This window comes from Chiloscyllium punctatum, chromosome 6 (genome assembly GCF_047496795.1).
Source record: "Chiloscyllium punctatum isolate Juve2018m chromosome 6, sChiPun1.3, whole genome shotgun sequence".
NCBI lineage: Eukaryota > Metazoa > Chordata > Chondrichthyes > Orectolobiformes > Hemiscylliidae > Chiloscyllium > Chiloscyllium punctatum.
In genome coordinates, this window is record NC_092744.1 from 115,459,311 (window position 1) to 115,529,074 (window position 69,764).

Below are 69,764 nucleotides of genomic sequence, written 5' to 3' on the forward strand. Positions count from 1 at the left end.
CAAGAGAAAGTGGACGAGAGAGAATGGGCGAGAGAGAGTGTGGGCGAGAGTGAGACTGGGCGAAAGAGAGAGTGGACGAGACAGAGAGTGTGTGAGCGAAAGAGTGAGAGAGTGAGAGAGTGAGAGAGTGGGTGAAAGATAGTGTGGCCAAGAGAGAGAGAGTGGGCAAGAGGGAGTGGGTGAGAGAGAGTATGGGCGAGAGAGAGACTGGGCGAAAGATTGGGTGAGAGAGAGTGGGCGAAAGAGAGAAAGAGTGGGCGAGAGAGAGAGAGGGCGAGAGAGAGTGGGCGAGAGAGAGAGAGGGCGAGAGAATGTGTGCGAGAGAGAGAGAGTGGGCGAGAGAGAGAGAGCGGGCGAGAGAGCACGGGCGAGAGAGAGTGGGCGAGAGAGAGTGTGTGCGAGAGAGACAGAGTGGGTGAGAGAGAGAGAGTGGGCGAGAGAGAGTGGGTGAGTGAGAGAGAGTGGGTGAGAGAGAGGGAGAGTGGGCGAGAGAGAGAGTGGGTGAGAGTGAAACTGGGCCAAAGAAAGTGTGTGTGAGAGAGAGTTGACGAGAGTGTGAGTGGGTGAGAGAGTGGGCGAAAGTGTGAGTTGGCGAGAGAGAGTGGACGAGAGAGAGAATGGGCCAGAGAGAGTGTGGGCGAAAGTGAGACTGGGCGAAATGTAGAGAGTGGGCGAGAGTGAGAGTGGGAGAGCGAAAGAGTGGGCGAGAGAGAGTGAGAGAGTGAGAGAGTAGGTGTGAGAGAGTGTGGGCGAGAGAGAGAGAGACTGGGCGAAAGATTGGGTGAGAGAGAGTGGGCGAGAGAGAGAAAGAGTGGGCGACAGAGAGAGAGGGTGAGAGAGAGTGGGCGAGAGAGAGAGAGTGGGCGTGAGAGAGCGGGCGAGAGAGAGAGTGGGCGAGAGAGGGTGTGGGCGAGAGAGAGAGGGTGGGCGAGAGAGAGATGGTGGGTAAGAGAGAGTGTGTGAGAGAGAGAGTGGGCGAGAGAGAGAGAGTGGGTGTGAGAGTGTGGGCGAGAGAGAGAGTGGGAGAGATTGAGAGAGTGGGTGAGAGAGAGTGGGCTAGAGAGAGAATGGGCGAGAGAGAGAGTGGGCGAGAGAGAGAGTGGGCGAGAGAGAGAGTGAGAGAGCGGGAGAGAGAGTGTGGGTGAGAGTGAGAGGGGCAAGAGGGACATAGTGGGCGAGAGAGATAGTGGGCGAGAGAGAGAGTGGGCGAAAGAGAGAGAGTGGGCGAGAGAGAGAATGGGCAAGAGAGAGAGTGGGCGAGAGAGAGCGTTGGCGAGAGAGAGTGGGCGAGAGTGAGAGAGTGGGCGAGAGAGAGAATGGGCAAGAGAGAGAGTGGGCGAGAGAGAGCGTTGGCGAGAGAGAGTGGGCGAGAGTGAGAGAGTGGGAGAGAGAGGGGTCATGAGAGAGTGTTGGAGAGACAGAGAGTGGTTGAGAGAGAGAGTGGGCAAGAGAGAGAGTGGGTGAGAGAGAGAGTGGGCAAGAGAGAGAGAGGGCGAGAGAGATAGTGGGCGAGGGAGAGTGTGTGCGAGAGAGAGAGGGCGGGAGAGAGTGGGCAAGAGAGAGAGTGGGTGAGAGAGAGAGTGAGCAAGAAAGAGAGTGGTTGAGAGAGAGAGTGGGTGAGACAGAGAGAGTGTTCGAGAGAGATAGTGGGCGAGGGAGAGTGGACGGGAGAGAGAGTGAGCAAGAAAGAGTGTGGGTGAGAGAGAGTGTGGGCGAGAGAGAGAGTTGGTGAGAGAGAGAGCCGGCGAGAGAGAGAGTGGGCGAGAGAGAGAGTGGGCGAGAGTGAGATTGGACCAAAGAGAGAGTGGGTGAGAGAGAGTGTGCGAGAGTGTGACTGGGCGAGAGTGAGAGTGTGGGTGTGAGAGAGTGGGAGAGAGTGAGATTGTGGGCGAGAGAGAGAGAATGGCCGAGAGAGTGTGTATACGAGAGAGAGTTTGGGTGAGAGAGAGTGGGCTAGAGTGAGAGAATGTGTGAGAGAGAGTGGGCGAGAGAGAGTGTGGGTGAGAGAGTGTGTGGGTGAGAGAGAGTGGGTGAGACTGAGACTGGGCCAGAGTGAGAGTGAGAGAATGGGTGAGAGAGAGAGTGGGCGAGAGAGAGAGTGGGTGAGCGTAAAACTGGGCCAAAGAAAGACTGGGTGAGAGAGAGTGGGCGAGAGTGAGACTGGGCGAGAGTCAGTGAGTGGGTGAGACAGAGAGTGGGCGAGACAGAGAGTGGAAGAGAATGAGAGAGTGGGCGTGGGAGAGAGTGGACGAGAGAGAGAGAGAGTAGGAGAGAGTAAGAGAGTGGGCGAGAGAGAGTGTGGGTGAGAGAGAGTATTGGCCAGAGAGTGAGTGGGCGAGAGTGAGAGAGTGGGCGAGAGAGAGAGGGCGAGAGAGAGAGTGGGCGAGATAGAGTGTGGGTGAGACACAGTGTGGGTGAGAGTGAGACTGGACCAAAGAGAGAGTGAGTGAGAGAGAGTGTGCGAGAGTGTGACTGGGCGAGAGTGATAGAGTGGGCGAGAGAGAGAGTGGGTGAGAGTGAGAGAGTGGGCGACAGAGAGTGGACGAGAGAGAATGGGCGAGAGAGAGTGTGTGCGAAGTGAGACTGGGCGAAAGAGAGAGAGTGGGCGAGATATAGAGTGGGTGAGCGAAAGGTTTGGGGAGAGAGAGAGTGAGAGAGTGGGTGAAAGATAGTGTGGCTGAGAGAGAGTGGGCAAGAGGGAGTGGGTGAGAGAGAATATGGGCGAGAGAGAGACTGGACGAATGATTAGGTGAGAGAGAGTGGGCGAGAGAGAGAACGAGTGGGCAAGAGAGATTGGGCGAGAGAGAGAGAGTGAGTGGGCGACAGAGAGAGTGTGGGTGAGAGTGAGAGGGGGGAAGAGAGACATAGTGGGCGAGAGAGAGAGTGGGCGAGAGAGAGTGGGCGAGAGTGAGAGAGTGGGTGAGAGAGAGTGGGCGAGAGAGAGTGGGAGAGAGTGAGAGAGTGGGTGAGAGAGAGTGGGCTAGAGAGAGAGTGGGTGAGAGAGAGAGAGTGGGCGTGAGAGAGCTGGCGAGAGAGAGAGTGGGCGAGAGAGGGTGTGGGCGAGAGAGAGAGGGTGGGCGAGAGAGAGATGGTGGGCAAGAGAGAGTGTGTGAGAGAGAGAGTGGGCGAGAGAGAGAGAGTGGGTGTGAGAGTGTGGGCGAGAGAGAGAGTGGGAGAGATTGAGAGAGTGGGTGAGAGAGAGTGGGCTAGAGAGAGAGTGGGAGAGAGTGGGAGAGTGGGCGAGAGAGAGAGTGGGCGAGAGAGAGAGTGAGTGAGCGGGAGAGAGAGTGTGGGTGAGAGTGAGAGGGGCAAGAGGGACATAGTGGGCGAGAGAGAGAGTGGGCGAGAGAGAGAGTGGGCGAGAGAGAGAGAGTGGGCGAGAGAGAGAATGGGCAAGAGAGAGTTTGGGCGAGAGAGAGCGTTGGCGAGAGAGAGTGGGCGAGAGTGAGAGAGTGGGCGAGAGAGAGAATGGGCAAGAGAGAGAGTGGGCGAGAGAGAGCGTTGGCGAGAGAGAGTGGGCGAGAGAGATCGTGGGCGAGGGAGAGTAGGCGGGAGAGAGAGTGGGCAAGAGAGAGAGTGGGTGAGAGAGAGAGAGTGGGCAAGAGAGAGAGAGGGCGAGAGAGATAGTGGGCGAGGGAGAGTGTGTGCGAGAGAGAGAGGACGGGAGAGAGTGGGGAAGAGAGAGAGTGGGTGAGAGAGAGAGTGAGCAAGAAAGAGAGTGGTTGAGAGAGAGAGTGGGCGAGACAGAGAGAGTGGGCGAGAGAGATAGTGGGCGAGGGAGAGTGGACGGGAGAGAGAGTGAGCAAGAAAGAGAGTGGGTGAGAGAGAGTGTGGGCGAGAGAGAGAGCCGGCGAGAGAGAGAGTGGGCGAGAGAGAGTGGGCGAGAGAGAGAGTGGGCGAGAGAGAGAGTGGGCGAGATAGATTATGGGCGATACAGAGAGTGGGTGAGAGTGAGACTAGACCAAAGAGAGAGTGGGTGAGAGAGAGTGTGCGAGAGTGTGACTGGGCGAGAGTGAGAGTGTGGGCGTGAGAGAGTGGGAGAGAGTGAGATTGTGGGCGAGAGAGAGAGAATGGTCGAGAGAGTGTGTATACGAGAGAGAATTTGGGTGAGAGAGAGTGGTCTAGAGTGAGAGAATGGGTGAGAGAGAGTGGGCGAGAGAGAGTGTGGGTGAGAGAGAGTGTGGGTGAGAGAGAGTGGGTGAGACTGAGACTGGGCCAGAGTGAGAGAGTGAGAGAATGGGTGAGAGAGAGAGTTGGTGAGAGAGAGAGTGGGTGAGCGTAAAACTGGGCCAAAGAAAGACTGGGTGAGAGAGAGTGGGCGAGAGTGAGACTGGGCGAGAGTAAGTGAGTGGGTGAGACAGAGAGTGGGCGAGAGAGAGAGTGTTAGAGAATGAAAGAGTGGGCGTGGGAGCGAGTGGACGAGAGAGAGAGCAGGAGAGAGTAAGAGAGTGGGCGAGAGAGAGTGTGGGTGAGAGAGAGTATTGGCCAGAGAGTGAGTGGGCGAGAGTGAGAGAGTGGGCGAGAGAGAGAGGGCGAGAGAGAGAGTGGGCGAGCTAGAGTGTGGGTGAGACACAGTGTGGGTGAGAGTGAGACTGGACCAAAGAGAGAGTGAGTGAGAGAGAGTGTGCGAGAGTGTGACTGGGCGAGAGTGATAGAGTGGGCGAGAGAGACAGTGGGTGAGAGTGAGAGAGTGGGCGAGAGAGAGTGGACGAGAGAGAATGGGCGAGAGAGAGTGTGTGCGAAGTGAGACTGGGCGAAAGAGAGAGAGTGGGCGAGATATAGAGTGGGTGAGCGAAAGGTTTGGGGAGAGAGAGAGTGAGAGAGTGGGTGAAAGATAGTGTGGCTGAGAGAGAGTGGGCAAGAGGGAGTGGGTGAGAGAGAATATGGGCGAGAGAGAGACTGGACGAAAGATTAGGTGAGAGAGGGTGGGCGAGAGAGAGAAAGAGTGGGCAAGAGAGATTGGGCGAGAGAGAGAGTGGGCGAGAGAGAGAGTCAGTGGGCGACAGAGAGAGTGTGGGTGAGAGTGAGAGGGGGGAAGAGGGACATTGTGGGCGAGAGAGAGAGTGGGCGAGAGAGAGTGGGCGAGAGTGAGAGAGTGGGTGAGAGAGAGTGGGCGAGAGAGAGAGAGTGGGAGAGATTGAGAGAGTGGGTGAGAGAGTGGGCTAGAGAGAGAGTGGGCGAGAGAGAGAGCGGGCGAGAGAGAGAGAGGGCGAGAGAGAGAGTGGGCAAGAGAGAGAGTGGGCGAGAGAGAGAGTGGGCGAGATAGAGTATGGGCGAGACAGAGAGTTGGTGAGAGTGAGACTGGACCAAAGAGAAAGTTGTTGAGAGAGAGTGGGCGAGAGTGTGACTGGGCGAGAGTGAGAGAGTGGGCGAGAGAGAGATTGGGAGAGAGTGAGAGAGTGGGCGAGTGAAAGTGGACGAGAGAGAATGGGCGAGAGAGACTGTGGGCGAGAGTGAGACTGGGCGAAAGAGAGAGAGGACGAGACAGAGAGTGTGTGAGCGAAAGAGTGAGAGAGTGAGAGAGTGAGAGAGTAGGTGAAAGATAGTGTGGCCAAGAGAGAGAGAGTGGGCAAGAGGGAGTGGGTGAGAGAGAGTATGGGCGAGAGAGAGACTGGGCGAAAGATTGGGTGAGAGAGAGTGGTCGAGAGAGAGAAAGAGTGGGCGAGAGAGAGAGCGGGCGAGAGAGAGTGGGCGAGAGAGAGAGCGGGCGAGAGAGAGAGTGGGCGAGAGAGAGTGTGTGCGAGAGAGACAGAGTGGGCGAGAGAGAGAGAGTGAGCGAGAGAGAGTGGGTGAGTGAGAGAGAGTGGGTGAGAGAGAGAGAGTGGGCGAGAGAGAGAGTGGGTGAGAGTGAAACTGGGCCAAAGAAAGAGTGTGTGAGAGCGAGTGGACGAGAGTGTGTGTGGGTGAGAGAGAGTGGGCGAAAGTGTGAGTGGGCGAGAGAGAGTGGACGAGAGAGAGAATGGGCCAGAGAGAGTGTGGGCGAAAGTGAGACTGGGCGAAATGTAGAGAGTGGGCGAGAGTGAGAGTGGGAGAGCGAAAGAGTGGGCGAGAGAGAGTGAGAGAGTAGGTGTGAGAGAGTGTGGGCGAGAGAGAGAGAGTGGGCAAGAGGGAGTGGCTGAGAGCGAGTGTGGGCGAGAGAGAGAGAGACTGTGCGAAAGATTGGGTGAGAGAGAGTGGGCGAGAGAGTGGGCGAGAGTGAGAGAGTGGGTGAGAATGTGTGGGCGAGAGAGAGAGTGGGAGAGATTGAGAGAGTGGGTGAGAGATAGTGGGCTACAGAGAGAGTGGGTGAGAGAGAGAGTGGGCGTGAGAGAGCGGGCGAGAGAGAGAGTGGGCGAGAGAGGGTGTGGGCGAGAGAGAGAGAGTGGGCGAGAGAGAGTGGGCTAGGGAGAGAGTGGGAGAGAGTGAGAGAGTGGGCGAGAGAGAGAGTGGGCGAGAGAGAGAGTGAGTGGGCGAGACAGAGAGTGTGGGTGAGAGTGAGAGGGGCAAGAGGGACATAGTGGGCGAGAGAGAGAGTGGGCGAGAGAGAGAGTGGGCGAGAGAGAGAGAGTGGGCGAGAGAGGGAGTGGGCGAGAGAGAGAATGGGCAAGAGAGAGAGTGGGCGAGAGAGAGCGTTGGCGAGAGAGAGTGGGCGAGAGTGAGAGAGTGGGAGAGAGAGTGGTCATGAGAGAGTGTTGGAGAGACAGAGAGTGGGTGAGAGAGAGAGTGGGCGAGAGAGATCGTGGGCGAGGGAGAGTGTGTCCGAGAGAGAGTGGTCGGGAGAGAAAGTGGGCAAGAGAGAGAGAGGGTGAAAGAGTGAGCAAGAAAGGGAGTGGGTGAGAGAGAGAGCGGGCGAGACAGAGAGAGTGGGCGAGAGAGATAGTGGGCGAGGGAGAGTGGACGAGAGAGAGAGAAAGCAAGAAAGAAAGTGGGTGAGAGAGAGAGTGGGCGAGAGAGAGAGAGTGGGCGAGAGAGAGAGCGGGCGAGAGAGAGAGAGGGCGAGAGAGAGAGTGGGCAAGAGAGAGAGTGGGTGAGAGAGAGCGTTGGCGAGAGAGAGTGGGCGAGAGTGAGAGAGTGGGAGAGAGAGTGGTCATTAGAGAGTGTTGGAGAGACAGAGAGTGGGTGAGAGAGAGAGTGGGCGAGAGAGATCGTGGGCGATAGAGAGAGTGAGTGGGCGAGAGAGAGAGTGTGGGTGAGAGTGAGAGGGGCAAGAGGGACATAGTGGGCGAGAAAGAGAGTGGGCGAGAGAGAGAGTGGGCGAGAGAGAGAGAGTGGGCGAGAGAGAGAATGGTCAAGATAGAGAGTAGTCATGAGAGAGTGTTGGAGAGACAGAGAGTGGGTGAGAGAGAGAGTGGGCGAGAGAGATCGTGGGCGAGGGAGAGAGTGGGCGAGAGAGATCGTGGGCGAGGGAGAGTAGGCGGGAGAGAGAGTGGGCAAGAGAGAGTGGGTGAGAGAGAGAGAGTGGGCAAGAGAGAGAGAGAGGGCAAGAGAGATATTGGGCGAGGGAGAGTGTGTGCGAGAGAGAGAGGGTGGGAGAGAGAGTGGGCAAGAAAGAGAGTGGGTGAGAGAGAGTGGGCGAGAGAGAGTGGGAGAGATTGAGAGAGTGGGCGAGAGAGAGAGTGGGCGAGAGAGAGAGTGAGTGGGCGAGAGAGAGAGTGTGGGTGAGAGTGAGAGGGGCAAGAGGGACATAGTGGGTGAGAGAGAGAGTGGGCGAGAGAGAGAGAGAGTGGGCGAGAGAGAGAATGCGCAAGAGAGAGAGTGGTCGAGAGAGAGCGTTGGCGAGAGAGAGTGGGCGAGAGTGAGAGAGTGGAAGAGAGAGTGGTCATGAGAGAGTGTTGGAGAGACAGAGAGTGGGTGAGAGAGAGAGTGGGCGAGAGAGAGAGAGGGCGAGAGAGATAGTGGGCGAGGGAGAGTGTGCGCGAATGAGAGAGGGCGGGAGAGAGAGTGGTCAAGAGAGAGAGAGGGTGAGAGAGAGAGTGAGCAAGAAAGAGAATGGGTAGAGACAGAGAGTGGGCGAGGGAGAGAGTGTGGGTGAGAGTGAGAGGGGCAAGAGGGACATAGTGGGCGAGAGAGAGAGTGGGCGAGAGAGAGAGTGGGCGCGAGAGAGAGTGGGCGAGAGAGAGAATGGGCAAGAGAGAGAGTGGGCGAGAGAGAGAGTTGGCGAGAGAGAGTGGGCGAGAGTGAGAGAGTGGGAGAGAGAGTGGTCATGAGAGAGTGTTGGAGAGACTGAGAGTGGGTGAGAGAGAGAGTGGGCGAGAGAGATCGTGGGCGAGGGAGTGAGTGGGCGAGAGAGATCGTGGGCGAGGGAGAGTAGGCGGGAGAGAGTGTGGGCAAGAGAGAGAGTGGGTGAGAGAGAGAGAGTGGGCAAGAGAGAGAGAGGGCGAGAGAGATAGTGGGCGAGGGAGAGAGAGTGGGCAAGAGAGAGAGAGGGCGAGAGAGATAGTGGGCGAGGGAGAGTATGTGCGAGAGAGAGAGGGCGGGAGAGAGAGTGGGCAAGAGAGAGAGTGGGTGAGAGAGAGAGTGAGCAAGAAAGAGAGTGGGTAGAGAGAGAGAGTGGGCGAGAGAGAGAGTGGGCGAGAGAGATAGTGGACGGGAGAGAGAGTGTGCGAGAGAGAGAGTGGGTGAGAGAGAGTATGGGCGAGATAGAGAGAGTGGGCGAGAGAGAGAGGGCGAGAGAGAGAGTGGGCGAGAGAGAGAGTGGGCGAGAGAGAGAGTGGGCAAGATAGAGTATGGGCGAGACAGAGAGTGGGTGAGAGTGAGACTGGACCAAAGAGAGAGTGGGTGAGAGAGAGTGGGCGAGAGTGTGTCTGGGCGAGAGTGAGAGAGTGGGCGAGAGAGAGATTGGGAGAGAGTGAGAGAGTGGGAGAGAGAGAGTGGACGAGAGAGAATGGGCGAGAGAAAATGTGGGCGAGAGTGAGACTGGGAGAAAGAGAGAGAGTGGACGCGACAGAGAGTGGGTGAGCGAAAGAGTGAGAGAGAGAGAGTGAGAGAGTGGGTGAAAGATAGTGTGGCCAAGAGAGAGAGAGTGGGCAAGAGGGAGTGGGTGAGAGAGAGTATGGGCGCGAGAGAGACTGGGCGAAAGTGTGGTTGAGACAGAATGGGCGAGAGAGAGAAAGAGTGGGCGAGAGAGATGGGCGAGAGAGAGTGGGCGAGAGAGAGAGTGCGTGGGCGAGAGAGATTGTGCGGGTGAGAGTGAGAGGGGGAAAGAGGGACATAGTGGGCGAGAGAGAGAGTGGGCGAGAGAGAGAGTGGGCAAGAGTGAGAGAGTGGGCGAGAGAGAGAATGGGCAAGAGAGAGAGAGGGCGAGAGAGAGAGTGGGCGAGAGAGAGAATGGGCAAGAGAGAGAGTGGGCGAGAGAGAGCATTGGCGAGAGATAGTGGGCGAGAGTGAGAGAGTGGGCGAGAGAGAGTGTGGGCAAGAGAGAGTGTTGGCGAGACAGAGAGTGGGCGAGAGAGAGAGTGGGTGAGAGAGATAATGGGCGAGGGAGAGTTGGCGGGAGAGAGAGTGGGCAAGAGAGAGAGTGGGTGAGAGAGAGAGAGTGGGCGAGAGAGAGAGTGGCCGAGAGAGATAGTGGGTGAGGGAGAGTAGGCGGGAGAGAGAGTAAGCAAGAAAAAGTGTGGGTGAGAGAGAGAGTGGGCGAGAGAGAGAGAGTGGGCAAGAGAGAGAGTGGGTGAGAGAGAGAGTGAGCGAGCGAGAGAGTGGGTTAGAGAGAGAGTGAGCGAGCGAGAGAAAGCGGGCGAGAGAGAATGGGCGAGAGAGATAGTGGGTGAGGGAGAGTAGGTGGGAGAGAGAGTGAGCAAGAAAGAGAGTGGGTGAGATAGAGAGTGAGCAAAAAAGAGAGTGGGTGAGAGAGAAAGCGGGCGAGAGAGAGAATGGGTGAGAGAGAGAGAGTGGGCGAGAGAGAGAGAGGGCGAGAGAGAGTGTGTGCGAGAGAGAGAGAGTGGGTGAGAGAGAGAGTGGGCGAGAGAGAGCGGGCGAGAGAGAGAGTGGGCGTGAGAGAGAGGGCGAGAGAGAGAGTGGGCGAGAGAGAGTGTGTGAGAGAGAGAGAGTGGGTGAGAGAGAGAGAGAGTGGGCGAGAGAGAGAGTGGGTGAGAGTCAAACTGGGCCAAAGAAAGAGTGGGTGAGAGAGAGTGGGCGAGAGTGTGAGTGGGCGAGAGAGAGTAGACGAGAGAGAGAATGGGCGAGAGAGAGTGGGTGAGAGAGAGAGTGAGTGAGAGAGAGAAAGCGGGCGAGAGAGAGAGTGGGCGACAGAGATAGTTGGCGAGGGAGAGTGGGCGAGAGAGAGAGTGGTCAAGAGAGAGAGTGGGTGAGAGAAAGAGAGTGGGCGTGAGAGGGAGTGGGCGAGATAGAGTGTGGGCGAGAGAGGATGTGGGCGAGAGAGAGAGGGTGGGCGAGAGAGAGAGATGGTGGGCAAGAGAGAGTGTGTGAGAGAGAGAGAATGGGCGAGAGAGAGAGAGTGGGTGTGAGAGAGTGGGAGAGATTGAGAGAGTGGGTGAGAGAGAGTGGGCTAGAGAGAGAGTGGGAGAGCGTGAGAGAGTGGGCGAGAGAGAGAGTGGGCGAGAGAGAGAGTGAGTGGGCGAGAGAGAGAGTGTGGGTGACAGTAAGAGGGGCAAGAGGGACATAGTGGGCGAGAGAGAGAGTGGGCGAGAGAGTGGGCGAGAGAGAGAGAGTGGGCGAGAGAGAGAATGGGCAAGAGAGAGAGTGGGCGAGAGTGAGAGAGTGGGATAGAGAGTGGTCATGAGAGAGTGTTGGAGAGACAGAGAGTGGGTGAGAGAGAGAGTGGGTGAGAGAGATCGTGGGCGAGGGAGAGAGTGGGCGAGAGAGATCATGGGCGAGGGAGAGTAGGCGGGATAGAGAGTGGGCAAGAGAGAGAGTGGGTGAGAGAGAGAGAGTGGGCAAGAGAGAGAGAGGGCGAGAGAGATCGTGGGCGAGGGAGAGTGTGTGCGAGAGAGAGAGGGCGGGAGAGAGAGTGGGCAAGAGAGAGAGTGGGTGAGAGAGAGAGTGAGCAAGATAGAGAGTGGGTGAGAGAGAGAGTGGGCGAGAGAGAGAGTGGGAGAGAGTGAGAGAGTGGGTGAGAGAGAGAGAGTGGGCGAGAGAGAGAGTGAGTGGGCGAGAGAGAGAGTGTGGGTGAGAGTGAGAGGGTCAAGAGGGACATAGTGGGCGAGAGAGAGAGTGGGCGAGAGAGAGAGTGGGAGAGAGAGAGAGAGAGTGGGCGAGAGAGAGAATGGGCAAGAGAGAGAGTGGGCGAGAGAGAGCGTTGGCGAGAGAGAGTGGGCGAGAGTGAGAGAGTGGGAGAGAGTGGTCATGAGAGAGTGTTGGAGAGACGGACAGTGGGTGAGAGAGAGAGTGGGCGAGAGAGATCGTGGGCGAGGGAGAGAGTGGGCGAGAGAGATCGTGGGCGAGGGAGAGCAGGCGGGAGAGAGAGTGGGCAAGAGAGAGAGTGGGTGAGAGACAGAGAGTGGGCAAGAGGGAGAGAGGGCGGGAGAGAGAGTGGGTGAGAGAGAGAGTGAGCAAGAAAGAGAGTGGGTGAGAGAGAGATGGGCGAGAGAGTGAGAGTGGGCGAGAGAGATAGTGGACGGGAGAGAGAGTGGGCGAGAGAGAGAGTGGGTGAGAGAGAGTGGGCGAGAGAGAGAGAGTGGGAGAGAGAGAGAGCGGGCGAGAGAGAGAGTGGGCGAGAGAGAGAGTGGGCGAGAGAGAGAGTGGGCAAGATAGAGTATGGGCGAGACAGAGAGTGGGTGAGAGTGAGACTGCACCAAAGAGAGAGTGGGTGAGAGAGAGTGGGCGAGAGTGTGTCTGGGCGAGAGTGAGAGAGTGGGTGAGAGAGAGCGTGGGAGAGAGTGAGAGAGTGGGCGAGAGAGAGTGGACGAGAGAGAATGGGCGAGAGAAAGTGTGGGCGAGAGTGAGACTGGGAGAAAGAGAGAGAGTGGACTAGACAGAGAGTGGGTGAGCGAAAGAGTGAGAGAGAGAGAGTGAGAGAGTGGGTGAAAGATAATGTGGCCAAGAGAGAGAGAGTGGGCAAGAGGGAGTGGGTGAGAGAGTATGGGCGAGAGAGAGACTGGGCGAAAGTTTGGGTGAGAGAGAATGGGCGAGAGAGAGAAACAGTGTGCGAGAGAGATTGGGCGAGAGAGAGTGGGCGAGAGAGAGAGTGAGTGGGCGAGAGAAATAGTGTGGGTGAGAGTGAGAGGGGGGGAGAGGGACATAGTGGGCGAGAGAGAGAGTGAGCGAGAGAGAGAGTGGGCAAGAGTGAGAGAGTGGGCGAGAGAGAGAATGGGCAAGAGAGAGAGTGGGCGAGAGAGAGAGAGTGGGCGAGAGAGAGAATGGGCAAGAGAGAGAGTGGGTGAGAGAGAGAGTGGGCGAGAGAGAGTGTGGGTGAGAGAGAGTGAGCGAGACAGAGAAAGCGGGCAAGAGAGAGAGTGGGTTAGAGAGAGAGTGAGCGAGTGACAGAGTGGGTTAGAGAGAGAGTGAGCGAGCGAGAGAAAGCGGGCGAGAGAGAGAGTGGGTGAGAGAGATAGTGGGCGAGGGAGAGTAGGCGGGAGAGAGAGTGAGCAAGAAAGAGAGTGGGTGAGAGAGAGAGTGAGCAAAAAAGAGAGTGGGTGAGAGAGAAAGCGGGCGAGAGAGAGAGTGGGTGAGAGAGAGAGAGTGGGCGAGAGAGAGAGAGGGCGAGAGAGATGTGTGCGAGAGAGAGAGAGTGGGCGAGAGAGAGAGAGTGGGCGAGAGAGAGAGTGGGCGAGAGAGAGAGTGGGCAAGATAGAGTATGGGCGAGACAGAGAGTGGGTGAGAGTGAGACTGGACCAAAGAGAGAGTGGGTGAGAGAGTGGGCGAGAGTGTGTCTGGGTGAAAGAGAGAGAGTGGACTAGACAGAGAGTGGGTGAGCGAAAGAGTGTGAGAGAGAGAGAGAGAGAGAGAGTGGGTGAAAGATAGTGTGGCCAAGAGAGAGAGAGTGGGCAAGAGGGAGTGGGTGAGGGAGAGTATGGGCGAGAGAGAGACTGGGCGAAAGTTTGGGTGAGAGAGAGTGGGCGAGAGAGAGAAAGAGTGGGCGAGAGAGATTGGGCGAGAGAGAGTGGGCGAGAGGGAGAGTGAGTGGGCGAGAGAGATAGTGTGGGTGAGAGTGAGAGGGGGAAAGAGGGACATAGTGGGCGAGAGAGAGAGTGAGCGAGAGACAGAGTGGGCAAGAGTGAGTGAGTGGGCGAGAGACAGAATGGGCAAGAGTGAGAGACGGGCGAGAGAGAGAATCGGCAAGAGAGAGAGTGGGCGAGAGAGAGAGAGTGGGCGAGAGAGAGAATGGGAAAGAGAGAGAGTGGGCGAGAGAGAGCGTTGGCGAGAGATAGTGGGCGAGCGTGAGAGAGTGGGCGAGAGAGAGAGTGGGCAAGAGAGAGTGTGGGAGAGAGAGAGAGAGTGGGCAAGAAAGAGTGTGGGCGAGACAGAGAGTGGGCGAGAGAGAGTGTGGGTGAGAGAGAGAGTGGTCGAGGGAGAGTTGGCGGGAGAGAGAGTGGGCAAGAGTGAGAGTGGGTGAGAGAGAGAGTGGGCGAGCGAGAGAGTGGGTTAGAGAGAGAGTGAGCGAGCGAGAGAAAGCGGGCGAGAGTGAGACTGGGTGAGAGAGATAGTGGGCGAGGGAGAGTAGGCGGTAGAGAGAGTGAGCAAAAAAGAGAGTGGGTGAGAGAGAGAGTGAGCAAAAAAGAGAGTGGGTGAGAGAGAAATCGGGCCAGAGAGAGAGTGGGTGAGAGAGAGAGAGTGGGCGAGAGAGAGAGAGGGCGAGAGAGAGTGTGTGCGAGGGAGAGAGTGTGGGCGAGAGAGAGAGAGTGGGCGAGAGAGAGCGGGCGAGAGAAAGAGTGGGCGTGAGAGAGAGGGCGAGAGAGAGAGTGGGCGAGAGAGAGTGTGTGTGAGAGAGAGAGTGGGTGAGAGAGAGAGAGAGTGGGCGAGAGAGAGAGTGGGTGAGAGTCAAACTGGGCCAAAGAAAGAGTGGGTGAGAGTGAGTGGGCGAGAGTGTGAGTGGGCGAGAGAGAGTGGACGAGAGAGAGAATGGGCGAGACAGAGTGGGTAAGAGAGAGAGTGAGTGAGAGAGAGAAAGCGGGCGAGAGAGAGAGTGTGGGTGAGAGAGATAGTTGGCGAGGGAGAGTAGGCGAGAGAGAGAGTGGTCAAGAGAGAGAGTGGGTGAGAGAGGGAGTGGGCGAGAGAGAGAGGGTGGGCGAGAGAGAGATGGTGGGCAAGAGAGAGTGTGTGTGAGAGAGAGAGTGGGTGCGAGAGTGTGGGCGAGAGAGAGAGTGGGAGCGATTGAGAGAGTGTGTGAGAGAGAGAGGGCTAGAGAGAGAGTGGGAGAGAGTCAGAGAGTGGGAGAGAGAGAGAGTGGGCGAGAGAGTGTGAGTCGGCGAGAGAGAGAGTGTGGGTGAGAGTGAGAGGGGCAAGAGGGACATAGTGGGCGAGAGAGAGAGTGGGCGAGAGAGAGAGTGGGCGAGAGAGAGAGTGGGCGAGAGAGTGAATGGGCAAGAGAGAGAGTGGGCGAGAGAGAGCGTTGGCGAGACAGAGTGGGCGAGAGTGAGAGAGTGGGCGAGAGAGAGTGGACGAGAGAGAATGGGCGAGAGAAAGTGTGGGCGAGAGTGAGACTGGGCGAAAGAGAGAGAGTGGACTAGACAGAGAGTGGGTGAGCGAAAGAGTGAGAGAGAGAGAGTGAGAGAGTGGGTGAAAGATAGTGTGGCCAAGAGAGAGAGAGTGGGCAAGAGGGAGTGGGTGAGAGAGAGTATGGGCGAGAGAGAGACTGGGCGAAAGTTTGGGTGAGAGAGAATGGGCGAGAGAGAGAAAGAGTGGGCGAGAGAGATAGTGTGGGTGAGAGTGAGAGGGGGGAAGAGGGACATAGTGGGCGAGAGAGAGAGTGAGCGAGAGACAGAGTGGGCGAGAGAGAGAATGGGCAAGAGAGAGAGTGGGCGAGAGAGAGTGGGCAAGAGAGAGCGTTGGCGCGAGTGAGAGAGTGGGTGAGAGAGAGAGTGTGAAAGAGAGAGTGTGGGCGAGACAGAGAGTGGGCGAGAGAGAGAGTGGGTAAGAAAGATAGTGGGCGAGGGAGAGTTGGCGAGAGAGAGAGTGGGCGAGAGAGATAGTGGGCGAGGGAGAGTGGGTTAGAGAGAGGGTGAGCGAGAGTAAGAGTGGGCGAGAGAGATAGTGGGCGAGGGAGAGTGGGCGGGAGAGAAAGTGGGCAAGAGAGAGAGTGGGTGAGAGAGAGTGGGCAAGAGAGAGAGTGGGTGAGAGAGAGAGAGTGGGCAAGAGAGAGAGAGGGCGAGAGAGATAGTGGGCAAGAGTGAAAGTGGGTGAGAGAGAGAGTGAGCAAGAAAGAGAGTGGGTGAGAGAGAGTGTGGGCGAGAGAGAGAGTGGGAGAGAGTGAGAGAGTGGGCGAGAGAGAGAGTGGGCGAGAGAGAAAGTGAGTGGGCGAGAGAGAGAGTGTGGGTGAGAGTGAGAGGGGCAAGAGGGACATAGTGGGCGAGAGAGAGAGTGGGCGAGAGAGACAATGGGCAAGAAAGAGAGTGGGCGAGAGAGATCGTTGGCGAGAGAGAGTGGGCGAGAGTGAGAGAGTGGTCATGAGAGAGTGTTGGAGAGACAGAGAGTGGGTGAGAGAGAAAGTGGGCGAGAGAGATCGTGGGCGAGGGAGAGAGTGGGCGAGAGAGATCGTGGGCGAGGGAGAGCAGGCGGGAGAGAGAGTGGGCAAGAGAGAGAGTGGGTGAGAGAGAGAGAGTGGGCAAGAGAGAGAGAGGGCGAGAGTGAGAGAGTGGGAGAGAGTGTGGTCATGAGAGAGTGTTGGAGAGACAGAGAGTGGGTGAGAGAGAGACTGGGCGAGAGAGATCGTGGGCGAGGGAGAGAGTGGGCGAGAGAGATCGTGGGCGAGGGAGAGCAGGCGGGAGAGAGAGTGGGCAAGAGAGAGAGTGGGTGAGAGAGAGAGAGTGGGTGAGAGAGAGAGAGGGCGAGAGAGATAGTGGGCGAGGGAGAGTATGTGCGAGAGAGAGAGGGCGGGAGACAGAGTGTGCAAGAGAGAGAGTGGGTGAGAGAGAGAGTGGGCGGGAAAGAGAGAGTGGGCGAGAGAGATAGTGGACGGGAGAGAGAATGGGCGAGAGAGAGAGTGGGTGAGAGAGAGAGTGGGCGAGAGAGAGAGAGTGCGCGTGAGAGAGAGCGGGCGAGAGAGAGAGTGGGCAAGATAGAGTATGGGCGAGACAGAGAGTGGGTGAGAGTGAGACTGGATTAAAGAGAGAGTGGGTGAGAGAGAGTGGGCGAGAGTGTGTCTGGGCGAGAGTGAGAGAGTGAGCGAGAGAGAGAGTGGGAGAGAGTAAGAGAGTGGGCGAGAGAGAGTGGACGAGAGAGAATGGGCGAGAGAAAGTGTGGGCGAGAGTGAGACTGGGAGAAAGAGAGAGATTGGACTAGACAGAGAGAGGATGAGCGAAAGACTGAGAGAGAGAGAATGAGAGTGTGGGTGAAAGATAGTGTGGCCAAGAGAGAGAGAGAGTGGGCAAGAGGGAGTGGGTGAGAGAGAGTATGGGCGAGAGAGAGACTGGGCGAAAGTTTGGGTGAGAAAGAGTGGGCGAGAGAGAGAAAGAGTGGGCGAGAGAGATAGTGTGGGTGAGAGTGAGAGGGGGGAAGAGGGACATAGTGGGCGAGAGAGAGAGTGAGCGAGAGACAGAGTGGGCAAGAGAGAGAGAGTGGGCGAGAGAGAGAATGGGCAAGAGAAAGAGTGGGCGAGAGAGAGCGTTGGCGAGAGATAGTGGGCGAGAGTGAGAGAGTAGGCGAGAGAGAGAGTGGGCAAGAGAGAGTGTGGGCGATACAGAGAGTGGGCGAGAGAGAGAGTGGGTGAGAGAGATAGTGGGCGAGGGTGAGTTGGCGGGAGAGAGAGTGAGCGAGACAGAGAAAGCGGGCGAGAGAGAGAGTGGGAGAGAGAGTGGTCATGAGAGAGTGTTGGAGAGACAGAGAGTGGGTGAGAGACTGGGCGAGAGAGATCGTGGGCGAGGGAGAGAGTGGCCGAGAGTGATCGTGGGCGAGGGAGAGCAGGCGGGAGAGAGAGTGGGCAAGAGAGAGAGTGGGTGAGAGAGAGAGAGTGGGTGAGAGAAAGAGAGGGCGAGAGAGATAGTGGGCGAGGGAGAGTATGTGCGAGAGAGAGAGGGCGGGAGACAGAGTGTGCAAGAGAGAGAGTGGGTGAGAGAGAGAGTGGGCGGGAAAGAGAGAGTGGGCGAGAGAGATAGTGGACGGGAGAGAGAGTGGGCGAGAGAGAGAGAGTGCGCGAGAGAGAGAGCGGGCGAGAGAGAGAGTGGGCAAGAGAGATTATGGGCGAGACAGAGAGTGGGTGAGAGTGAGACTGGACCAAAGAGAGAGTTGGTGAGAGAGAGTGGGCGAGAGTGTGTCTGGGCGAGAGTGAGAGAGTGGGCGAGAGAGAGTGGGAGAGAGTAAGAGAGTGGGCGAGAGAGAGTGGACGAGAGAGAATGGGCGAGAGAAAGTGTGGGCGAGAGTGAGACTGGGAGAAAGAGAGAGATTGGACTAGACAGAGAGTGAATGAGCGAAAGAGTGAGAGAGAGAGAGTGAGAGAGTGGGTGAAAGATAGTGTGGCCAAGAGAGAGAGAGTGGGCAAGAGGGAGTGGGTGAGAGAGAGTATGGGCGAGAGAGAGACTGGGCGAAAGTTTGGGTGAGAGAGAATGGGCGAGAGAGAGAAAGAGTGGGCGAGAGAGATAGTGTGGGTGAGAGTGAGAGGGGGGAAGAGGGACATAGTGGGCGAGAGAGAGAGTGAGCGAGAGACAGAGTGGGCGAGAGAGAGAATGGGCAAGAGAGAGAGTGGGCGAGAGAGAGAGAGTGGGCGAGAGAGAGAGAGTGGGTGAGAGAGATAGTGGGCGAGGGAGAGAGAGTGGGCGAGAGAGAGAATGGGCAAGAGAAAGAGTGGGCGAGAGAGAGCGTTGGCGAGAGATAGTGGGCGAGAGTGAGAGAGTGGGCGAGAGAGAGAGTGGGCAAGAGAGAGTGTGGGTGAGACAGAGAGTGGGCGAGAGAGAGAGAGTGGGTGAGAGAGATAGTGGGCGAGGGAGAGTTGGCGGGAGAGAGAGTGAGCGAGACAGAGAAAGCGGGCGAGAGAGAGAGTGGGTGAGAGATATAGTGGGCGAGGAAGAGTAGGCGGGAGAGAGAGTAAGCAAGAAAGAGAGTGAGTGAGAGAGAGAGTGGGCGAGAGAGAGAGAGTGGGCAAGAGAGAGAGTGGGTTAGAGAGAGAGTGAGCGAGCGAGAGAGTGGGTTAGAGAGAGAGTGAGCGAGCGAGAGAAAGCGGGTGAGAGAGAGAGTGGGCGAGAGAGATAGTGGGCGAGGTAGAGTAGGCGGGAGAGAGAGTGAGCAAGAAAGAGAGTGGGTGAGAGAGAGAGTGAGCAAAAAAGAGAGTGGGTGAGAGAGAAAGCGGGCGAGAGAGAGAGTGGGTGAGAGAAAGAGAGTGGGCGAGAGAGAGAGAGGGCGAGAGAGAGCGGGCGAGAGAGAGAGTGGGCGTGAGAGAGAGGGCGAGAGAGAGACTGGGCGAGAGAGAGTGTGTGTGAGAGAGAGAGTTGGTTAGAGAGAGAGAGAGTGGGCGAGAGAGAGAGTGGGTGAGAGTGAAACTGGGCCAAAGAAAGAGTGGGTGAGAGAGAGTGGGCGAGATTGTGAGTGGGCGAGAGAGAGTGGACGAGAGAGAGAATGGGCGAGAGAGAGTGGGTGAGAGAGAGAGTGAGCGAGAGACAGAAAGCGGGCGAGAGAGAGAGTGTGGGTGAGAGAGATAGTTGGCGAGGGAGAGTAGGCGAGAGAGAGAGTGGTCAAGAGAGAGAATGTGTGTGAGAGAGAGAGTGGGCGTGAGAGAGCGGGCGAGAGAGAGAGTGGGCGATAGAGGGAGTGGGCGAGAGAGAGATGGTGGGCAAGAGAGAGTGTGTGAGAGAGAGAGAGTGGGAGAGAGAGAGAGTGGGTGTGAGAGAGTGGGCAAGAGAGAGTGGGCAAGAGAGAGAGAGTGGGCGAGAGAGAGTGGGCAAGAGAGGGAGTGGGCGAGAGAGAGAGAGTGGGCGAGAGAGGGAATGGGTGAGAGAGAGAGTGGGCGAGAGAGAGAGTGGGCGAGAGAGAGAGTGGGTGAGAGAAAGCGGGTGAGAGAGAGAGTGGTAGAGAGAGATAGTGGGCGAGGGAGAGTGCGTTAGAGAGGGGGTGAGTGAGAGAAAGAGTGGACGAGAGAGATAGTGGGCGAGGGAGAGTGGGAATGAGAGAAAGTGGGCAAGAGAGAGAGTGGGTGAGAGAGAGTGGGCGAGAGAGAGAGTGGGCGAGAGAGCGTGTGGGCGAGAGAGAGAGGGTGGGCGAGAGAGAGTGGGCGAGAGAGAGAGAGGGCGAGAGAGAGTGTGTGCGAGAGAGAGAGAGTGGGCGAGAGAGAGAGAGTGGGCGTGAGAGAGAAGGCGAGAGAGAGACTGGGCGAGAGAGAGTGTGTGAGAGAGAGTGGGTGATAGAGAGAGAGAGAGTGGGCGAGAGAGAGAGTGGGTGAGAGTGAAACTGGGCCAAAGAAAGAGTGGGTGAGAGAGAGTGGGCGAGAGTGTGAGTGGGCGAGAGAGAGTGGACGAGAGAGAGAATGGGCGAGAGAGAGTGAGTGAGAGAGAGAGTGAGCGAGAGAGAGAAAGCGGGCGAGAGAGAGAGTGGGTGACAGAGATAGTTGGCGAGGGAGAGTGGGCGAGAGAGAGAGTGGGCAAGAGAGAGAGTGGGTGTGAGAGAGAGAGTGGGCGTGAGAGGGAGTGGGCGAGAGAGAGAGTGGGCGAGAGAGGGAATGGGTGAGAGAGAGAGTGGGTGAGAGAGAGAGTGGGCGAGAGAGAGAGTGGTCGAGAGGGAGAGTGGGTTAGAGAGAGGGTGAGCGAGAGAAAGAGTGGGCGAGAGAGATAGTGGGCGTGAGAGAGTGGGCAAGAGAGAGAGTGGCTGAGAGAGAGTGGGCGAGAGAGATAGTGGGTGAGAGAGAGAGCGTGGGCGAGAGAGAGAGAGTGGGCGAGAGAGAGAGTAGGTGTGAGAGAGTGGGCAAGAGAGAGAGTTGTCGAGAGGGATAGTGGGTTAGAGAGAGGGTGAGCGAGAGAAAGAGTGGGCGAGAGAGATAGTGGGCGAGAGAGAGTGGGCGGGAGAGAGTGTGGGCAAGAGAGAGAGTGGGTGAGAGAGAGTGGGCGAGAGAGAGAGTGGGTGAGAGAGATAGTGGGTGAGAGAGAGAGAGTGGGCGTGAGAGAGCGGGCGAGAGAGAGAGTGGGCGAGAGAGAGTGTGGGCGAGAGAGAGAGAGAGAGTGAGTGAGAGAGAGATCGTGGGTGAGAGAGAGAGAGTGGGCGTGAGAGAGCGGGCGAGAGAGAGAGTGTGTGAGAGAGAGAGTGAGCGAGAGAGAGAGTGAGTGTGAGAGAGTGGGCGAGAGAGAGTGGGCGAGAGAGAGAGAGCGGGCGAGAGAGGGAATGGGTGAGGGAGAGAGTGGGTGAGAGAGAGAGTGGGCGAGAGAGAGAGTTGTCGAGAGGGAGAGTGGGTTAGAGAGAGGGTGAGCGAGAGAAAGAGTGGGCGAGAGCGATAGTGGGCGAGGGAGAGTGGGCGGGAGAGAAAGTGGGCGAGAGAGATAGTGGGTGAGAGAGAGAGAGTGGGCGTGAGAGAGCGGGCGAGAGAGAGAGAGTGGGCGAGAGAGAGTGTGGGCGAGAGAGAGAGAGAGTGCGTGTGAGAGAGAGATAGTGGGCGAGAGAGACTGGGCGAGAGGGAGAGTGGGTGAGAGAGAGTGTGTGAGAGAGAGAGTGAGCGAGAGAGAGAGTGGGTGTGAGAGAGTGGGCGAGAGAGAGTGGGCGAGAGAGAGAGTGGGCGAGAGAGATAGTGGGTGAGAGAGAGAGTGGGCGAGAGAGAGAGTGCGCGAGAGGGAGAGTGGATGAGAGAGAGTGGGTGAGAGAGAGAGAGTGGGCGAGAGAGAGAGAGTGGGTGTGAGAGAGTGGGTGAGAGAGAGAGAGTGGGCGAGAGAGAGAGTGGGCAAGGGAGAGTAGGCGGGACAGAGAGTGGGCAAGAGAGAGAGTGGGTGAGAGAGAGTGGGCGAGAGAGAGAGAGTGTGGGAGAGAGAGAGGGCGAGAGAGAGTGGGCGAGAGAGAGAGTGGGCAAGAGAGAGAGGTGAGAAAGCGCGAGAGGGGTGAGAGAGAGGGGAGAGAGACAGGGTGAGATAGTGAGGGTGTGAGAGGGAAGGGGTGTGAGAGAGAGACAGGGCGTGAGAGAGAGGGAGTGAGAGTAAGAGGGTGTGAGAGTGAGAGGGTGTGAGAGAGAGGGTGGGTGAGAGAGAGAGTGGTTGAGAGAGAGTGGGCGAGAGACAGAGTGAGAGGGGGCAGAAGTAGAGAGTGGGCGAGATGGAGTGGGAGAGTGTCGGGGGCGAGGGAGAGAGAACGTGTGAGAGAGGGACGTGAGAGAGAGAATGAGGGTGAGAGAGGGCGAGAGGGGTGAGAGAGAGAATGTTGAGAGCGAGAAGGTGTGAGGAAGAGAAGGGGGTGAGAGAGAGGGGCTGAGAGAGAGGGGATGAGAGACAGAGAGAGAGGGTGAGAGAGAGAGGGGTGAGGGAGTGTCATGAGAGAGAGGGGTAGAGAGAGAGGGAGAGAGAGAGGGGTGTAAGGAAGAGGGGTGAGAGAGAGGGGCGTGTGAGAGAGACAGGGGTGAGACAGAGAAGGCTGAGAGAGTGGGGGGTGAGAGAGGTGTGAGAGAGAGAGGGTGAGAGAGAGAGAGGGTGAGATATAGAGTGTGGGTGAGATAGAGTGGTGAGAGAGACAGAGAGGGGTGTAAGAGAGAGGGGTGTAAGAGAGAGGGGTGAGAGTGTGGGATGAGAGAGAGGGGAAGGGAGAGAGAGGAAGAAAGAAGGAGAGAGAGAGTAATGTAAGAGAGAGAGGGGTGAGAGTATGAGAGGGCTGAGAGAGGGATGAGAGAGAGGGAGGGGTGTAAGAGAGAGGGGGTAAAAGAGGGATGAGAGAGAGCAGAGTGAGAGAGATAAGTGAGAGAGAGAGGTGTGAGAGAGAGAGACGGGGTGAGACAGCGGGGTCGAGGGAGAGGCAGTGTGTTAGAGAGGGCAGTGAAAGAGAGAGGGTGAGAGAGAGAGGAGTGAGAGAGAGAGAGGTGTGAGAGAGGGAGAGGTGTGAGAGAGAGAAGGGTGAGAGCGAGAGAGAGAATGTGTGTGTGTGAGAGAGAGAGGTGAGAGAGAGGGTTGAGAGAGAGAGAGAGAGGTGTAAGAGAGAGAGGCTGAGAGAGAGGGGTGAGAGGGAGATAGGGGTGAGACAGAGGGGCATGTGTGTGTGTGAGAGAGAGAAGGGCTGAGAGAGAGAGGGTGAGAGAGAGGAGTGAGACTGTGAGAGGGTGAGAGAGAGAGAGAGAAGGAGTGAGAGACAGAGAGCGAGTGAGAGAGAGAGTCGGGTGAGGGAGAGAGAGGGCTGAGAGAGGGGTGAACGAGAGAGAGAGAGGGGTGAGAGAGAGGAGGTGAGACAGACATGGGGTGAGAGAGGGTGAGAGAGGGGTGAGAGTGAGAGGGATGAGAGAGAGGGGGAAGAGTGAGAGAGCGTGTTGAGAGAGAGGCGGTGAGAGAGAGAGAGAGGGAGAGAGAGGGACGGGGTGAGACAGTCAGGGGGTGAGAGACGGGGGAGAGATAGAGGGGGAGAGAGAAAGGTGGCGAGAGACACAGGAGGCGAGATTGAGGGAGTGTGTGAGAGACGGGGTGAGAGAGAGGGGTGAGAGAGAGGGGTCAGCGAGAGCATGGAGTGAGAGAGAAAGGGGCGAGAGAGAGGGGTGAGAGAAAAGGGTGAGAGAGAGGGGTCGAGAGTGAGGGAGTGTGTGAGAGAGGGGCGTGAAAGAGAGGTGAGAGAGAGGTGTGAGAGAGAGATGGGTGTGAGAGAGAGAGGGGAGTGAGAGAGAGTGAGAGAGAGGATTTTGAGAGAGAGGTGAGGGAGAGGGGGCGTGAGAGAGAGTGGGGATGAGAGAGGGATGAGAGAGATAGAGAGGGGTGAGAGAGATGGATGCGGGTGGGAGAGAGAGGGGTTGACAGAGAGAAAGGGTGGGAGAGAGAGGAGGTGAGACAGACAGGTGGTGTGAGTGGGGCGTGAGTGAGAGGGTGAGTGAGAGTGGTGAGACAGAGAGAGGGGTGAGAGAGAGAGGGGATGAGTGAGAGAGGGTGTTGAGAGAGAGGCGGCGAGGGAGACAGGGGACGAGATTGAGGGAGTGTGTGAGAGAGGAGTTGAAAGACAGAGAGGGGTGAGTGAGAGCATGGGGTGCGAGAGAGAGGAGTGCGAGAGAGAGGGGTGAGAGAGAGAGGGGTGAGATAGAGAGGGATGAGAGAGGGGTGAGAGAGAGAGAGAGGGTGAGAGTCGGTGAGTGTTGAGAGAGAGGTTTGAGAGAGAGAGTGAGAGAAATAGGTTTTGAGAAAGGGGTGAGAGAGGGGTTTGAGAGAGAGTGGAGGATGAGAAATGGGTGAGACAGATAGAGAGAGGTTTAAGAGACAGGGGAGAGAGAGTGGGATGAGTGAGCAGGGTCAAGAGAGAGGGGAAGAGAGACTGAGTGGTGTAAGAGAGAGGGGTGAGAGTATGAGAGGGCTGAGAGAGGGGTGAGAGAGAGGGAGCAGTGTAAGAGAGAGAGGGGTAAGAGAGGAATGAGAGAGAGGAGTCAGAGAGAAAAGGGTGAGAGCGAGAGAGAGAGAGGGTGAGAGAGAGAGGGGTAAGAGAGAGGGTTGAGAGAGAGAGGGGTGAGTGAGAGAGGGTGTTGAGAGAGAGACGGCAAGAGAGATAGGGGGCGAGATTGAGGGCGTGTGTGAGAGACGGGTGAAAGACAGAGAGGGTAAAGGAAAGGGGTGAATTTTAGGGGTGAGCGAGAGCATGGGTTGAGAGAGGGGTGAGAGAGGAGGCGAGAGAGAGGAGTCAAAGATAGAAGGGTGAGAGCGAGAGAGAGAAAGGGTGGGAGAGAGAGGAGGTGAGACAGACAGGTGGTGTGAGTGGAGGGTGAGAGAGAATGTGAGACAGGGGAGTGAGACAGAGAGAGGGGTGAGAGAGAGATGGGATGACCGAGAGAGGGTGTTGAGAGAGAGGTGGCGAGAGAGACAGGGGGTGAGATTGAGGGAGTGTGTGAGAGATGGGTGAAAGAAAGAGAGGGTGAGGTAGAGGGGTGAGAGAGAGGGATGAGAGAGAAGGATGAGAGAGAGGGGCGTGAGTGAGAGAGAGGGGTGAGAGAGAGAGGGTGAGAGAGATAATGGGATGAGAGAGAGATGGGGGTGTGAGCGGTTGAGAGAGAGGGGGGTGAGAGTGTGAGATAGAGTGTGGGTGAGAGAGAGTGGGTGAGAGAGAGCGTGGGTAAGCGTGGGATAGAGGGTGAGGTGGTGAGAGAGAGAGGTTGAGAGAAAGAGAGAGGGGTGTGAGATAGAGGGGTGAGAGATAGTGGGGTTTGAGAGAGAGTGAGAGAGAGGGATGAGTGAGATAGTGAGTTGAGATAGAGAGAACGGGTGAGAGAGAGAGGTGTGAGGGAGAGAGGGGGTGAGAGAGAGAGAATGTGTATGCGAGATGGTGTTGAGAGAGAGGGGGTGAGAGAGCGAGACGAGGTGAGACGGGGTGAGAGAAAGGAGGTGAGAGAGAGAGGAGGTGAGACAGACTGGAGGTAAGAGAGAGGGGGTGAGAGAGGGGGTGAGAGAGGGTGAGAGAGGCGGGGAGAGAGAGGGGTGTGAGAGAGAGGGGAGATGAGTGAGAGACGGTCTTGAAAGAGGGGCCGCGAGAGAGAGGGGGAGAGAGTAATGGGGTGAGAGAGTGACGGGGGTGAGAAACAGGGAGAGATGGGGGGAGAGAGGGGGGAGAGAGAGCGGTGTAAGAGAGAGAGGGGTGAGAATAGGAGAGGGCTGAGAGAGGGGTGAGAGAGAGAGGGAGGAGTGTAAGAGAGGGGGTAAGAGAGGGATGAGAGAGAGGGGTAGAGAGCAGAGGGGGAGAGAGAGCTGAGAGAGAGGGCTGAGAGAGACGGGGTAGAGAGAGACGGGGTGCGAGAGAGAGGGCGAGAGAGAGAGACAGTGTGTGAGCGAGGGCGGTGAAAGAGAGAGAGGGGCTGAGAGATAAGGGAGAGATAGAGGTGGTAGAGAGAGGGGGGAGACAGAGAGAGGGAGAGAAAGAGACGGTCGAGAGAGAGGGGCGAGAGTGTGATGGGGACAGAAAGAGGTGGTGCGAGAAACAGGTGGCGACAGGGAGGGAGTGTGTGAGGGACGGGGAGAAAGAGAGAGGGTGAGGGAGAGCGGTGAGTGAGAGGGGAGAGCGAGAGCATGGGATGAGAGAGGGGTGAGAGAATGGGAGTGTGTGAGAGAGGGGAGTGAAAGAGAGAGAGGGTGAGTGAGAGAGGGTGAGAGAGAGGGATGAGATCGAGAGGGGTGAGAGAGTGAGGGGGCTGAGAGAGAGAAGGGTTGGAGAGAGAGAGGGATGAGAGAGCGAGGGGGTGAGAGAGAGGGAGTGTGTGAGAGGTGGGTTGAAAGGGAGAGAGGGTGAGAGAGAGGGGTGAGGGAGAGAAGGGTGCGAGCGAGAGAGAGAGTGGATGAGAGAGAGAGAGAGGGATGCGAGAGGGAGGGTGTGAGAGGGGGTGAGAGAGTGAGGGGGTGAGAGAGAGAGGGGGATGAGAGACAGAGAGGGGGAGAGAGAGAGGGGTGAGAAAGAGAGCGGTGAAAGAGAGAGGGGGTGAGAGAGAGCGGGGGTGAGAGAGAGAGGGTAAGAGGGAGAGATTGAGGGATGAGAGAGAGGGTTGAGAGAGAGAGGGGTGAGTGAGATAGTGAAGTGAGATAGAGCGAACGGGTGAGAGAGAGAGAGGTGTGAGAGAGAGGAGGTGAGTGAGAGAGGGTGTTGCGAGAGAGGCAGTGAGAGAGAGAGGTATGGAAGAGAGGAGGTGAGAGAGACGGGGGTGAGAGAGAGGGGATGAGAGATAGAGAGGGGTGAGATAGAGAGGGGTGAGAGAGTGAGGGGGTGAGGGAGAGGAGGGTGAGAGTGAGAAAGAGAGAGGGTGAGAGAGAGAGAGGGATGAGAGAGAGGGTGTGAGAGAGGTGTGAGAGAGTGAGGGGGTGATGGGGGGTGAGAGAGAGAGCAGTGAGAGAGAGAGAGAGGGATGAGAGACTGAGAGGGAGTGAGAGAGAGAGAGTCGGGTGAGGTAGAGAGAGGGGAGAGAGGTGTGAGAAAGAGAGGGGTGAAAGAGAGTGAGGGGTGAGAGAGAGAGACGGGGTGAAAGAGAGAGGGTGAGAGGGAGAGATAGAGGGATGAGAGAGAGGGTTGAGAGAGAGAGGGGTGAGTGAGATAGTGAAGTGAGATAGAGAGAACGGGTGAGAGAGAGAGGTGTGAGAGAGAGGAGGTGAGTGAGAGAGGGTGTTGCGAGAGAGGCAGTGAGGGAGAGGTGTATGAAAGAGAGAGGAGGTGAGACAGTCAGGGGGTGAGAGAGAGGGGTGAGAGAGAGGGGATGAGAGAGAGGGTGAGAGAGAGTGGTGAGTCAGAGAGAGGGGTGAGAGAGAGGGGGATGAGTGAGAGAGGGTGTTGAGAGCGAGGCGGTGAGAGAGAGAGTGGGAGAGACAGTGACGGGCTGAGATAGTGAGGGGGTGTGAGATAGAGGGGCTGAGAGACAGGGAGAGAGATAGAGGGAGAGAGAGAGGAGGGAGAGAGTGAGGGGGAGAGAGAAAGGCGCGAGAGAGGGGGCGAGAGAGAGAGAGAGAGACGGCGAGAGAGACGGAGGTGAGCGAGAGGGACTGTGTGAGAGACGGGATGAAAGGGAGAGAGGGTGAGGGAGGGGGTGAGAGAGGGGGTGAGCGAGGGGATGGGGTGAGAGAGAGGGGGTGAGAGATGGGTGAGCGAGAGAGACGGCGATAGAGACAGGGGGCGAGAGAGAGAGGGAGTGTGTGAGAGACGGGGTGAAAGAGAGAGAGGGTGAGGGAGAGGGGTGAGAGAGAGGGGTGAGCGAGAGGATAGGTTGAGAGAGTGGGGGTGAGAGAGAGAGAGAGAGTGGTGAGGGAGAGAGGGGAGAGAGTGACGTGGTGAGACAGTCAGGGGGTGAGAGACAGGGGAGAGATAGGGGGGGAGAGAGAGGGGAGAGAGAGAGGGTGGAGAGTGTGAGGGGGGAGAGAGAGAGGCGAGAGAGAGAGGAGGCGAGAGAGAAAGGGGCGACAGAGACGGGGCGAGAGAGAGGGAGTGTGTCAGAGACGGGGTGAAAGAGATAGAGGGTGAGAGAGGGGTGAGACAGAGGGAGGGGCGAGCGAGAGCATGGGGTGAGAGAGAGGGGTCAGAGAGAGAGGGGTGAGAGAGACGGGGCGAGAGAGAGAGAGATAGAGCGGGCGCGAGAGTGAGGGAGTATGAGAGGGGGTGTTATAAGAGAGAGGGTGAGAGAGAGGGGTGAGAGAGAGAGGGGGGTTAGAGAGAGAGGGAGATGAGAGAAAGGCGGTGAGAGAGACGTAGTGTGTGAGGGGGGTGAGAGAGAGAGAGGTTGAGAGGGAGAGGGGTGAGAGAGAGGGGCGAGAGAGAGGGCGTGAGAGAGAGAGAGAGAGGGGTGAGAGCGAGAGAGAGAGGCGGTGAGAGAGAGGGGGAGAGAGAGTGACGGGGTGAGTGAGGGGGTTAGAGAGAGAGGGTTTGAGAGAATGGGCAGAGATAGAGGGGGAGAGAGAGGGGGGAGAGAGAGAGGGGGGTTGAGTGAGAGAGTGTGTTGAGAGAGAGGCAGTGAGAGAGAGAGGGGGTGAGAGAGAGGAGGTGAGACAGACAGGAGTTGAGAGAGAGGGAATGAGAGAGAGGGGTTGGGATAGAGAGGAGGTGAGGCAGACACGGGGTGAGAGAGGGGGGGTGAGAGAGAGGGTGAGAGAGAGTGGTGAGAGAGGGAGAGGTAAGAGCGAGAGGTAAGAGAGAGGGGTGAGAGAGGGCTGAGAGAGAGAGATGGGTGAGAAGAGGGGTGAGAGAGAGATGTAAGAGAGAGGGGTGAAAGCGAGAGAGAGAGAGGGTGAGAGAGAGGGGTGAGAGGGAGATGGGTGAGAGAGAAGGGGCGTGAGAGAGAGAGAGGGCTGAGAGAGAGTGGGTGAGAGAGAGTGTTGAGAGAGAGAGGTGAGAGAGGGGGGCGTGAGACAGAGAGAGAGGGGTGAGAAAGAGAGTATGGGCGAGAGAGAGAGTGGGTGAGAGAGAGAGTGAGAGAGAGATTGTGAGCGAGAGAGAATGTGATTGAGAGAGTGTGGGCAAGAGACGGAGGAAGTGAGGAAGAGAGGGGGTGAGAGAGAGAGAGCGGTGTGTCAGGGAGAGGTTCTGAGAGTTGGGTGAGAGAAAGGGGGTGAGAGAGAGGCGGGAAAGAGGGGGGGGAAGAGAGAGGGGAGAGAGAGGGGGTTGACAGGTGTGAGAGAGAGCGGAAGAGAGAGAGTGGATGGGATGGGGGAGAGATGCGCGAGAGAAGGGGAGAGAGAGGGGTGAGAGAGAGGGATGAGAGAGTGGGGTGAAAGACCGGTGAGAGAGAGGGGAGTAAGAGGGGGGAGAGACAAGAGGGAGAGAGGAGTGTGAGATGGGTGGAGAGAGAGGGGAGAGAGAGGGGGGAGAGAGAGGGGAAAGAGAGGGGTGAGAGAGGGGAGAGGTAGGGAGAGAGAGGAGGAGAGAGAGGGAGAGAGAGAGCGGGAGAGGGGGGAAGACAGAAGGGGAGAGCGGGGGTCAGAGAGAGGGGGAGAGAGGGAGGGGTGAGGGAGGGGGAGAGATGTGGCAAGAGAGAGTGGGGAGAGAGTGGGAAGAGAGAGGTGGAGAGAAAGGGGAAGGGAGGGGTGGGAGTGAGGAATGATAGAGGGGTGAGAGAGGGGGGAGAGGGGGAGGAGGGGGTGAGAGAAGGGGAGAGAGGGGGGAGAGAGAGAGAGGGGGTTGAGAGGGATGAAAGAGTGGGAGACATATGGGGAAGGGGATGGGTAGAGAGGGTGGAGAGAAGGGGTAGAGAGAGGAGTAGAGGGAGAGGGTGGCAGAGATAGGGGTGAGAGAGAGGGGTGAGAGAGCGGTGAGAGAGTGGTGAGAGAGAGGGGAGTGAGAGAGGGGTGTGAGAGGGGGGAGAAACGGGAGGAGAGAGGAGTGTGAGAAAAGGGTGAATGAGAGGGGGATGGGAGAGATGGTGTGAGAGAAATGGGGTAAGATGGGTGGAGAGAGAGGGAAGAGAGGGGAAAGAGAGGAGGGAGAGAGGGGAGAGGTGGGGTAGAGAGAGGAGGAGAAAGAGGGAGGGAGAGAGCGGGAGAGAGGGGGAGACAAAGGAGGGAGAGCGGGGGGCTTAGATAGAGGGGAGAGACGGGAGGAGAGAGGGTGTGAGAGAAGGGTGAGAGAGAGTGGGAGGGGAGAGAGAGTGTGAGAGAAATGGGGTGAGATGGGTGGAGAGAGGGGAAAGAGAGGAGGGAGAGAGGGCAGTGGTGGGGGAGAGAGAGGAAGAGAGCGGGAGAGAGAGGGGGAGAGAGAGGGGAGAGAGAGGGGGGAGAGAGGGGTAAGAGAGAGGATTGAGAGAGGGGTGAGAGAGAGGGGAGAAGGGGAGTGAGGTGGGCGAGAGAGATGGAGGAGTGTGAGGGGTGAGAGAGTGGTGTGAGAGAGAGAGGGGTGAGACAGAGGGGTGAGACAGAGGGGAGGGGGAGAGTGGCGGGTGAGAGAGAGGGGCGAGAGAGAGGGAGGGGAGAGAGGGTGAGGGAGGGGAGAGAGGGGGAGAAGTGTGAGGGGGAGAGAGGGGGAGAAAGGGGGGAGAGGGAGAGGTGGAGTGAGAGAGGGGGAAGAGAGCACAAGGGGGCAGAGAGAGGGGGAAGAGAGAGAGAGAGAGGCCGGGAGGGTGAGAGGGTGAGAGAGAGATGGGTTGAGAGTGAGAGGGAGTGTGAACGAGGGGTGAAAGAGACGGGTGAGAGAAAGGGGTGAGAGAGAAGGTTGAGAGAAAGGGGTGAGAGAGGGGGGAGAGAGAGAGGGGAGGGGGAGGGGGGAGGGGGAGAGGGGGAGGGGGAGAGCGGTGGGGGAACATTGGTGGGCGAGAGAGAGGGGGGTGAGAGAGAGGGAGAGTGGGGGGTGAGAGAGGTGGAGTGAGAGAGGAGTAGAGAGCACAAGAGGGGCAGAGAGAAAGGGGAAGAGAGAGAGAGAGGTGGGGGGAGAGAGGGTGAGAGAGATTGGTTGATAGTGAGAGGGGATGTGAGCAAGAGGGGTTGAGAGTGTGAGGGGGTGAGAGAGAGGGGTGAGAGAGTTGGCTAGAGAGAGGGTCGAGCAAGAGAGTGGGGCGAGAGAGGGGGCGAGTGAGTGAGAGAGAGAGGGGGCAAGAGAGAGAGAGGTGCAACTGAGCGGGAGGGAGGGGATGGAAATGAGAGAGAGAGTCTGAGAGAGTGAAAGAGCGCACGAGAAGGGAACGAGAGAGAGAGAGAGAGAGAGATAGAGAGGGGATAGAGCGTGATAGGGAGAGATAGAGGGCAAGCCAGAGACAGAAGGATGAGGGAGAGAGGGACGCAAGGGAGAGACAGAGACTGGTGAGAGAGAGGGTTTGGGTGAAGAGTGAGTGAGGGGGAGGGAGAGAGAGAGAGAGAGTGAGAAAGAGAGAATACGAGTGAGGGGGTGAGAGCAAGGGAGAGAGAGAGCGAGAGAGAGAGAGAGATGTCTCAGGGAGGACCAGTACAGAAGAGGTGAAAGCAGGACCCTAACCAGATGGTGTGAATGAAGCCTAGAATGTAGCTGTTCCTTGCCCAGCTCTGTGTCTATGTCCTGTCTTCCAGGTCTGAATACAGAAGGTCACTAACCCCTCCCTGTGCTGTTTACTGTGAGTGATCTTACCGGCTGCAGGATTTACTGAAGGCTCCAGACCTCCCTCTTCATGTCTCTCTGACTGACCAAGCGTCTTTGATGTGGTTATGGACGAGACAAGAGTTAAGAATTCGGCTGAGACAGGAACATCCTGATGACCGACAGGAGACAGAGAAATCGACAGAATGGGAAATTAGGCTGATGCAGTGAGGGTGACACATGGAGAATGGCCACGAGTCCCACAGAGATCTGGAAAATCCCAGTCTCCATCCATGGCCTGTACTGCTGCGTCTCTCTGGAATAGGCAATTCTGTTGGCTCAGGATCTGGAGTAGCTGCAAGTGTGAGAGACGCTGACAGAGGCAGCAATTAGACCCACACAGTGAGGGATACCTCATGGAGAGAGACTGAGTGATATCACCAGAGTGCAGGAAGGTATCAGGATCACACAATGGTCATGATGAAAGGGTTGGGATTCATGGTGCACGGGGATCAGTACTCAGTGACAGGTGAGCTATGAGTGGGACAGGTGATGTCCTCGTGCTATTCTCACCCGACTGTTCATCCAGATGTTAATGCCGGTGTCCAGTATAACCCATCTAACTGCTTAATATCCTTTTAGGAAGGAAATCTATTATAGACAGCGGGTCTGGCCTACACATGATCCAGACCCAGAGCGATGGGGTTGACTCTAAACTGCTCTCTGTAATCATCCAGCAAGGCACTCAGCTCAAGGGCAGCTCGGGGTGGGCATGTGATGCTGGTCAGCCAGAGACAGCAACATCCCATGAGTGAATTAAACACAACACTGCTGGGAGCAGTGTCCTGGCCAACCATATCGGTAAGCTCATGGACAGGACTTTAAACTGACAGAGAGGATGCAGGGCCAGGGTTCAGGTGAAAGGAACATTCCAAATCCAAAGAGAAAATGGTGATGTCGCTGAAGATAAGCAGAAAGGAACAGGAAGAGACAGAGTTTAACTGAAACTGTTCATCAGTGAATTGGACTGTGACAAGAAATTGTGGAAATAGTCAGTCGTAATGTTCTTTTTTGGACTGGATAAAGTCGCTGCAATAAGGTGGATGGATTGTGGCACAGAGATAAATGAGATTTAGTGGTGACAGGGTGAACAAAAGGTGGAACATGAATATTTTATTGGACACCTCCTTGAGGGGTGTCAGGGAGTGCAGGATGGGTAACCCTGAGAGTAATGGGTAACAAAGGCATTACAGAGAAAGCATTTGGCCTCAGATGATGCAGCTGAATCAGTCTGAATACAGATTCTGGGGAACATGTGTCAAAAACACAAGCAGGAGAACAGTTTAGAGGCTGCCCAACAGCATTTCATTGCTCAACCCTGTTACACATTCCAATGTATTCCTGTGTAATGCAAAGGCACTGTGATAATTCTGGGAGACTTCAGTCTTTGTATAATCTGGGACAGTCACATCGGCAAAAGGGATGTTCTCCGACCTCCTCTTTGGATGTTTGTGTCAGTGTTTCTTTGAATAACACATTGTGCAAACGGCCAGGGAGGTGACTATCTCAGATCGACCGTTGGGTGATGACGCTGAGGGAAGGAGTAATGTCCCACTGAGATATCCTCTGGGAAATTGTAGTGTAGTGGAATTCAGCGAGATGATGGATTGTTAAAGTGACCATAAAGCACACCCGACAATCACAACCAAAACCATTGACATGTGTTTGAGAGGGGAACTGACCAAGGTAAACAGGGGAAACAGTGAAGTGTATGGCTGGAAATGGACAGTGGAAAACATTTACAATCATCGAGATGTACAGCACAGAAACAGGGCCTTCGGTCCAACTCATCCACACCACCCACATATCCTAACATAATCTCATCACATTTGCCAGCACTTGGCCCAAATCCCTCTCAACCCTTCCTGTTCGTATACCCATCCAGATGCCTTTTAAATGCAGTAATTGTACCAGTCTCCACCACTTCATCTGGCAGGTCATTCCATACACGCAACACCCTCCACATCAAAACGTTGTCCCTTAGGTTCCTTTTATATCTTTCCCCTCTCATCCTGAACCTAGGCCCTCCAGTTCTGGACTTCCCCACCCCAGGGAAAAGACCTTGTCTTTTGTCTTAAACCTAACCATGCCTCTCATAGCTTTATAAACCTCCATATGGGTTACCCCTCAGCCTCAGACATTCCAGGGAAAACATCCCCAGCCCATTTCACCTCTCCCTTTCACTTAAATCCTCCAATCCTGTCAGCGTCTTTGCAAATCTTTTCTGAACCCTTTCAATTTACACAACATCATTCCGATAGGGAGGAGATTAGAATTGCACGCAATATGCCAAAACTGGCTTATCCAATGTCCTGTACAGCCACAACATGACCTCCCAAACTTACTGCTGTGTTCACATCCAAATCATTTATATAATTAATGGAAAGTAGTGGACGCAGCACCGATCCTTGTGGCACTCCACTGGTCACAGGTCTCCAGGCTGAAAAAATACCCTCCATCACCACCCTCTGTCTTCTACCTTCGTGCCAGTTCTGTATCCAAATGGCTGTTTTTCCCTGTATTCCATGAGATCTATCCTTGCTCTCCAATCTCCCATGTGGAAACATTTCGAACACCTTACTGAAGTCTATATCACTCACATCCACCGCACTGCCCTCATCAATCCTTTTGTTACTTCTTCAAAAAACTCAATATCTTGAGCCATGATTTCCCACGTACAATGCAATGCTGACTATCGCCAATTAGACATTGCCTTTGTAAACACATGTAATTCCTGTCCCTCATGTATCCGTCTTTCCACGTGCCCACGACTGACGACAGGTGAACCAGTCTGTAGTTCCCTGGTTTGTCCCTACCAGCCTTCCTAAACAGTGGCACCATGTTAGCACAACCTCCAGTCTTCTGGCACCTCACCTGTGAATATCGATGATACAAATATCTCAGTAAGAGGCCCAGCAATCACTTCTCTAGCTTTCCACAGAGATCGAGATTACACCTGATAAGGTCCTGGGGATTTATCCACCTTTAACCATTTCAAGACATCCAGCACCTCCTCCTCTGTAATGTGGACATTTTGCAAGATGACATCATCTATTTCCCAATGCTACGTCTCAAACCATCATTCTATTCGATATCTTCCATGTCCTTCTCTACAGGAAATACTTGTTCAGTATCTCCCCCATCTCCTGCAGCTCCACGTGCAGGCTGTCTTGATCATTGAGGGGCCCTATTCTCTCCCTAGTAACCCTTTTGTCCTTTATGGATTTATAAAAACATTTTGGATTCTCCTTAAATCTATTTGCCAAAGCAATCTCATGTCCCCTTTTTGCCCTCCTGATTTCCCTCTATCCCTACACAACACTGCACTCACCCCCTCCCTGACTGATCCCTACCCAACACTGCAATCTCCCCCTCCCTGACTGACCCCTACCCAACACTGTAATCTCCCCCTCCCTGACTGATCCCTACCCAAAACTGTAATCTTCCCCTCCCTGACTGATCCCTACCCAACACTGTAATCTCCCCTTCCCTGACTGATCCCTACCCAACACTGCAATCTCCCCCTCCCTGACTGATCCCTACCCAACACTGCACTCACCCCCTCCCTGACTGATCCCTACCCAACACTGCAATCTCCCCCTCCCTGACTCATCCCTAACCAACACCGCAATCTCCCCCACGACTGATCCCAACCCAACCCTGCAATCTCCCCCTCCCTGATGGATCCCTATCCAACACTGCACTCACCCCCTCCCTGACTGATCCCTACCCAACACTGTAATCACCGACTCCCTGACTGATCCCTACCCAACTCTACAATCACCCCCTCCCTGACTGATCCCTACCCAACACTGCAATATCCCCCCTGACTGATCCTTACCCAGCACTGCAATCATCCCCTCCCAAGGAAAAAAAATAACTAGAGAGAAAATAGGACCCTTCAAGGACCAAAGTGGACGTGTGTGCAGAATCACAGGAGTTATTTCCCCTCTGTGTTGACCTTGGAGAAGGACATGAAGGCTTGGGAACTTGGGCAAGTTAGTGATCATCTCTTGGGGACAGTCCCTATCACAGGAGAGGATGTGTTGAATGCATTAGAATGTATGAAGGTGGATAAATCTCGTGGAACTGACCAAACATATCCAACAGCACCTCAAGAGGCGAGGGAAGTTCTTTTGGAGTCCCTGCTGATCTTTTTGCCTCACCGTTAGCCACGGGTGAGGTCCCGGAAGACTGGAGGACAGCATATGCTGCACCCTTATTCAAGAATGGCTGCAAAGAAAAACCTGGGAACTATAGATCAGTAAACCTAACATCCGTGGTAAGTAAGTTACTTGAGAAGATGCTGAGAGATTAGATAGACATGCATTTGGAAATACAACATTTGATTGGGAGTAGTCAGCAAAGCCTTGTGCATGGGAGACCATGCCTCACAAATTAGTCAGCGTTCTTTATTGACGTGATCAGGAAGTTTGACGAGGGCAGGCCAGTACATCTAGACTCTACAGATTTCGGGAAGGCCTTTGATAAGGTTCCACATGGTACCTTGCTCTGGAAGGTTAGATCGCATGGAATCCAGGGGGCGTTGGCAAGCTGGGTACACAATTGGCTTGATGGTCGGAAGCAGAGGGTAACAGTCAGACTGGAGGCCTGTGACTCGTGGTGTGCCTCAGCGGTCATAGAATCATAGAATCCCTCCTCTGTGGAAACAGGCCCTTCGGCCCAACAAGTCCACTGGCCCTCTGAAGATTATTTCACTCAAACCCATTCACCTACTTTATTACTCTGCATTTACCCCTGACTAATGCAACTTACTTACACATCCATGAACATTCTCGGCAATTGAGCATTTCCAATTTACTTGACCTGCAGATCTTTGGATTGTGGGAGGAAACCGGTGCACCCAGAGGAAATCCACGCAGACATGGGGAGAATGTACAAACTCAGTTGGTGTGGCATGGTGGCTCAGTGGTTGGCACTGCTGCCTCACAGCGCCAGGTACCCAGGTTCGACCCCAGCCTCGGGTGACTGTGTGGAGTTTGCACATTCTCCCAGTGTCTGTGTGGGTTTCCTTTGGGTGCTCCGGTTTTCTCCCCATTCCAAAGATGCGCAGGTCAGATGAATTGGCCAGGATAAATTGCCCATATTGCTAGGTGCATTTGTTAAGGGTAAATGTTGGGTAGGGAGAATGGCTCTGGGTGGGTTACTCTTCAGCAGGTCGGTGTGGTTTGTTGGGCCAAATGGCCTGTTTCCATACTGTAGGAAATCTAACCCTAACATAATCTAACCCACACAGACCATCCTGAGAGGTTGGAATTGAACCCAGATCCACGGTGCTGTGAGGCAGCAGTGCTCACCACTGAGCCATTGTGCTGCGCAGCTGGTCAGTGCTAGGCCCATTGCTGTTTGTCATCTATATCAATGATTTGGATGAGGATGTTTAAGGCATGATTAGAAAGTTTTCAGATTACACTAAAATAAGTGAGGAATGTTCTCAGCAATTGCAACATGGCCTTGATCAGCTGGGGAATTGGGCTGAGAAATGGCAAATGGAGTTTAATATAGACAAGGACGAGATCTTGCATTTTGGAAAGTCACATCAAGACTGGGGTTTCATGGGGAATGGTAGGGCCTGATGGAGTGTAGTGGAACAGAGGGACCTTGGATTCCAGGAGCACGGCTCTCTGAACTCAGGGAGACAGGGCAGTGAAGAAGGCTTTTGGCACACTGGGCCCTTCACCAGTCAGGGCATGGAATATCGAAGTTGGAAAGTTCTGTTGTAGTTGTGCAGGATGTTGGTGAGGCCGCACTTGGAGTATTGTGTTCAGTTTTACCCACCTTGCTATCGGGAGGATGTTATTGTACTAGAAAGAGGACAGAAGAAATTTACAAGGATGTTGCCAGAACTCAACTAGACAGATAAAGAGAGAGGTTGGACAAGCAAGGACATTTTCTTTCATGTGTAGGAGACTGAGGGGGGTGTCCTTATAGAGGTGAATAAGATCATGGGAGGCATGAATAGGGTGAATGCACTCAGTCTTTATCCAAGGCTTGGGGAATCAAGGATGAAAGGGCATCAGTTTAAGGAGAAAGGCGAAGATTAAAAGGGAACCTGAGGGACAATGCTTTTACCCAGTGGGTGGTACACATACGGAATGAACTACCAGTGCAAGTGGTCGAGGAGGATACATTTAATAACATTTAAAATGCACTTGGACAAATACATGGAGAGGAACGTATTGGAAGGATATGGACCAAGTGCAGGGAAACGGGGTTAGTGTAGATGGACCGGTTTGGGCCAAAGAGCCTGTCTCCATGCTGTAGAACTCTATGACTCTATGAATATACCCAGGTGTCCCATAATACAGAAGCGACCACAGCAATAGGAACACGAGCCGGGACAAATGTGAAACAGTCCTGCAGAATTTCACAGGAAGCCAGCCTGGCCTTGCAGTGAAGGATTCCTGGTACAGGAGCTGTGGTGAGATGCCCAAAGAGAACTGGGGAGGGAAGCTGGAAAGCTCACTCCACTGCCGATAGCCTGGTGGACCCCCAGCTGGGATAAGGCAGCTGGGATCCCGTCACCCCAGGGAAACCTACAGGCTGGGACCGAGCTAGGTCTCCGACACAATGCGCAGGACACAAGATTGCAGGAACATGGGACTACTCCAGTTCCAATTGGGAAGAGCCCAATCCAGTGAAAGGAGGGTCACTGGGGATGGGGAGGCAGCCTTAGGTTACATTGACAATCTGGAAGGACAGTGTATGAGCTTCAAGCAGCTGCATGGGTCCTGTACACCTGCAACACGGAGCAACACACATCAGGCCCGAGTAGGAGGTGCCAGGAGGAAATACAATCTCTAGGGAACTAGGAATCCTCCCAGAATGGGATAATGTGTGCCTTTGGGGTTCTACCTCCCCAGGGAGATAACGACAGCCCCCACACTGACACATCCACACCCGCTCACAGATGGGGACTCCCACTGCCTGTCTCCCAGGTAACTGAACCTTTTGCCCCAAGTTCTGGCCCACAGCCGAACTCAGATTCCATGAATCCTGTGGTTACCCAGAGTAAAGCAGCTTATGGTCTCACTCCGTACACAACAGCCATTCCAGGCACCCAGCTGGTGGGCAGCACTACAAAGGCCACTCTGTTTGATCCTGTCTCAAACCCAGATACATTTTTGGATGAGATAGACCGACAGTCTGTCATACACGGACTGGATGCTGACAAACAAACTAAATTAATCACCATGTGACTTTGTCCACCAGGCCATTCAGCCCTCGCTGAGGGACAACAGTGAGGGAGGGACATCCATGATGAAATGAAGGCAGAGGTCCTCACTGCTCGAGAAAAGTCCCATCCCGGGTTAGTGACAAACAGCGTAAATATTTGTTCCAGGAGAACACCCACACGAACATGTCTCACTGTCAGTTACAGCAGCTCACCAAGGGCTGGGTTAATGACAGCTGTAAGGACACTTTCGGTGGGGCACTGGGCCTGGTATGAGGGATTCCAATTATCCCAAGTGACAATGTTAGGATGGGGATCTTTGAAGTCGAAAGTATCGGAATTACATTAAAAAAGGTACTTGGATGGGTTATCATGATTCCCTCCCACATGCTGTGGAGATAGAGGGGACATTGACAGGGACCACACTTACGTAAATAGAGAATAGACAATAAACAATAGACAATAGATGCAGGAGTAGGCCATTCTGCCCTTCGAGCCTGCACCGCCATTCAATATGATCATGGCTGATCATTCCCAATCAGTGTCCTGTTCCAGCCTTATCTCGATAACCCTTGACTCCACTATCTTTAAGAGCTCTATCCAATTCTTTCTTAAATGAAGCCAGAGACCGGGCCTCCACTGCCCTCTGGGGCAGAGCATTCCCCACAGCCACCACTCTCTGGGTGAAGTAGTTTCTCCTCATCTCTGTCCTAAATGGTCTACCCCGTATTTTTAAGTTGTGTCCTCTGGTTCGGCACTCCCCCATCAGCGGAAATATGTTTCCTCCTGCCAGAGTGTCCAATCCTTTCATAATCCTATACGTTTCAACAAGATCCCCTCTCAGTCTTCTAAACTCAAGGGTATACAAGCCCAGTCGCTTCAGTCTTTCAGTGTAAGGCAATCCTGCCATTCCAGGAATTGACCTCGTGAACCTATGCTGCACTCCCTCAATAGCCAGAATGTCTTTCCTCAAATTTGGAGACGAGAATTGTACCCAGTACTCCAGGTGTGGTCTCACCAGGGCCCTGTACAGCTGCAGAAGCACCTCTTTGCTTCTATACTCAATTCCTCTTGTTATGAAGGCCAGCATGCTATTAGCCTTCTTCACGACCTGCTGTACCTGCATGCCTGCCTTCATTGACTGGTGGACAAGAACACCCAGATCTCTCTGAACAGCCCTTTGCCTAATTTGATACCATTGAGATAGTAATCTGCCTTCCTGTTCTTGCCACCAAAGTGGATAACCAGACATTTATCCACATTAAACTGCATCTGCCATGCATCTGCCCACTCACCTAACTTGTCCAGGTCACCCTGTAATCTCCTAACATCCTCATCACATTTCACCCTACCTCCCAGCTTTGTATCATCAGCAAATTTGCTAATGTTATTGCTGATACCATCTTCTATATCATTTACATATATTGTAAAAAGCTGCGGTCCCAGCACGATCCCTGCGGTACCCCACTGGTCACTGCCTGCCATTCTGAAATGGAGCCGTTAATAACTACCCTTTCTTTCATATTAGCCAACTAATTCTTTATCCAATCTAGTACTTTGCCCCCAATACCGTGCGCCCTAATTTTACTCACTAACCTCTTGTGTGGAGGAACAGGCCAGACCATGGCATTCCCATCGCCTGTCATTAACGAATTCGGCTCCTCTCACAACAAGCTGTGGTCCTAACCACACTCACCTTGATATATCTCGGGATACCGGTGGTTAGGATTGCAGGCTGTAACAGATGGGTCCGATCATGGTGAATAATGCCTGGATACACCCCCAGGGACTGGAAGGTAGATGGAACTCCCCGGGAGATCAACTTAGTTTCATTCATTTGCAGTGTTTGAGTGTTCCTGGCTGGGTCCAGTGTTGATTGCCTGTCCTTAGCTGCTCGGGAGCTGGTTTTGGTTGTGAGCTGCCTCCTTGAACTGTTGCAGGTGGTGGACTCACAATGTCCTTCGGGAAGGGAATTCCTGGAGTTTGAGCCAGCAGGTCTCATTCACTTGCATTTATTCTGCTCATCGGATGTTGGCTATGTATCACAATTCTGTATGGATTCTCAGAACGGAATGTGTTTTGTCGAAACAGTTTGGAGAGCCACAGTCACTCAGTGGTTAGCACTGTTACCTCACAGCGCCAGAGACCTGGGTTTGATTCCACTCCTGAGCGACTGTCTGTGTGGAGTTTGTACATTCTCCCGACATCTGCATGGGTTTTCTCCCACTGTTCAATGGTGGGCATTTTTGACAGATTGCCCGTAGTGTCGAGGGATATTCAGGTTAGCTGGAACAGCCATGGGAAATGCAGGGTTTCACATATATCATCAGGGGATAGATCTGAGTTGGATTCTCTTCAGAGGGTCATTGTGGACTCGATGGGCTGAAGGGCCTGTTTCTGCTCTGTAGGGATTCTATGGTATCACTTATCAGCCATATGACAATCAGTTTGACCAATGTACAAAATGGTTTTCGCTCAAACAGCAGGCTACTCTGACAACAAACATAACCAGCTTTTAAAATTAGGTTTGTAATTCATTGTATAAGCTTCTTTCTATTCAAAATACTGGGTGGGGGAGGGGGAATGGGTGAAATGTTGCGGCCTCGTTGCAAAAACAAAGATAGACAGCCAATAGATGCTGGGTATATTGGACAAGTTATACTCTCAAATCACAAAAGCCAGACAGCAGCCAGATGGTTATCCCATCAGCATAATGTAAAAGGCAACAGTTCTCCTGGGCAGACATGTCCCTAATAACGTCTCCACTAAACAAAGGAGGGCCCAAACAGGAAGGTACCGGGTCCTGCTACACAAAGAACCTAACAGGAACAAGCCATCCAAATGATGAGCAATGTTTCAAACTATGAACTGATTCTTGAAATTGGCCAGAAGTATAGAAAGTTCTGGGAAACCATCCAGAAATGAACAAAACCAGGGATCACCTGCAGACTGATCTCTTGAATTTTCTGGAGGCTTTCTGAGGTGACCAACATGGCAAGGGACAGAGACCAGCTCACCATCCAGAGAGAGGGAGAGAGAGAGGGAGAGAGAGACAAGCTGAAGGGAACCCCAGGAGCATGGGAGAGAGGGAGTGTGAAAAACCATTGAGAGAGAGAGAGAGCTGGAACCAACTGGAATACTGAGTGTCACCCCTTCAGTCTGTCCATGCTTTAACGCCTGTTTGTCTCAGTCTGACTTCCCCTTCTCTCTTTGTCCTTCTCTCTCCCTGTCTGTCTCTTTCTCTCAATCTGCCTTTCTCTCACACCGTCCCCCTCACTGTCTGTCTCTGCCCCATCTTTCTCTCATCCCCCTTCTTCATCCCACTCTCTCTACCTCTCTCGCTTTTTCTCACCCTCCCTTTATCTTTTTCTTTATTTCAGACCTGAAAGTGCTCACCCAATTTTGATCCCCCTTAAAATATTTGCCCCTCATTTTAACTCTCCTCCTAAATTTATTCCCTTCCCCAAATACCTTCCCTCCCAAATACCTACCTTACCAACTGTGCCCCCCTCAAATATTTTGCTGCCCCCCCCAACATTGCTGTGAGCCCCACTCCCTGGGGCAGAGGGAGTTGAGTGGAAAAGTGTGGAGCTGGAAAAGCCCAGCAGTCAGGCCTGAACCATCGACTCTCCTGGCTGACCCGCTGGGCTTCCCCAGCTCCTCACTTTGTAACTCTGACTCTCCAGCATCTGCAGTCCTCACTTTCTGGGAGTCTGGGTTGACTGACTCACCTGTGACTGTTTTAATGTACAGCAAGATCCCAGTCCAAGACATACAGAAGGTTTGCATCATAGGTGGAGTCCTTTCTGCCCATCATCCCCCCTCACCCTTTAAATGATCCTGGACCGGTTCAGGATCCTCAGGATTGGCCCCTGAATGGCCTCATTGACTATCCTTCCTGTGGAGACCTCTTCTCCATCCTGTCTCAGACTTTGCATCACATGCTATCTCTCTCTCCATCTCTCTCTGACAACAGCCCCTCCTTTCTCCACCAACCCCAAAGCCCCATCAAACCCTCCCCCGTCTCTGGCTGTCCCACTCTCTCCTTGTCTCCCACTCTCCCCCTTCCCATGCAGACTCACAGCCCCTGGGTTGGAGGACATAGTGCAGAGACTAACTCACCTTTTGACTGACTGTTGTAATGCACAGCAAGATCCCACTCTGAAACCATCACCAAGTACACACACTGTCCATCTCCCTAAATATATGTCCTTCTCACTCTCTCTCTCTCTCTCTCCCTGTCTCTCCCACTCTGTCCTTTTCTCACGCCACCTCCTTGACTCTCACTGCCCATCTCTCTCTCCACTTTCTCCATCTCCAATCTCTCCATGTCTCTCTCTCTTTTTGTCACTCTCCCTTTCCCTTTCTCTTTTCCTCTATTCCAGACGCACTCAGAAAAGTACTTCATGTTCCTCCCCTACTGTGGGTGTAAAACCTGGGAGAGAGCAGGCACTGAGGCAAGCTCTTCCCATTGCCCCTTCCCCAGTCACTGGGCCAGAGAAGAGGGGTCCAGGGAGAAAGAGGGAGAGAAACTACAGGAGAGAAAGAGAGATGGATGGACAGACAGTGAGAGGGAAGGAGAGAACAAGAGAAAGACAGGCAGGCAGAGGGAGGGAGAGGAAGTGAGAAGAACTGAGAGAGAGCAGACAAGAGACAGACAGACAGAGAGTGAAACTCCTGGAAGAGAAATACAATGTCAGACAGATACAAGGTGAAAATGGGGAAAGAAAGAGAGGGAGAGATGTTCAGGCAGACAGCAAGACAGAAATCCCAGGGAGAGATATAGGACAGAGAGAGAGAGAGGAGTTGCAACAGCAGAGGGATAGAGCTGAGAGAATTGGGTGGTGGTGGGGGCTGCTGTAATGTGGCTAGAAGGATATACAGACAGGAATAGCAAGATCCCACAGAGCTGACAGACATATGCAGAGAGAGATGAGCAAGTTGTTAGTTTTGTGAAAGACTGAATGATTAAGCATTCCTGAAAAACCTGGTGAGGTGACAAAGGGGGAAGGGAATCTACTGGGAAATGTAAACAGGACAGAGATGTGAAGAATGGTGAGCGATAGGGATTGAACGAAAGATGTGGGAGAGAGAACTGGGAACGCAGAAATAGACATGAGAGCTGCAGAGAGAGAGGGAAGGAGTGAAATCTGTGGGATCAGATCCCTCTCTAGCATTTTGCTCCTTTCCACAGACGGCCTGAATCCCACAATGTGTGTGTGTGTGTGTGTGTGTATGTGTGTGTGTGTGTGTGTGTGTGTGTGTGTGTGTGTGTGTGTGTGCGTGTTTGTGTGCGCTTGATGGTTCCTCATGGCAGAATAATTTGATTCTCTGTCTCTGTATTGTCCCAGTTTCAGCTCCCAAACCAAATGTTGAATCATCCACGATCCTATTGAATAGTAGAGCAGGCTCGATGGGCTGAATGGTCTCCTCCTGTTCATATTTCGGATGGTCTTATGTTCTTAACACTACCTCCCAGCTCTTGGTCCCCACACTGGAGGTTATGCCTCCACAAGGCCCTGATCGATAGAGTGCTGCACTCTTCCGTGAGTCTCGGAGGGAACCAGCCTGATTTGGATTGGAGTTGGAGCCTCTCAGTGAGAAGTGAAATCTCCTCGAGATTCCCCTCAGTCTCTCACTGTAAGGTGGAGCAGGCCAGTCTCCGGGAAGCAAACAGCAGGCCAGGTCTGCCATGTCCTCCAGCTCCATTTCAGAAGGCCACATGGGAGGGGCTTGTTTCCTTCATCAGCTTCCCGTGCTCTCCCTTCTGGGTTAGGGTGGGGGCCGAATGGCCTTGCTTCTGGCACTTATTGAGGTACAGGCTGGATATAATTGGGTTATACAGGACATGCCCCTGGAGTGAAGTCAGTCAGCTCAGTTAGCTGGACAGTTGGTTTATAATGCAGAGTAAAACCAATAGCGTGTGTTTAATTCCGACACCAGCTGGGGTTACCCTGAAGGACTCTCCTTCCCAACCTCTCCCCCCAGCTGGGCCATAGTGACCCTCTGATTAAATCCCCACCAGACCCCGCTCTGTAATGAGGAGCTGTCCCATGCTCTGGTAAGACTATGGTGACATTACATTGATTTGTACCTGGGGCACTGTGTGCAGGACTAGTCACTGCATTGCCAGAGGGATGTTAGTGTGTGGGGAAGGTTTACTGGATGAATCCCCACTGGAATGAACAGCACTCTCTTTCCCCCAGTTAATTCACTCTTGCAGCCTTTGTGTCTTTGGAGACACGAGGACCACCTCACCTGAAATAGCAGCTGGATTTTATATTCATAAGATTGGCTAATTTACACACACACACACACACACACACACACACACACACACACACACACACACACACACACACTCTCACACACACACACACTCTCACACACACACACACTCTAAAGGACACACTCTCACACACACATACACAAAGGACCCCGCCACACACAGGCTCTCTCACACACACAGACACACGCTCCCTCAAACAGAAACACACTCTCTCTCACACACACACACAGGCACAACTCTCTCTCACACACACACACACTATATCTCTCACACACACATACATGCATAGACATATGCTCCCTCAAATACACACACGGACACACACTCTTACACATACATGCAGACAGACTCTCTCTCACACAGACACACTCTCTCTCACACACACACTCTCTCACACACCCACTCGCTCTCATGCACACAGACACTCTCTCTCTCACACACACTCTCTGTCTCTCTCACACAGACATTCTCTCTCAAACACATACACACAGACAGACACACAGACACACGCTCCCTCAAACACACACATAAACGCACAGTTACTCTCTCTCTCACACACACTTACACACGCAGACACACGCTCCCCCAAATACACATAGACACACTCTCTCTCACGCACACACTGACACACACTCTCTCACACACAGACTCTCTCTCTCACACACACATAAACGCACAGTTACTCTCTCTCTCACACACACTTACACACGCAGACACACGCTCCCCCAAATACACATAGACACACTCTCTCTCACACACACACTGACACACACTCTCTCACACACTGACTCTCTCTCTCACACACACGTAAACACACAGTTACACTCTCTCTCACACACACATTCACACGCAGACACATGCTCCCTCAAATATGCATAGACACACTCTCTCATACACACACATGGACACCCACACTTTCTCTCACACACAGATGCACTCATTCTCACACACACATGCACACAGACACACACTCTCTCACACACACATACACACTATTTCTCGCATAAGACACATTGTCATACGCACACACAGACACACAGACACATACACACATAGATACACAGAGACACACACACATAGAAACACAGACACATTCTCTCACACACACATACACACATACACACTCTCTCACACACACCCTCACTCACACACATGCAAACAGAGATACACACACCCTCAAACACACACAGCCACACATTCTCACATGAACATTCACTTTCTCTCTCACGCACACATATACAGACACACAGAGATACACATGCATCCACACTCTCGCACGCACAAACACGGACAGTCTCTCTCTCTCTCTCTCTCTGACTGTTTCCTTCTCACACACATACACCCACACACACGGCTGTAAAGGCATGGTTGAGGTATTGCTGGAGAAATGATTTCTCCGAGGACTGAACCCTGATCTCACATGATGACTGCTCCAGGGAGACAGACAACAGCTCCAGATGACTTGTTGGATTTTCCTGTGCACCACCTCTTGCATCGACAGCGTTAGTCTGTTTGGGTGCCTGCTTTTCTAAAACGTCTCCAAGCAACAAGTACCAAGAGATTAATGAAAGTTTTCCTCCAAACCATGATTCAGACACATGCTGCTGTTATTTTTCACTGATTGTTTAAAATTATCTGAATCTTCTGAAATGGGGAGTGGCTTCCATTTCAAATTTCGACACCAGAGTGCCTCGGGGACCCTGAGGAAATGATCAGGGAATTGCATCCGTTCCTTTCTATCCTCTGCACTCTGTACCACCAGATAGTGCTCCCTCAGTACCTCAGATAGTGCTCCCTGAAAACCCCAGATAGTTCTACCTCAATATCTCAGACAGTGCTCCCTCAGTACCTCACATAGTTCTCCTTGAATACCCCAGATAGTTCTCCCTCAATACGTCACATAGTGCTCCCTCAGTACCTCAGAAAGAGCTCCCTCAGTATCTCAGAAAGTGCTCCCTCAATATCTCTGAAAGTGCTCCCTCAATATCTCAGAAAGTGATCCCTCATTACATCAGAAAGTGCTGCGTCAATAGCTCAGATAGTTCTCCCTCAGTACCTCAGATAATGCTCCCTCAATTCCTCAGATAGTGCTCCCTCAGTACCACAGAAAGTGCTCCCCAGTACCTCAGAAAGTGCTCCCTCAATTCTTCAGACAGTGCTCCCTCAATACCTCAGAAAATGCTCTCTCAGCAGCTAAGAAAGTGCTCCCTCAGTACCTCAGAAAGTGATCCCTCAAGAACTCTGAAAGTGCTCCCTCAGTACCTCAGAAGGTGCTCCCTCAGTGTCTCAGAAAGTGCCCCCTCAATATCTCAGAAAGTGCTCCCTCAGTACCTCCAAACGTTCTACCTCCACCTCAGAAAGTGCTCCATCAGTTCCTAAGATCGTGCTCCCTCAATACCTCAGAAAGTGCCCCCTCAATATCTAAGATAGTTCTCCCTCAATATCTCAGAAAGTGTTCTCACAATATTTCGGATAGTTCTCCCTCAATACTTCCGAAAGTGCTCCCTGAATACTTCAGATAGTGCTCACTCAATACCTCAGAATGTGCTCCCTCAGTACCTCAGAAAGTGCTCCCCAGTACCTCAGACAGTGCTCCCTCAATACCTCAGACAGTGCTCCCTCAATACCTCAGAAAATGCTCTCTCAGCAGCTAAGAAAGTGCTCGCTCAGTACCTCAGAAAGTGATCCCTCAAGACCTGAGAAAGTGCTCCCTCAGTACCTCAGAAGGTGCTCCCTCAATGTCTCAGAAAGGTCTCCATCTATACCTCAGATAGTCCTCCCGCAGTAGCTCAGAAAGTGTCCCCTCAATACCGCTGAAAGTGCTCCCTCAGTACGTCAGAAAGTGCTCCCTCAACCTCAGATAGCACTCCCTCAATATCTCAGAAAGAGCTCCCACAATATGTCAGATAGTTCTCCCTCAATACCTCAGATAGTGCTCCCTCAATACCTCATATAGTGCTCCCTCAATACCTCAAAACATGCTCCCGCAATATCTCAGATAGTTCTCCCTCAGTACCCCAGATAATGCTCACTCAATTACTCAGTTAGTGCTCACTCAGTACCTCAGAAAGTGCTCCCCAGTACCTCAGAAAGGGCAACCTCAGAACCTCAGACAGTGCTCCCTCAATACCTCAGAAAGTGCTCTCTCAGTACCTCAGAAAGTGCCCCCTCAGTACCTCAGAAAGTGCTCTCTCAGTACCTCAGAAAGTGCTCTCTCAGTACCTCAGAAAGTGCTCTCTCAGTACCTCAGAAAGTGCCCCCTCAGTACCTCAGAAAGTGCTCTCTCAGTACCTCAGAAAGTGCTCCCTCAGTACCTCAGAACGTGCTCCCCCAATACCTCAGAAATTGCTCCCTCAATATCTAAGATAGTTCTCCCTCAATATCTCAGAAAGTTCTCCCACAATATTTCAGATAGTTCTCCTACCGTACTTCAGAAAGTGCTCCCTCAATGCCTCACAAAGTGCTCTCTCAATACTTCAAAAAGTGCTCCCTCAGTACCTCAGAAAGTGCTCCCCCAGTACCTCAGAAAGTGCTCCCACAATACCTCAGACAGTGCACCCACAATACCTCAGAACGTGCTCTCTCAGCAGCTCAGAAAGTGTTGCCTCTGTACCTCAGAGAGTGATCCCTCAAGACCTCAGAAAGTGCTCCCTCAGTACCTCAGAAGGTGCTCCCTCAAACTCAGAAAGTGCTCCCTCAATACCTCAGAAAGTGCTCCCTCAATATCTAAAATAGATCTCCCTCAATATCTCAGAAAGTGGTCCCACAATATTTCAGATAGTTCTCCCTCAATACCTCAGATAGTGCTCCATCAATACCTCAGAAAGTGCTCCCTCAATACTTCAGATAGTGCTCCCTCAATACCTCAGAAAGTGCTTGCTCAAAATCTCAGAATTTGCTCCCTCAATACCTCAGAAGGTGCTATCTCAGTGCATCAGAAAGTGCTCCCTCAATACCTCAGCAAGTCATCCCTCAATACTTCAGATAGTGCTCTCTCAGTACCTCAGATAGTTCTCACTCAGTACATCAGATAGTGCCCCTAAATACCTCTGAAAGTGATTCCTCAGTACCTCAGAAAGTGCTCCCTCAAAATCTCAGAAAGTGCTCCTCCAGTACCTCAGAAAGTGCTCCCTCAATACCTCTGAAAGTGGACCCTCAGTACCTCAGACAGTGCATCCTCAGTACCTCAGGAAGTGCTCCCTCAATGTCTCAGAAAGTGCTCCCTCAATACCTCAGATACTTCTCCCTCAGTACCTCAGAATGTGCCCCCTCAATACCTCAGAAAGTGCTCTCTCAGTGCCTCAGAAAATGCTCCCCCAGTACCTCATAAAGTGCTCCCTCAATACCTCAGAAAGTGCTCCCTCAGTGCCTCAGGAAGTGCTCCCTCAATGTCTCAGAAAGTGCTCCCTCAATACCTCAGATAGTTCTCCCTCAATACCTCAGAATGTGCCCCCTCAATAACTCAGAATGTGCTCCCTTAGTACCTCAGATAGTGCCAGCTCAGTACCTCAGATAGTGCTCCCTCAATACCTCAGAAAGTGATCCCTCAATACCTCAGAATTTGCTCCCTCAATAATTTAGATAGTGCTTCCTCAACACCTCAGGAAGTGCTCACTCAGTACCTCAGAAAGTGCTCCCCAGTACCTCAGAAAGTGCTCCCTCAATTCCTCAGACAGTGCTCCCTCAATACCTCAGAAAATGCTCTCTCAGCAGCTAAGAAAGTGCTCCCTCAGTGTCTCAGAAAGTGCCCCCTCAATATCTCAGAAAGTGCTCACTCAGTACCTCAGAAGGTGCTACCTCCACCTCAGAAAGTGCTCCCTCAGTTCCTAAGATCGTGCTCCCTCAATACCTCAGAAAGTGCCCCCTCAATATCTAAGATAGTTCTCCCTCAATATCTCAGAAAGTGTTCTCACAATATTTCAGATAGTTCTCCCTCAATACTTCAGAAAGTGCTCCCTGAATACTTCAGATAGTGCTCACTCAATACCTCAGAAAGTGCTCCCCAGTACCTCAGACAGTGCTCCCTCAATACCTCAGAAAATGCTCTCTCAGCAGCTAAGAAAGTGCTCGCTCAGAACCTCAGAAAGTGATTCCACAAGACCTGAGAAAGTGCTCCTTCAGTACCTCAGAAGGTGCTCCCTCAATGTCTCAGAAAGGTCTCCATCTATAACTCAGATAGTCCTCCCGCAGTAGCTCAGAAGGTGTCCCCTAAATACCGCTGAAAGTGCTCCCTCAGTACGTCAGAAAGTGCTCCCTCAACCTCAGATAGCACTCCCTCAATATCTCAGAAAGAGCTCCCACAATATTTCAGATAGTTCTCCCTCAATACCTCAGATAGTGCTCCCTCGATACCTCAAAACATGCTCCCGCAATATCTCAGATAGTTCTCCCTCAGTATCCCAGATAATGCTCACTCAATTACTCAGTTAGTGCTCACTCAGTACCTCAGAAAGTGCTCCCCAGTACCTCAGAAAGGGCAACCTCAGAACCTCAGACAGTGCTCCCTCAATACCTCAGAAAGTGCTCTCTCAGTACCTCAGAAAGTGCCCCCTCAGTACCTCAGAAAGTGCTCTCTCAGTACCTCAGAAAGTGCTCCCTCAGTACCTCAGAAAGTGCTCCATCAATATCTCAGATAGTTCTCCCTCAGTACCTCAGAAAGTGCTCCCTCAATATCTCAGAAAGTTCTCCCTCAGTACCTCAGAACGTGCTCCCACAATACCTCAGAAATTGCTCCCTCAATATCTAAGATAGTTCTCCCTCAATATCTCAGAAAGTTCTTCCACAATATTTCAGATAGTTCTCCTACCGTACTTCAGAAAGTGCTCCCTCAATACCTCACAAAGTGCTACCTCAATACTTCAAAAAGTGCTCCCTCAGTACCTCAGAAAGGGGTCCCCCAGTACCTCAGAAAGTGCTCCCACAATACCTCAGACAGTGCACCGTCAATACCTCAGAACGTGCTCTCTCAGCAGCTCAGAAAGTGTTGCCTCTGTACCTCAGAGAGTGATCCCTCAAGACCTCAGAAAGTGCTCCCTCAGTCCCTCAGAAGGTGCTCCCTCAAACTCAGAAAGTGCTCCCTCAATACCTCAGAAAGTGTTCCCTCAATATCTAAAATAGATCTCCGTCAATATCTCAGAAAGTGGTCCCACAATATTTCAGATAGTTCTCCCTCAATACCTCAGATAGTGCTCCCTCAATACCTCAGAAAGTGCTCCCTCAATATTTCAGATAGTGCTCCCTCAATACCTCAGAAAGTGCTTCCTCAATATCTCAGAATTTGCTCGCTCAATACCTCAGAAAGTGCTATCTCAGTGCCTCAGAAAGTGCTCCCTCAATACCTCAGCAAGTCATCCCTCAATACTTCAGATAGTGCTCTCTCAGTACCTCAGATAGTTCTCACTCAGTACATCAGATAGTGCCCCTAAATACCTCTGAAAGTGATTCCTCAGTACCTCAGAAAGTGCTCCCTCAAAATCTCAGAAAGTGCTCCTCCAGTACCTCAGAAAGTGCTCCCTCAATACCTCTGAAAGTGGACCCTCAGTACCTCAGACAGTGCATCCTCAGTACCTCAGGAAGTGCTCCCTCAATGTCTCAGAAAGTGCTCCCTCAATACATCAGATACTTCTCCCTCAGTACCTCAGAATGTGCCCCCTCAATACCTCAGAAAGTGCTCTCTCAGTGCCTCAGAAAATGCTCCGACAGTACCTCATAAAGTGCTCCCTCAATACCTCAGAAAGTGCTCCCTCAGTACCTCAGGAAGCGCTCCCTCAATGTCTCAGAAAGTGCTCCCTCAATACCTCAGATAGTTCTCCCTCAATACTTCAGAATGTGCCCCCTCAAGAACTCAGAATGTGCTCCCTTAGTACCTCAGATAGTGCCAGCTCATTACCTCAGATAGTGCTCCCTCAATACCTCAGAAAGTGATCCCTCAATACCTCAGAATTTGCTCCCTCAATAATTTAGATAGTGCTTCCTCAACACCTCAGGAAGTGCTCACTCAGTACCTCAGAAAGTGCTCCCTCAGTACCTCAGAAAGTGCTCCCTCAATACCTCAGAAAGTCCTCCCTCAGTACTTCAGACAGTGCTCCCTCAATATCTCAGTAAGTGCTCCCTCAGTACCTCAGAACGTGCAACCTCAGTACCTCAGAAAGTGCTCCCTGAGTCCCTCAGAAATTGCTACCTCAATACCTCAGATAGTTCTCCCTCAGTACCTCAGAAAGTGCTCCCTTAATACCTCAGAAAGTGCTCCCTCAGTACCTCAGAAAGTGCACTCTCAATACCTCAGAAAGTGCTCTCTCAGTGCCTCAGAAAAAGCTCCGTCAGTACCTCATAAAGTGCTCCCTCAATACCTCAGAAAGTGCTCCCTCAGTACCTCAGGAAGTGCTCCCTCAATGTCTCAGAAAGTGCTCCCTCAATGTCTCAGAAAGTACTCCCTCAATACCTCAGATAGTTCTCCCTCAATACCTCAGAATGTGCCCCTTCAATACCTCAGATAGTGCTCCCTCAGTACCTCTGATAGCGATAGCTCAGTACCTCAGATAGTTCTCTCTCAATACCTCAGAAGGTGCTCCCTCAATACCTCAGAATTTGCTCCCTCAATAATTCAGATAGTGCTTCCTCAACGCCTCTGAAAGTGCTCACTCAGTACCTCAGAAAGTGCTCCCTCAGTACCTCAGAATGTGCTCCCTCAATACCTCAGAAAGTCCTCCCTTCGTACTTCAGACAGTGCTCCCTCAGTATCTCAGTAAGTGCTCCCTCAGTACCTCAGAAAGTGCAACCTCAGTACCTCAGAAAGTGCTCCCTCAGTCCCTCAGATATTGCTACCTCAATACCTCGGATAGTTCTCCCTCAGGACCTCAGAAAGTACTCCCTTAATACCTCAGAAAGTGCTACCTCAATACGTCAGAAAGTGCGCCCGCAGTACCTCAGACAGCGCACCCTCAATACCTCAGAAATTGCTCCCTCAGTAACTCAGAAAGTGCTCCCTCAGTACCTCAGACAGTGCTCCCCTATACCTCAGAAAGTGCTCTCTTAGTACCTCCGAAAGTTTTCCCTCAAGACCTCAGAAAGTGTTCCCTCAATACTTCAGATAGTACTCCCTATGTACCTCAGAAAGTGCTCCCCCAGTACCTCAGAAAGTGCTCCCTCAATAGCTCAGACAGTGCGCCCTCAATACCTCAGAAAAGGCTCTCTCAGCAGCTAAGAAAGCGCTCCCTCAATACCTTAGAAAGTGCTCCCTCAGTACCTCAGAAAGTGCTCACTCAACCTCAGATCGTACTCCCTCAATATCTCAGAATTGCTCCCACAATATTTCAGATAGTTCTCCCTCAATACCTGAAAACGTGCTCCATCAATATCTCAGATAGTTCTCCCTCAGTACCTCATATAATGTTCACTCAATTACTCAGTTAGTGCTCACTCAGTACCTCAGAAAGTTCTCCCCAGACCCTCAGAAAGTGCTCCCTCAGAACCTCAGACAGTGCTCCCTCAATACCTCAGAAAGTGCTCTCTCAGTGCCTCAGAAAGTGCTCCCTCAATACCTCAGAATTTGCTCCCTCAATAATTCAGATATTGCTCCCTCAATACCTCAGCATGTCCTCCCTCAATCCTTCATATAGTGCTCTCTCAGTACCTCAGATAGTTCTCAATCAGTACATCAGATAGTGCCCCTAAATACCTCTGAAAGTGCTTCCTCAGTACCTCAGAAAGTGCTCCCTCAAAATCTCAGAAAGTGCTCCTCCAGTACCTCAGAAAGTGCTCCCTCAATACCTCTGAAAGTGGACCCTCAGTACCTCAGACAGTGCATCCTCAGTATCTCAGGAAGTGCTCCCTCAATATCTCAGAATGTGCTCCCTCAATAACTCAGATACTTCTCCCTCAGTACCTCAGAATGTGACCCCTCAATACCTCAGAAAGTGCTCTCTCAGTGCCTCAGAAAATGCTCCCTCAGTACCTCATAAAGTGCTCCCTCAATACCTCAGAAAGTGCTCCCTCAGTACCTCAGGAAGTGCTTCCTCAATGTCTCAGAAAGTACTCCCTCAATACCTCAGATAGTTCTCCCTCAATACCTCAGAACGTGACCCATCAATACCTCAGAATGTGCTCCCTTAGTACCTCAGACAGTGCTAGCTCAGTACCTCAGATAGTGCTCCCTCAATTCCTCAGAAAGTGATCCCTTAATACCTCAGAATTTGCTCCCTCAATATTTTAGATAGTGCTTCCTCAACACCTCAGAAAGTGCTCACTCAGTACCTCAGAAAGTGCTCCCTCAGTATCTCAGAAAGTGCTCCCTCAGTACTTCAGACAGTGCCTCCTCAATATCTCAGTAAGTGCTCCCTCAGTACCTCAGATCGTGCAACCTCAGTACCTCAGATATTGCTCCCTGAGTCCCTCAGAAATTGCTACCTCAATACCTCAGATAGTTCTCCCTCAGTACCTCAGAAACTGCTCCCTTAATACCTCAGAAAGTGCTCCCTCAGTACCTCAGAAAGTGCACTCTCAATACCTCAGAAAGTTGTCTCTCAGTGCCTCAGAAAATGCTCCGTCAGTACCTCATAAAGTGCTCCCTCAATACCTCAGGAAGTGCTCCCTCAGTACCTCAGGAAGTGCTCCCTCAATGTCTCAGAAAGTGCTCCCTCAATACCTCAGATAGTTCTCCCTCAATACCTCAGAATGTGCCCCCTCAATACCTCAGATAGTGCTCCCTCAGTACCTCAGATAGCGCTAGCTCAGTACCTCAGATAGTTCTCCCTCAATACCTCAGAAGGTGCTCCCTCAATAATTCAGATAGTGCTTTCTCAACACCTCAGAAAGTGCTCACTCAGTACCTCAGAAAGTGCTCCCTCAGTACCTCAGAAAGTGCTCCCTCAATACCTCAGAAAGTCCTCCCTTCGTACTTCAGACAGTGCTCCCTCAATACCTCAGAAAGTGCTACCTCAATACATCAGAAAGTGCGCCCTCAGTACCTCAGACAGTGCACCCTCAATACCTCAGAAATTGCTCCCTCAGTAACTCAGAAAGTGCTCCCTCAGAACCTCAGACAGTGCTTCCCCTATACCTCAGAAAGTGCTCTCTTAGTACCTCCGAAAGTTTTCCCTCAAGACCTCAGAAAGTGTTCCCTCAATACTTCAGATAGTGCTCCCTATGCACCTCAGAAAGTGCTTCCCCAGTACCTCAGAAAGTGCTCCCTCAACAGCTCAGACAGTGCGCCCTCAATACCTCAGAAAGTGATCTCTCAATACCGCAGAAAGTGCTCCCTCAATACCTCAGAAAGTGCTCACTCAACCTCAGATTGTACTCCCTCAATATCTCAGAATTGCTCCCACAATATTTCAGATAGTTCTCCCTCAATACCTCAAAACGTGCTACATCAATATCTCAGATAGTTCTCCCTCAGTACCTCATATAATTTTCACTCAATTACTCAGTTAGTGCTCACTCAGTACCTCAGAAAGTGCTCCCCAGTCCCTCAGAAAGTGCTCCCTCAGAACCTCAGACAGTGCTCCCTCAATAACTCAGAATTTGCTCCCTCAATAATTCAGATAGTGCTCCCTCAATACCTCAGCAAGTCCTCCCTCAATACTTCAGATAGTGCTCTCTCAGTACCTCAGATAGTTCTCAATCAGTACATCAGATAGTGCCCCTAAATACCTCTGAAAGTGCTTCCTCTGTACCTCAGAAAGTGCTCCCTCAATACCTCAGAATTTGCTCCCTCAATACCTCAGAAAGTGCTCTCTCAGTGCCTCAGAAAGTGCTCTCTCAGTGCCTCATATAGTGCGCCCTCAATACCTAAGAAAGTGCTCCCTCAGTACCTCAGAAAATGCTCCCTCAGTACCTCATAAAGTGCTCCCTCAATACCTCGTGAAGTGCTCCCTCAGTACCTCAGGAAGTGCTCCCTCAATGTCTCAGAAAGTGCTCCCTCAATACCTCAGATATTTCTCCCTCAATACCTCAGAATGTGCACCCTCAATACCTCAGAAAGTGCTCCCTCAGTACCTCAGATAATGCTAGCTCAGAACCTCTGATAGTGCTCCCTCAATACCTCAGAAAGTGCTCCGTCAACACCTCAGAATTTGCTCCCTCAATAATTCAGATAGTGCTTCCTCAACATCTCAGAAAGTGCTCACTCAGTACCTCAGAAAGTACTCCCTCAGTACCTCAGAAAGTGCTCCCTCAATTACCTCAGAAAGTTCTCCCTCAGTACTTCAGACAGTGCTCCCTCAATATCTCAGTAAGTGCTCCCTCAGTACCTCAGAACGTGCAACCTCAGTACCTCAGAAAGTGCTCCCTCAGTCCCTCAGAAATTGCTCACACAATACCTCGGATCGTTCTCCCTCAGTACCTCAGAAAGTGCTGCCTTAATACCTCAGAGAGTGCTCCCTCAGTACCTCAGAAAGTGCACCCTCAATACCTCAAAAAGTGCTACCACAATACCTCAGAAAGTGCTACCTCAATACCTCAGAAAGTACGCCCTCTGTACCTCAGACAGTGCTCCCTCAATACCTCAGAAATTGCTCCCTCAGTACCTCAGAAAGTGCTCCCTCAGTACCTGAGACAGTGCTCCCCCAATACCTCAGAAAGTGGTCTCTTAGTACCTCAGAAAGTGTTCCCTTAAAACCTCATAAAGTGTTCCCTCAATACTTCAGATAGTGCTCCCTCTGCACCTCAGGTAGTGCTCCCCCATTACCTCGGAAAGTGCTCCCTCAATAGCTCAGACAGTGCTCCCTCAATACCTCAGAAAATGCTCACTCAGCAGCGAAGAAAGTGCTCCCTCAATACTTCAGAAAGTGCTCCCTCAATACCGCAGAAAGTGCTCCCTCAGTACCTCAAAAAGTGCTCCCTCAACCTCAGATAGTACTCCCTCAATATCTCAGAATTGCTCCCACAATATTTTAGATATTTCTCCCTCAAAACCTCAAAACGTGCTCCCTCAATATCTCAGATCGTTCTCCCTCAGTACCTCATATAATGTTCACTCAATTACTCAGTTAGTGCTCACTCAGTACCTCAGAAGGTGCTCCCCAGTCCCTCAGAAAGGGCTCCCTCAGAACCTCAGGCAGTGCTCATTCAATACCTCAGAAAGTGCTCTCTCAGTACCTCAGAAAGTGCTCCCTCAGTACCTCAGAAAGTGCTCCCTCAATATCTCAGAAAGTGCTCCGTCAGTACCTCCGAAAGTGCTCCCTCAATACCTCAGAAAGTGCTCTCTCATTACCTCAGAAAGTGCTCCCTCAATATGTAAGATAGTTCTCCCACTGTACTTCAGAAAGTGCTCTCTCAATACCTCAGAAAGTGCTCTCTGAATACCTAAAATAGTTCTCCCTCAATATCTCAGAAAGTGCTCCCTCGATACCTCAGGAAGTGCTACCTCAATACTTCAGATAGTGCTCCCTCAATACCTCAGAAAGTGCTCCCTCAATACTTCAGAAAGTGCTCCGTCAATATCTCAGAATTTGCTAGCTCAATACCTCAGAAAGTGCTCTCTCAGTGCCTCAGAAAGTGCCTCCTCAGTACCTCGTAAAGTGCTCCCTCAATACCTCAGAAAGCGCTCTCTCAGTACCTCAAAAAGTGCTCCCTCAATATCTCAGAAAGTGCTCCGTCAGTACCTCCAAAAGTGCTCCCTCAATATCTCAGATAGTTCTCCCTCTGTATTCAGAATGGTCTCCCTCAACCTCAGAATGTGCTCCCTCAGTACCTCAGATCGTGCTCCCTCAATACCTCAGAAAGTGCTCCCTCAATACCTCAGAAAGTCCTCCCTCACTACTTAAGACAGTGCTCCCCCAGTACCTCAGAAAGTGCTCCCTCAGTACATCAGAAAGTGCTCCCACAATACCTCAGAAAGTGCTCTCTCAGTGCCTCAGAAAGTGCCTCCTCAGTACCTCGTAAAGTGCTCCCTCAATACCTCAGAAAGTGCTCTCTCAGTGCCTCAGAAAGTGCCTCCTCAGTACCTCGTCAACTGCTCCCCCAATACCTCAGAAAGTGCTCCCTCAATGTCTCAGAGAGTGCTCCCTCAGTACCTCAGACAGTACACCCTCAGTATCTCAGAAGGTGCCCCCTCAATACCTCAGAATTTGCTCCCTCAATACCTCAGAGAGTGCTCTCTCAGTGCCTCAGACAATGCTCCCTCAGTACCTCATAAAGTGTTCCCTCAGTACCTCAGAAAGTGCTCCCTCAGTACCTCAGGAAGTGCTCCCTCCTTGTCTCAGAAAGTGCTCCCTCAATACCTCAGATAGTTCTCCCTCAATACCTCAGAATGTGCCCCCTCAATACCTCAGAAAGTGCTCCCTCAGTACCTCAGATAGTCCTCCCTCAATACCTCAGAGAGTGCTCCCTCAATACTGCATAATTTGCTCCCTCAATAATTCAGGTAGTGCTCCCTCAATACATCAGATAGTGCTCTCTCAGTACCTCAGATAGTTCTCCCTCAGAACATTAGATAGTGCTCCCAAAATACGTCTGAAAGTGCTTCCTCAGTACCTCAGAAAGTGCTCCCTCAGTACCTCAGGAAGTGCTCCCTCAGTACCTCAGAAATTGCACTATCAATACTTCAGATCGTACTCCCACCATATTTCAGATAGTTCTCCCTCAATACCTCAGATAGTTCTCCCTCAATACAACAGAAAGTGCTCCCTCAAAAGCTCAGATAGTGCTCCCTCAGTACCTCAGATAATGCTCCCTCAATCCCTCAGAGAGCACTCCCTCAATACCTCAGAAAGTGCTCGCCAGTACCTCAGAGAGTGTTGCCTCAATACCTCAGAAAGTGCACTCTCAGTACCTCAGAAATTGTTCCCTCAATACCTCAGAAAGTGCTCCCTCAATGCCTCAGAAAGTGATCCCTCAATACCTCAGACAGTACTCCCTCAGTACCTCAGAAAGTGCCCGCTCAATACCTCAAAAAGTGCTCCCTCAGTACCTCAGGAAGTGCTCCCTAAATACCTCAGAAAGTGCTCCCGCAATAACTAAGATAGTTCTCCCTCAATACTTCAGAAAGTGCTCCCTCAGTACTTCAGATCGTGCTCCCTCAATACCTCAGAAAGTGCTCCCTCAGAACCTCATAAAGTGCTCCCTCAATACCTCAGAAAGTGCTCCCTCAGAACCTCATTAAGTGCTCCCTCAATACCTCAGAAAGAGCTCCCTCAGTAGCTCAGGAAGTGCTCCCTCAATGTCTCAGAAAGTGCCCCCTCAGTACCTCAGAAAGGGCTAGCTCAGTACCTCAGATAGTGCTCCCACAATATCTCAGAATTTGCTCCCTCAATAATTCATATAGTGCTCCCTCAATACCTCGGCAAGTCCTCCCTCAATACTTCAGATAGTGCTCTCTCACTACCTCATATAGATCTCCCTCAGTACATCAGATAGTGCCCCCTAAATACCTCTGAAAGTGCTTTCCCAGTACCTCAGAAAGTGCTCCCTCAATATCTCAGAAAGTGCTCCCTCAGTACCTCAGGAAGTGCTCCCTAAATACCTCAGAATGTGCTCCCGCAATAACTAAGATAGTTCTCCCTCAATATCTCAGAAAGTGCTCCCACAATATTTCAGATAGTTCTCCCTCAATACTTCAGAAAGTGCTCCCTCAATTCCTCAGACAGTGCTCCCTCAATACATCAGAAAATGCTCTCTCAGCAGCTCAGAAAGTGCTCCCTCAGTACCACAGAAAGTGCCCCCTCAATACCTCAGAAAATGCTCCCTCAATATCTCAGAAAGTGCTCCCTCAGTACCTCATAAAGTGCTCCCTCAATACCTCAGAAAGTGCTCCCTCAATACCTCAGTTAGTGCTCCCTCAATGTCTCAGAAAGTGCTCCCTCAATACCTCAGATAGATCTCCCTCAGTACCTCAGAAAGTGCCCCCTCAATACGTCAGAAAGTTTTCCCTCAGTACCTCAGAATTTGCTGCCACAATATTTCAGATCGTTCTCGCTCAATACCTCAGATAGTCCTTCCTGAATACCTCAGATAGTGCTCCCTCAGTACCTCAGATAGTTCTCCATCAGTACATCAGATAGTGCTCCCTAAATACCTCTGAAAGTGCTCCCTCAGTGCCTCAGAACGTGCTCCCTCAATACCTCAGACAGTGCTCCCTCAATACATCAGAAAGTGTTCCCTCAGTAGGTCAGATAGCTCTCAGCACCTCAGAAAGTGCCCCCTCAATACCGATGAAAGTGCTCCCTCAGTACCTCAGGAAGTGCTCCCTCAGTACCTCAGAAAGTGCTTCATCAATATCTCAGAATGTGCTCCCACAATATTACAGATAGTTCTCCCTCAATACCTCAGATAATGCTCCCTCAATTCCTCAGAGAGCACTCCCTCAGTACCTCAGAAAGTGCTTGCCAGTACCTCAGACAGTGCTCCCCAATACCTCAGAAAGTGATTTCTCAGCACCTCAGTAATTGTTCCCTCAATACCTCAGAAAGTGCTCCTTCAGTACCTCAGAAGGTGATCACTCAGTACCTCAGACTGTACTCCCTCAGAACCTCAGAAAGTGTTCCATCAAGAACTCAGAAAGTGCTCCCTCAATACTACAGATAGTGCTCCCTCAGTACCTCAGATAGTTCTCCGTCAATACCACATTAAGTGCTCCCTCATTACATCAGATAGTGCTCCCTCAGTACCTCAGATAGTTCTCCCTCAGTACCTCAGAAAGTGCTCTGTCAGCAGCTCAGAAAGTGCTCCCTCAGTACCTCAGAAATTGCTCCCTCAATGTCTCAGAAAGGTCTCCATGAATACCTCAGATAGGTCTACCGCAGAACCTCAGAAGGTGCCCCCTCATTACCTCAGAAAGTGCTCCCTCAGGACCTCAGACAGTGCTCCCCCAATACCTCAGAATGTGCTCCCTCAATGTCTCAGAAAGTGCTCCCTCAATACTTCAGATGGTTCCCCCTTAGTACCTCAGAATGCAGCCCCTCAATACCTCAGAAAGTGCTCCCTCAGTACCTCAGCAAGTGCTAGCTCAGTACCTCAGATAGTGCTCCCTCAATACCTCAGAAAGTGCTCCCTCAATACCTCAGAAAGTGCTCACACAATACATCAAACTGTGCTCCCACAATACTTCAGAAAGTGCTCCCTCAGTACCTCAGAAAGTGCTCCCTCAAGACCTCAGAAAGTGCTCACACAATGCATCAAACTGTGCTCCCACAATACTTCAGAAAGTGCTCCCTCAGTACCTTAGATAGTTCTCCCTCAGTACCTCAGATAGTGCTCCCTCAATATCTTAGAAATTGCTCCCTCAATATTTCAGATAGTCCACCCTCAATACCTCAGATAGTGCACCCTCAATACCTCTGAAAGTGCTCCCTCAATACCTCAGAAAGTGCTCCCTCAATACATCAGAAAGTGCTCCCTCAATAGCTCAGATACCTCTCCCTCAGTACCTCAGATAATGCTCCCTTAATTCCTCAGATAGTGCTCCTTCAGTACCTCAGAAATTGCTCCCCCAGTAACTCAGAAAGTGCTCCCTCAATACCTCAGGAAGTGCTCTCTCAGTACCTCAGAAAGTGCTCCCGCAGTACCTCAGAAAGTGCTCCCTCAATACCTCAGAAAGTGATCCCACAATACATCAGATAGTTCTCCCTGAATAACCCAGATAGTTCTCCATCAATCCCTCAGATAGTTCTCCCATAGTACTTCAGAAAGTACCCCCTCAATACATCAGGAAGATCTCCCTCAGTACCTCAGAAAGTGCTACCTGAAATAGTGCTCCCTCAATACATCAGGAAGTGCTCCATAAATATCTCAGATCGTGCTCCCTCAACACCTCAGATAGTGCTCCCTCAGTACCTCAGAAAGTGCGCCCTCAATACCTCAGATAGTTCTCCCTCAATCCCTCAGAACGTTCTCCCTCAATATCTCAGAAAGTTCTCCCTCAATAGCTCAGATCATGCTCCCTTAGTACTTCAGATAGTGCTCCCTCAGTACCGCAGATAATTCTACCTCAGTACCTCAGAAAGTGCTCCCTCAGTACATCAGAAAGTGCTCCGTCAATACATCAGAAAGTGCTCCCTCAATACCTCAGATAGTTATCTTCAGTACCTCAGAAAGTGCTCTTTCAATAACTCAGAAAGTGCACCCTAAATAGTTCACATAGTTCTCCCTCAGCACCTCATATAATGCTCCCTCAATTCCTCAGAAGGTGCTCCCTCAACACCTGAAAAATAGCTCCCTCAATACATCAGAAAGTGATCCCTCAGTACCTCAGACAGTGCTCCCTCAATGCCTCAGGAAGTGCTCCCTCAGTACCTCAGAAAGTGCTCCCTCAAGACCTCAGGAAGTGCTCCCTCAGTACCTCAGAAAGTGCTCCCTCAAGACCTCAGAAAATGCTCCCTCAATACATCAGACAGTGCTCCCTCAATACCTCAGAAAGTGCTCCCTCAATACCTCAGAAAGTGCTCCCTAAATACCTGAGAAAGTGCTTCCTTAATACGTCAGAAAGTGCGTCCTTTGTACCTCAAACAGTGCTCCCTCAATACCTCAGAAATTGCTCCCTCAATATGTGCTCCCTCAGTACCTCAGACAGTGCTCTCCCAATACCTCAGAAAGTGCTTTCTTCGTACCTGAGAAAGAGATCCCTCAATACCTCAGAAAGTGCTCCCTCAGTACCTCAGAAAGTGATCCCTCAGTACCTCAGACAGTACTCCCTCAGTACCTCAGAAAGTGCTCCCTCAATACCTCAGAAAGTGTTCCCTCAAGACCACAGAAAGTCCTCCCTCAATACTTCAGACAGTGCTCCCTCTGTACCTCAGATAGTTCTCGCTCAAAACTTCATTAAGTGCTCGCTCAATACATCAGACAGTGCTTACACAATACTTCAGATAGTGCTTCCTCAGTTCTTCAGATAGTTCTCGCTCAGCACCTCAGATAGTGCGACCGCAATATCTCAGAAAGTGCTCCCTCAATATTTCAGATAGTTCACCATCAGTACCTCAGATAGTGCTACCTCTATATCTCTGAAAGTCCTCCCTCAATACATCAGAAAGTGCTCCCTCATTATCTAAGATAGTTCTCCCTCAATATCTCAGAATGTGCTCCCACAATATTTCAGATAGTTCTCCCTCAATACCGCAGAAACTGCTACCTCAATACCTCAGAAAGTGCTCCCTCAACACTACAGACAGTGGTCCCTCAATACCGCAGAAACTGCTACCTCAATACCTCAGAAAGTGCTCCCTCAATACTTCAGATAGTGCTCCCTCAAAAACCTCAGAAAGTGCTCCCTCAATACCTCAGAAAGTGCTCCCTCAATACCTCAGAAAGTGCCCCCTCAGTACCTCAGAAAGTGCTCTCTCAGTGCCTCAGATAGTTCTCCCTCAGTACATCAGATAGTGCTCCCTAAATGCCTCTGAAAGTGTTTTCTAAGTACCTCAGAGACTGCTCCCTTAATAACTCAGAAAGTGCTCCCTCAGTACCTCAGAAATTGCTCCCTCAATATCTCAGTAGGTGCTCCCTCAATACCTCAGATAGTTCTCCCTCAGTACCTCACAACAAGCTCCCTCAACATCAGAAAGTGCTCCCTCAGTACCTCAGAAAGTGCTCCCTCAATACCTCAGACAGTGCTTCCTCAATACTTCAGAAAGTGCTCCCTCAGTATCTAAGATAGTTCTCCCTCAATATCTCAGAAAGTTCTTCCACAATATTTCAGATAGTTCTCCTACCGTACTTCAGAAAGTGCTCACTCACTACCTCAGAAATTGCCCACTCAGTACCTCAGAAAGTGCTCCCTCAGTACCTCAGAAAGTGCTCCCTCAATCTCAGAAAGTGCTCCCTCAGCACCACAGATTGTGCTCCCTCAATACTTCAGAAAGTGCTCCCTCAGTATCTAAGATAGTTCTCCCTCAATATCTCAGAAAGTACTCCCACAATATTTAAGATAGTTCTCCCTCAATACCTCAGATAGTGCTCCCTCAATACCTCAGAAATTTGCTCCCTCAATACTTCAGATAGTGGTACCTCAATACCGCAGAAACTGCTCCCTCATTACCTCAGAAAGTGCTCCCACAATACTTCAGATAGTGCTCCCTCAATACCTCAGAAAGTGCTCCCTCAATACCTCAGAAAGTGTTCCCTCAGAACCACAGAACGTTCGCCCTCAATATCTCAGAATTTGATCCCTCAATACCTCAAACGTGCTCCCTCAGTACCTCAGAAAGTGCTCCCTCAACATCAGAAAGTGCTCCCTTAGCACCACAGATTGTGCTCCCTCAATACTTCAGAAAGTGCTCCCTCAGTATCTAAGATAGTTCTCCCTCAATATCTCAGAAAGTACTCCCACAATATTTAAGATAGTTCTCCCTCAATACCTCAGATAGTGCTCCCTCATTACCTCAGAAAGTGCTCCATCAATACTTCAGCTAGTGCTCCCACAATACCTCAGAAAGTGCTCCCTCAATATCTCAGAATTTGCTCCCTCAATACCTCAGAAAGTGCTCCCTCAGTACCTCATAAAGTGATCCATCAATACCTCAGACAGTGCTCCCTCAGTACCTCAGATAGTTCTGCCTCAGTACCTCAGGAAGTGCTCACTCAGTACCTCAGAAAGTGCTCCATGAATACTTCAGATAGTGCTCCCTCAATACCTCAGATAGTTCTCCCTCAGTACCTCAGATAGTGCTCCATCAATATCTCAGAATGTGGTCCCACAATATTTCAGATAGTTCTACCTCAATACCTCAGAAAGTGCTCCCTCAATACCTCAGCAAGTCCTCCCTCAATACTTCAGATAGTGCTCTCTCAGTACCTCAGATAGTTCTCCCTCAGTACATCAGATAGTGCTCCCTAAATGCCTCTGAAAGTGCTTTCTCAGTACCTCAGAGAGTGCTCCCTCAATAACTCAGAAAGTGCTCCCTCAGTACCTCAGAAATTGCTCCCTCAATATCTCAGTAAGTGCTCCCTCAATACCTCAGATAGTTCTCCCTCAGTATCTCAGAACAAGCTCCCTCAACATCAGAAAGTGCTCCCTCAGTACCTCAGATCGTGCTGCCTCAATACCTCAGAAAGTGCTCCCTCAATATCTAAGATATTTCTCCCTCAATATCTCAGAAAGTGCTCCCACATCATTTCAGATAGTGCTCCCTCAATACCTCAGAAAGTGCTCCCTCAGTCCCTCAGACAGTGCTCCCCCAGTACCTCAGAAAGTGCTCCCTCAATACCTCAGACAGTGCTTCCGCAATACCTCAGAAAGTGCTCTCTCAGTATCTAAGATAGTTCTCCCTCAATATCTCAGAAAGTGCACCCACAGTATTTCAGATAGTGCTGCTCCCTCAGTACCTCAGAAAGTGCTCCCTCAACCTCAGAAAGTGCTCCCTCAGCACCACAGATTGTGCTCCCTCAATACGTCAGAAAGTGCTCCCTCAGTACCTCAGAATGTGCTCCCTCAACCTCAGAAAGTGCTCCCTCAGCACCACAGATTGTTGTCCCTCAATACCTCAGAAAGTGCTCCCTCAGTATCTAAGATAGTTCTCCCTCAATATCTCAGAAAGTGCTACCACAATATTTAAGATAGTTCTCCCTCAATACCTCAGATAGTGCTCCCTCATTACCTCAGAAATTTGCTCCCTCAATACTTCAGATAGTGCTCCCTCAATACCTCAGAAAGTGCTCCCTCAGCACCACAGATTGTGCCCCCTCAATAACTCAGAAAGTGTCCCCTCAGTACCTCAGGAAGAGCTCCCTCAGTACCTCAGAAAGTGCTCCATCAATACTTCAGTTAGTGCTCCCTCAATACCTCAGATAGTTCTCCCTCAGTACCTCAGATAGTGCTCCCTCAATATCTCAGAATATGCTCCCACAATATTTCAGATAGTTCTCCCTCAATACCTCAGAAAGTGCTCCCTCAATACCTCAGAAAGTGCTCCCTGAAAAGCTCAGAAAGTGCTCCCTCAAAATCTCAGAATTTGCTCCCTCAATACCTCAGAAAGTGCTCCCTCGATACCTCAGAAAGTGCTCCATCAATACCTCAGACAGTGCTCCCTCAGTACCTCAGATAGTTCTGCCTCAGTACCTCAGAAAGTGATCCCTCAATACCTCAGAAAGTGCTCCCTCAGTACCTCAGAAGGTGCTAGCTCAGTACCTCAGAAAGTGCCCCCTCAATACCTCGGAACGTGCTCCCACAATATTTCAGGTATTTCTCCCTCAATACCACAGATAGTCCTCCCTCAATACCTCAGAAAGTGCTCCCTCAATACCTCAGAATTTGCTCCCACAATAATTCAGTTAGTGCTCGCTCAATGCCTCAGCAAGTCTTCCCTCAATACTTCAGATAGTGCTCTCTCAGTACCTCAGATAGTTCTCCCTCAGTACATCAGATAGAGCTCACTAAATACCTCTGAATTTGCATTCTCAGTACCTCAGAAAGTGCTCCCTCAGTCCCTCAGTAAGTGCTCCCTCAATACCTCAGAAAGTGCTCCCTCAATGTCTCAGAAAATGCTCCCACAACACATCAGATAGCTCTCCCTCAGCACCTCAGAAAGTGCCCCGTCAATATCTCAGAAAATGCCCCCTCAGTACCTCAGGAAGTTCTCACTCAGTACCTCAGAAAGTGCTCCATCAATACTTCAGATAGTGCGCCCTCAATACCTCAGATAGTTCTCCCTCAGTACCTCAGATAGTGCTCCAGTCATATCTCAGAATGTGGTCCCACAATATTTCAGATAGTTCTCCCTCAATAGCTCAGAAAGTGCTCCCTCAATACCTCAGCAAGTCCTCCCTCAATACTTCAGATAGTGCTCTCTCAGTACCTCAGATAGTTCTCCCTCAGTAATTCAGATAGTGCTCCCTAAATGCCTCTGAAAGTGCTTTTTCAGGACCTCAGAGAGGGCTCCCTCAATAACTCAGAAAGTGCTCCTCAGTACCTCAGAAATTGCTCCCTCAATATCTCAGTAAGTGCTCCCTCAATACCTCAGATAGTTCTACCTCAGTACCTCAGAACAAGCTTCCTCAACATCAGAAAGTGCTCCCTCAGTACCTCAAATCGTGCTGCCTCAATACCTCAGAAAGTTTCCCTCAATATCTAAGATATTTCTCCCTCAATATCTCAGAAAATGCTCCCACATTATTTCAGATAGTGCTCCGTCAATACCTCAGAAAGTGTTCCCTCAGTACCTCAGACAGTGCTCCCCCAGTACCTCAGAAAGTGCTCCCTCAATACCTCAGACAGTGCTTCCTCAATACCTCAGAAAGTGCTCTCTCAGCAGCACAAAAAGTGCACACTCACTACCTCAGAAAGTGCCCCCTCAATACCTCAGAAAGTGCTCCCTCAGTACCTCAGAAAGTGCTCACTCAGTACCTCAGAAAGTGCTCCCTCAGCACCACAGATTGTGCTCCCTCAATACCTCAGAAAGAGCTCCCTCAGTATCTAAGATAGTTCTCCCTCAATATCTCAGAAAGTGCTCCCACAATATTTAAGATAGTTCTCCCTCAATACTTCAGATAATGGTCCCTCAATACCGCAGAAACTGCTCCCTCATTACCTCAGAAAGTGCTCCCTCAATACTTCAGATAGTGCTCCCTCAATACCTCAGAAAGTGCTCCCTCAATATCTCAGAATTTGCTCCCTCAATACCTCAGAAAGTGCTCCCTCAGTACCTCATAAAGTGATCCCTCAATACCTCAGACAGTGCTCCCTCAGTACCTCATAAAGTTCTGCCTCAGTACCTCAGAAAGTGACCCCTCAATACCTCAGAAAGTGCTCCCTCAGTACCTCAGAAGGTGCTAGCTCAGTTCCTCAGAAAGTGCCCCCTCAATACCTCGGAAGGTGCTCCCATAATATTTCAGATAGTTTTCCCTCAATACCACAGATAGTCCTCCCTCAATACCTCAGAATGTGCTCCCTCAATACCTCAGTATTTGCTCCCACAATAATTCCGATAGTGCTCCCTCAATGCCTCAGCAAGTCCTCCCTCAATACTTCAGATAGTGCTCTCTCAGTACCACAGATAGTTCTCCCTCAGTACATCAGATAGAGCTCACTAAATACCTCTGAATTTGCATCCTCAGTACCTCAGAAAGTGCTCCCTCATTACCTCAGTAAGTGCTCCCTCAATACCTCAGAAAGTGCTCCCTCAATGTCTCAGAAAATGCTCCCACAACACATCAGATATCTCTCCCTCAGCACCTCAGAAAGTGCCCCGTCAATACCTCAGAAAGTGCCCCCTCAGTACCTCAGGAAGTTCTCACTCAGTACCTCAGAAAGTGCTCCATCAATACTTCAGATAGTGCGCCCTCAATACCTCAGATAGTTCTCTCTCAGTACCTCAGATAGTGCTCCAGTCATATCTCAGAATGTGGTCCCACAATATTTCAGATAGTTCTCCCTCAATAGCTCAGAAAGTGCTCCCTCCATACCTCAGCAAGTCCTCCCTCAATACTTTAGATAGTGCTCTCTCAGTACCTCAGATAGTTCTCCCTCAGTACTTCAGATAGTGCTCCCTCAATGCCTCTGAAAGTGCTTTCTCAGGACCTCAGAGAGGGCTCCCTCAATAGCTCAGAAAGTGCTCCCTCAATACCTCAGAAAGTGATCCCTCAAAAGCTCAGATAGTTCTCCCTCAGTTCCTCAGAAAGTGCCCCATCAATTACTCAGAAAATGCTCCCTCAGTACCTCAGAAAGTGCACCCTCGCTACCTCAGAAAGTGCACCCTCAATACCTCAGCAAGTGATCCCTCAGTACCTCAGAAAGTGCTCCCTCAACCTCAGAATGTGTTCCTCAGTACCACAGATCTGCTCCCTCAATACCTCAGAAAGTGCTCCCTCAATATCTAAGATAGTTTCCCCTCAATATCTCAGAAAGTGCTCCCACAATATTTAAGATAGTTCTCCCTCAATACCTCAGTTAGTGCTCCCTCAATACCTCAGAAATTTGCTCCCTCAATACTTCAGATAGTGGTCCCTCAATACCGCAGAAACTGCTCCCTCATTACCTCAGAAAGTGCTCCCTCAATACTTCAGATAGTGCTCCCTCAATACCTCAGTAAGTGCACCCACAATACTTCAGAAACTGCTCCCTCAATACCTCAGAAAGTGTTCCCTCAGAACCTCAGAACGTTCGCCCTCAATATCTCAGAATTTGATCCCTCAATACCTCAAAAGTGCTCCCTCAGTGCCTCAGAAAGTGCTCCTTCAGTACCTCATAAACTGCTCCCTCAATATCTGAGAAAGTGCTCCCTCAGTACCTCAGGAAGTGCTCCCTCAATGTCTCAGAAAGTGCTCCCTCAGTACTTCAGACAGTACTCGCTTAGTATCTCAGAAAGTGCTCCCTCAATGTCTCAGAACGTGCTCCCTCAATACCTCAGATAGTTCTGCCTCAGTACCTCAGAAATTGACCCCTCAATGCCTCAGAAAGTGCTCCCTCAGTACCTCAGCAAGTCCTCCCTCAATACTTTAGATAGTGCTCTCTCAATACCTCAGAGAGTTTTCCCTCAGTACATCAGATAGTGCTCCCTAAATACCTCTGAAAGTGCTTCCTCAGTACGTCAGAAAGTGCTCCCTCAGTACCTCTGAAAGTGTTCCCTCAATTTCTCAGAAAGTGCTCCTCCAGTACCTCAGATAGTGCTCACTCAATACCTCAGAATTTGATCCCTCAATACCTCAGAGAGTGCTCCCTCAGTGCCTCAGAAATTGCTCCCTCGGGACCTCATAAAGTGTTCCCTCAATACCTCAGAAAGTGCTCCCTCTGTACCTCAGGAAGTGCTCCCTGAATGTCTCAAAAAGTGACCCCTCAATACATGAGAAGGTGCTCCCACAATATTTCAGATAGTTCTCCCTCAATACCACAGATAGTCCTCCCTCAATACCTCAGAAAGTGCCTCCTCAATACCTCAGAATTTGCTCCCTCAATAATTCAGATAGTGCTCCCTCAATGCCTCAGCAAGTCCTCCCTCAATACTTCAGATAGTGCTCTCTCAGTACCTCAGATAGTTCTCCCTCAGAACATCAGAGTGTTCCCTAAATACCTCTGAAAGTGCTACCCCAGTACCTCTGAAAGTGCCTCCTCAATACCTCATATGGTGCTCCCTCAGTACCTCAGAAAGTCCTCCCTCAATGTCTCAGAAAGTGCTCCCTCAATGTCTCAGGAAGTGCTCCCTCGATACATCAGATAGCTCTCCCTCAGCACCTCAGGAAGTGCCCCCTCAATAACTCAGAAAGTGCCCCCTCAGTACCTCAGGAAATGCTCCCTCAGTACCTCAGAAAGTGCTCCATCAATACTTCAGTTAGTGCTCCCTCAATACCTCAGATAGTTTTCACTCAGTACCTCAGATAGTGCTCCCTCAATATCTCAGAACGTGCTCCCTCAATACCTCAGCATGTCCTCCCTCAAAAGCTCAGATAGTTCTCCCTCAGTTCCTCAGAAAGTGCCGCCTCGACTCCTCAGAAAATGCTCCCACAGTACCTCAGAAAGTGCTCCCCAATACCTCAGCAAGTCCTCCCTCAATACTTCAGATAGTGCTCTCTCAGTACTTCAGATAGTTCTCCCCCAGTACCTCAGATAGTGCTCCCTTAATAACTCTGAAAGTGCTTCCCCAGTACCTCAGAAAGTGCTCCCTCAATATCTCAGAAACTGCTCCCTCAATTTCTCAGACA